The sequence below is a fragment of the Falco rusticolus genome, chromosome 7 (assembly GCF_015220075.1).
Source record: "Falco rusticolus isolate bFalRus1 chromosome 7, bFalRus1.pri, whole genome shotgun sequence".
Classification (NCBI taxonomy): Eukaryota; Metazoa; Chordata; class Aves; order Falconiformes; family Falconidae; genus Falco; species Falco rusticolus.
Genome location: NC_051193.1, coordinates 12,098,123 through 12,164,981, shown reverse-complemented (window position 1 = coordinate 12,164,981; position 66,859 = coordinate 12,098,123). Strand labels below are relative to the sequence as shown.

General features: G+C 51.1%; 6 protein-coding genes across 15 annotated transcripts in view; 3 read left to right on the top strand and 3 right to left on the bottom strand.

The window, feature by feature from the left end:
- Positions 1-20,317: 20,317 nt before the first annotated feature.
- Positions 20,318-32,205, bottom strand: WDR93 (WD repeat domain 93). Of its 4 annotated transcripts, XM_037394172.1 has the most exons (17): positions 31,970-32,199; positions 31,414-31,686; positions 30,456-30,651; positions 29,736-29,800; positions 29,415-29,493; positions 28,416-28,543; positions 27,821-27,859; positions 26,840-26,927; positions 26,040-26,223; positions 25,765-25,835; positions 25,220-25,306; positions 24,767-24,898; positions 23,963-24,179; positions 23,229-23,289; positions 22,343-22,499; positions 22,032-22,215; positions 20,318-20,846 (listed from the first exon to the last, which is right to left on the bottom strand). In XM_037394172.1, exons 2-17 carry the CDS (start codon positions 31,675-31,677, stop codon positions 20,729-20,731), a joined length of 2,070 nt encoding a protein of 689 aa, XP_037250069.1. In that variant the 5' UTR covers positions 31,678-31,686; positions 31,970-32,199; the 3' UTR covers positions 20,318-20,728. The 4 variants fall into 4 exon arrangements, with proteins under 4 accessions (XP_037250069.1, XP_037250070.1, XP_037250073.1 ...); XM_037394173.1 differs by lacking the exon at positions 20,318-20,846 and having other exon boundaries at positions 22,097-22,215; positions 22,339-22,499; positions 31,970-32,200; XM_037394176.1 differs by lacking the exons at positions 20,318-20,846; positions 22,032-22,215; positions 22,343-22,499; ... (4 more) ...; positions 25,765-25,835; positions 26,840-26,927 and having other exon boundaries at positions 26,081-26,223; positions 31,970-32,205.
- An 87-nt stretch (positions 32,206-32,292) lies between these two features.
- Positions 32,293-37,801, top strand: PEX11A (peroxisomal biogenesis factor 11 alpha). Its single transcript, XM_037394182.1, has 3 exons — positions 32,293-32,423; positions 32,836-32,951; positions 34,527-37,801. Exons 1-3 carry the CDS (start codon positions 32,368-32,370, stop codon positions 35,090-35,092), a joined length of 738 nt encoding a protein of 245 aa, XP_037250079.1. The 5' UTR covers positions 32,293-32,367; the 3' UTR covers positions 35,093-37,801.
- A 92-nt stretch (positions 37,802-37,893) lies between these two features.
- PLIN1 (perilipin 1) lies at positions 37,894-48,090 on the top strand. Of its 3 annotated transcripts, XM_037394177.1 has the most exons (10): positions 37,894-38,689; positions 40,053-41,338; positions 42,088-42,146; positions 43,508-43,706; positions 43,849-43,931; positions 44,283-44,565; positions 44,706-44,896; positions 45,443-45,592; positions 46,272-46,505; positions 47,005-48,090. In XM_037394177.1, exons 3-10 carry the CDS (start codon positions 42,102-42,104, stop codon positions 47,374-47,376), a joined length of 1,557 nt encoding a protein of 518 aa, XP_037250074.1. In that variant the 5' UTR covers positions 37,894-38,689; positions 40,053-41,338; positions 42,088-42,101; the 3' UTR covers positions 47,377-48,090. The 3 variants fall into 3 exon arrangements, with proteins under 3 accessions (XP_037250074.1, XP_037250075.1, XP_037250076.1); XM_037394178.1 differs by having other exon boundaries at positions 37,894-40,313; XM_037394179.1 differs by having other exon boundaries at positions 37,894-41,338; positions 44,283-44,535.
- On the bottom strand, positions 47,880-51,863 carry LOC119150958 (ras-related and estrogen-regulated growth inhibitor-like protein). Of its 2 annotated transcripts, none has more exons than XM_037394180.1 (4): positions 51,244-51,863; positions 50,771-50,824; positions 50,253-50,329; positions 47,880-48,613 (listed from the first exon to the last, which is right to left on the bottom strand). In XM_037394180.1, the coding sequence occupies exons 1-4, from the start codon at positions 51,380-51,382 to the stop codon at positions 47,897-47,899; spliced, it is 987 nt and encodes a 328-aa protein (XP_037250077.1). In that variant the 5' UTR covers positions 51,383-51,863; the 3' UTR covers positions 47,880-47,896. The 2 variants fall into 2 exon arrangements, with proteins under 2 accessions (XP_037250077.1, XP_037250078.1); XM_037394181.1 differs by having other exon boundaries at positions 48,270-49,684.
- A 167-nt stretch (positions 51,864-52,030) lies between these two features.
- Positions 52,031-62,590, top strand: KIF7 (kinesin family member 7). Of its 3 annotated transcripts, none has more exons than XM_037394171.1 (18): positions 52,031-52,341; positions 53,395-53,595; positions 53,862-54,273; positions 55,021-55,552; positions 55,872-56,009; positions 56,155-56,382; positions 56,826-57,001; positions 57,295-57,401; positions 57,701-57,856; positions 58,190-58,392; positions 58,510-58,707; positions 58,964-59,089; positions 59,558-59,734; positions 60,035-60,250; positions 60,480-60,686; positions 61,075-61,273; positions 61,376-61,525; positions 61,729-62,590. In XM_037394171.1, the coding sequence occupies exons 1-18, from the start codon at positions 52,038-52,040 to the stop codon at positions 62,112-62,114; spliced, it is 4,116 nt and encodes a 1,371-aa protein (XP_037250068.1). In that variant the 5' UTR covers positions 52,031-52,037; the 3' UTR covers positions 62,115-62,590. The 3 variants fall into 3 exon arrangements, with proteins under 3 accessions (XP_037250068.1, XP_037250067.1, XP_037250066.1); XM_037394170.1 differs by having other exon boundaries at positions 56,799-57,001; positions 61,732-62,590; XM_037394169.1 differs by having other exon boundaries at positions 56,799-57,001.
- A 2,749-nt stretch (positions 62,591-65,339) lies between these two features.
- The window catches only part of TICRR (TOPBP1 interacting checkpoint and replication regulator), a 17,585-nt gene continuing 16,065 nt past the window's right edge, over positions 65,340-66,859 (bottom strand). Inside the window, exons 21-22 of one of the 2 annotated variants that reach the window (XM_037395253.1) lie at positions 66,159-66,272; positions 65,340-65,817 (exon numbers count right to left, since the gene is read on the bottom strand). In XM_037395253.1, coding sequence (XP_037251150.1) covers positions 65,699-65,817; positions 66,159-66,272 — 233 coding nt within the window. In that variant the 3' untranslated portion in view covers positions 65,340-65,698. The remainder of the gene's footprint in view (positions 65,818-66,158; positions 66,273-66,859) is intronic. The other variant, XM_037395254.1, reaches the window with a different exon arrangement.

Here is a 66,859-nt window from a genome sequence, read left to right as displayed (position 1 = left end):
TGACTAAGAGGACTATCATAAGTCTTATGCTACTTTTGCCATTGTTAGATTAATATAATGAAACATTTACTTCAGCATAAACCCACTAGCATTGCCAGGGGCTATCTGGTACCTGCTGTTCTGGAGGGATTCAGCACTGCATGCACCTCCTGTATTGTGGAATTCATTGAGAGCTGTCAATACATATTTCCTTCAGAAAATCAGAAAGCATAAGATACCCTGTGGCAGACAAGATGCACAACTGATGAGCTGCAATCAGTATAAATTAGCACCTGCAAAGGATAAATCCAATACACAAGGAAAGAGAAAATATCAATTATGACTATCAGAAAAAAAAAAATCCAGGTGCAGCACAAACTTGAGGAAGTCACAAGACTTGTTTACAGCAAAACCTGTTCAGCAGCCGAAGCTTTGCAAAAAAACAAGACTCTGCTCATATCTACTGAGACACCACGAAGACGGGTATACACCATTACAGCTAGGCAAACCCAGCTCCCTGGTGCACCACGCTAGCTTAATCTACACTTACAGGCTCTCTTCCTGGCAGAATCACTCATCCACAAAAGGTGGATGGATCAGAGTCCTGAGAAGCAGCAGCACCTACCCCAGCTGCTCAGAGCAGCAGCACCGTGCAGGCAGCAGAGGCTGTAAGGGTGGCACAGGGGCAGGCAGCCCCAGCACAACACTCCGTGCCCTCCATAAAGTAACGGGGTCCCCCTGCCTGAGCTGCAGCACCCACCGCAGCAGTCTCCTTGGGTCCAGCAGCTCTTCCAGAGCCAGGCAAGGTGGCTTCCCTGCTGGGACAAGCTTTTTGAAAGCTTGGGAGGGTAGCAAACCTTCTGCTGCATCTTTCTTGCACAGCCTGTCTCTCCAGCCACCTGCCGGTCAGGGCACCATCTTTCTCTGCTATTAGTTAACATGTAGGAGCTCCTGGAAAGCCCCCAGATAGCACGAGCTGCTGGAGAGCAGCCTGGGAGACTGCAAGGAGACCCTGAAGGCAAACCCTTTCCTCCAGTATGGGACACTTGTGATCTGCTTTTCCTGAGGTCCCTGGTTTGGGATTCTCATCAATCTTCCCCACAACCAGCACTCCGTGTTGTCTGTGCACTGGCCCCTGCATCCCAGGTGTTTTCCATCTGTAGTCTGATATGCAACCTTGCTCCAGCCACCAGGCAGGACTGTCCATGCTCCAGTGTCTCCCACCTGCTCTGACAACCATGAGGTCAGATCCTGCAATGACCTAGGATAGCTCTAGATCTTGGTGTCTTGCCTTAATAATCCAGCTAATATGGAAAGCCTCTCCCACATGATGCTGGATGTATCTGGTCCCCAGGTCCTTTCCACTTTGCTTGGACCAAAGCCAGATGCTCAGCCTCCAGCTGAGCACCATCTCAGAGGCTGTTTCAGGGCTGGCTGGAAAGGAAGAAGTGTTAGATCTTCCAGAGGACTAGCTCTGCAGGAGGCTTCTGCATGTTGTACAGGTCCAACAAGGTCTATTTTTTCTCCTGTGGGTTGCTGTATGGCCAGGACAGAGACCCAAACTGGGCTGGAAGTGCTCTAATAGACCATGCAGATGAAAAAAAGGAGATTGGCATCAGGAGAAGGACAAGCACAGCCATGTCACCAGGCATCCCAGCAGGTGACATAAACCATCTTAATTACAAAATTCATTTAGAGCTCTCTGTTCTTACTACATCCGCATGATCTGGGTAGCAATCTCATCCAACAGCTCTTGTTAACTAGGACATAAGTACTACTAATTACCAGCAGGCCTGAGGATGTCTCCTTTCCCTACTACCCCACTTTCCCAGGCACTTTGATAAATACTGAATTTCCTCTTGCACTGGGAGGGATCATGTTTGCAAACCGTTTGTAGTCTAAGGCCACTTTCAAAATAGCTTGTACCACCTGATAAGTTTATCCTACACCTTGACACTTCAAAAACAGCAGCTTCAAACATGTTTTTTTCCTGACCAGTTTATCAAGATTTATATCAGATTTGGGTTCTCTATTCCAGCTAGACTTCTGCAATTTTTCAGTATTCTGTTAATCAAACCCCAAGAGGCCCATGAGCCCCAGGCATGGCATCTGAGATGCTCCTGTGTTATGAAGCAAAGAGGTAACTGTGTCAGGTAACAAGCGGGAAGAGAGTAGTTTGTGAATACAAAAGAAATAATTAGAACTCAGCAATTTATTGGGAACATGTATGTGCTTTTGTTGGCAGGAGAATGTCCCTGGCTTTTTTAATCTTGGGATGCGTTGATGTATTGTGACACTTTGTGCTTTTCGGTGCAGTGCATTTCCATCCATTTCATTCCCTCAAGTGGGGCAGGCTTTCCAATGGATTGTCACCATTTAGTAATTACAAATATAAATGTCACCGCTGTCAAATAATATAACGCACCTCACGCATCAGGACACAAGCTGTTTAAAATCAAGCTATTATAGTAAAGCTGCCGCTGTGTGAATATGCCCTGATTAAATTCACAGACATTAATCATCTTTAATAAAAACTGAATTTTGTCAAGGCAGCAATGAACTTTCCAGAAGATGTAGGAGCGAAATGATGTTTCCAGAAGGCACTGTTCCTCCAGGCATTGCTTTAGCACTGGAGAACAGCTTGAGTACATAATGTATAGCATTTTATGAAAAGTGACTTCCACACAGCAGTTCAATACTGCAAAAGCCCTGAAAGCTGCAACCCTCAACATATGGCAACTGCTCACCTGAGCACAAGTGGAGCCATCGCAATCCGTAGCGTTGTCTGCACAAGCACAGCCCTGGCAAGCTGAGGCCGGGGTCCGCAGTAATTGGTTTTACCACGCTGTCAATCCCACCCCCCAGGAAGAGGTTTCCCTGCCAACCTGCTCAGCACCAAGACAGTTTCTATTTTCCACGCTGTCAGTCTCCAATCCTATCAGATTTCAGGCTGTAGAAGATAGATTATCTCGGCAGCATTACAACGGATGCACTGCTGAGGTTGTCCAGTTACGCAAAGAGAAAAGGGTAAATTTTCCCCTATGCCTTTCTATCCGTGTCAGACCCATCTGCCATCGACTGCTGTGTTCATCTTTGTCACGCCTGGGAACTGCAACTCTACCGAAGGGTCTGCAGCATGCATTAATTAAGCGGAAACATGGTTTGACAGAAGGATTTAGTTTATCTTTCCAGAGAAGGGATATCCTGGGAAAACAAGCTATGATTATTTCCCCTATATATTAAAGAAGTTATTCTACATCAGGATCAAATTGTAGTCACAGAGTGGAGCAGCCACTGGGCACAATGATAGATTGCTGTATCAGTTGTACCTGTGAACCTTATTTACAGAAGCACCACAAAAATATTTGAGCTGGCAGCCATTCCATTTTGAGAGGAAATAACAGCTAAAAATGTTTTCTATTCTGCAGAATATACAACTTCTTAAAAAAAAAAAAAGCTTGTGCAAAACATGTGTTTCTCCTCACAGTCCTTCAGCTCCTGCCTGCCTTCATCAGTAAAGAGAAGAATCTTAAAAGCATGAAGTATTCGCTAAAATACAGACGACAAGTAGATTGAACAGTCACATCAACGTTATCAGAGTCTAATTCTGAGACCAAGAGCAGATGAAAGAGGATGGAAATCTCTTTCGGAGCCAGATGCTGCTCAGCCTCAGCTTGCTGCATATCCAGCCAAGTCAGAGGCTGCGTTCTGGATGTACACCATTGGAGCTGGGTTACACCACCACTGAGCCAGCCTACTTGCACTTAAAACACTGGTTTCCCAGGTGGGACAGCCTTCCCAGTCTCGGGTGAACAGAAACACTGGTGCCAGCCATGGGGACAGCAGAAAATCCCTAGTGACGTGGCAGAGCTGCAGCAGCTACCCAGGGTCAGACCAGCCCCAGAGGCTAAATTTATCACCCTTCCGCCCCACTTCAAACCCAAGATGAGCTCAGACCCCACACACAAACTGGGCACAGCCACAGGGACCTCCCTGCTGCTCCCTACCCTGCCCTGTGCTGCTCCCTCTGCCACCCCAGTACAGCTGCACATGCAGCTGCCCAGCAAAACCAGACTGAGGAACTGAGCTGAGCTAAAAATAGGGGCGACTCTTTGCAAAGAGTCTCTTAAATTTAGCTTCAGAAGATGCAGCAAAATTCTGCTTGAACGAGGCTGGTCCACTGGGAATGAGATGCCTCCTGACAGGAAGCGCCCACTGTGGCATGCTCGGCTGCTCCCAGGAGATGTGGGATTTCTCCGTGCTGCCCTCGTGCACATCAGCATCACACGCTGCAGAGCCTGTGGTCCCCAGCAACACCACGGTCCTCTCCTGGGCCACCCGCTCCCAGGCACAGCCAGCCTCAGCACAGACACAAGGCGCTGCAAGGCAGCTCACCCGACCTGCCCCAAGGGCACCTGTTGGCTTCATCACATAGTCTTAGCCAACAGCAAAACCTCCTAGATTTTGGTGTTTGCTATTTTTTTTATAATCTTTCCTGATCAGCTGAAATATGCATCCATACATTCCACAAAAGTCATCTCTCTGCAGCCAAAGAGAAACAGACGGGTAAAACACAAAGGTGGCAGCGTTTGTTATAAATGTAACACCCAGAATCCACAGCCCTTCTGCTTCCAGCCCCCCTGCCCCAAGCAAAGCATCTTAACAGCTCCACAGCTCAGCCATCTCTTCCTGCTATAAATGCAAATCAGAAGAGAAACTGTGCCAGGACACAGACTACATTGCCACCTACCAACAGAGTCAGGGCTGCACATGATACGTTAAAATCTCTCTTGGGTGCTCATTACAAACTCAGGTCAACATTCGACTTCCCTGGCACCAATGGAGCAGCTCTACCAAAAGATGCTTGAACCACAAAAGTTCACACTGGCACAGCCCCATCCCCCCAGGCACACACCCTGAAAGACCAGAGAACTTCTTCATATTTAAATAGGTTTGTTTTCTTGCTTGGTTTGCCCAAAGACAAGCCCTTTCCTGCTCCTCAGCTCCCCACAACAAGAGATTGAGTCCCAAAGCAAAGCAGCTGTTTCCAGTACAAACAAAACCAGAGCAGTCACCACTATAACCTACGATCCAGGCTCCCAGGCAGCTCGGTCTTCCCACAGCCATCCCCCTTCTCTGCAAAGGCTCTTCATCCTGAAAACCTCCAACCTGAGCTCCTCACCCACCATCACCCCTCTGATGTGGGGAAGAGCCTTTTATGAACTCGTGGCCCTTTACAATTTTCAGGTGGCCTGGATTCAATGCACCAAACCAAGCCCATCTTCTCCACCTGAAAGCACTTACCCCAGTCTCCTGGATTGCCCAGGGAGGGAATGTGTGACTTTTATGACATATCATTTGTGTTCCTTCATGGGAGAAAGAGGAGAGGTCAACCCAGAGGCAAGGGCTGATAGAGTGTCCAAATGGAAATACTTCTGGTGTTTTGTTGGTTTTTTTTTTCTTTCTGGACAAAGAAACAAATTTTTCTATATGGTAGAAATACAAAAACATTAGGGGTAGATTCAACAGCAAAGCACACATCTTCTGCCCAAAAAACCCCATGATATGTGGGTATAGATGTAATGAAAGCATCTGTATCTCACTCTGCACTTCAGCAGCAGGGTGTCACTGAAGCATATCTGCCTATGCCACCGATGACAAACCAGCACTGCTGCTCCATCTGTACAGCCAGGTCAGCAACGCAAGAACAACCTGAGTCTACTCTGCCTCATAAATCACCTGCAAAACTGTCCCGTGCAGAAAGCCCCTGCTGCAGCCAGGGTGGGGGAGGCAGAAGGAGCAGAGCTCGGCATCGCCACCCGGCCACGGGGGCCCGCAGGGCTGGTTAGCAGCCACAACCCATCAGAATGTGATCTTGAAGCACGGTGTGCTGTCTTGCCCTTCACTTTCCAGCCCCTGTTTTTAATGTGCAGAGTTAAATTAGTTTGCATTACTTTCAGAAGAGAGAACAGGTCCTCTGCAGCCTCCAACGCTACATACCTGTCGGCACTCACTGCTGTGGTGTGACGAGGCATCCCCTACTCTTATCCATACATTATAAATGAAAGCCACAGTAATAGCCGTGCTTTACAATCAAAGGGAACCTTCTCGTGGACCACTGCAGTACAGATGCTCTTCAAACCATGTCTTTGCTGTGCACATGCAGAATGTGAGCTCACTGAGCTCACACGGGCATTACTTGCAGGACTGGAGCCTCGAAACCCCTGCGTGTGGCCAGCTCGGGGCAGCTGCAGGGGCTGAGAGCAGCGTGTCCGCTACAGCATCCCCCAGGTGGTTCTAACTTACACCGGGGTGTATGTGCACCTGGATTCTCCCTCCCATGGCAATCCAGAGAGCACAGCATCCTCCTAATCTCCATAACCCCTGCACGAGAGCAGGAGTGGGCACTGCCACCTGTTTCTGTGGGGCTGGGAGAGGCACTCACCCTGCTGAGAGGGCTCCAGGAGGTAAAAGAGTAGTTTTGCCAAAGCAATGGCTGTACACACAGTCCTTTAGTGATAACACAGCCATAGAACTGAGCTCTGATCTCCACAAATATCCTTCTGATCTGAATCTGAAAATCTTTTCAAAACCCTTTCACACACCTCAATTATTTTAACCACTTGGCCATCAGGTTATCGTATCGATTTGAACACATACCGATTATTTAAGTCAACTGCCTCTTAAAATTCATTTTCGGTGAAAGGTCAAACCTGCAAATTGAAACCAGAAGCAGCACATTATGCCTATCGGTATTGTGATCCGCACACAGGTTCATTGTTATGTTTCTGCAGAAGTAATTTCTCTTGTCAAATTTTGCTCTGTATGCCAGTGTCACTGTTACAAGCTCTATTAATTAAGCGGGCTTTTCATTATTATTAATAGAAAGCTTTAAATACCGCAGTCTCAAATAAAATTACATTAAAAGACATTGGGGCTTACCTACCTATAGGACACTGCTCCTGATGTTCAGAGAGAAAGGAAAAGAATTAAGTTTGCAGCTGGATGTGCATTTTATTCAGCTACAGAAGATCTGAGGAGCTTTCAGGCTCCCTATAGAGAATAACAGTGATAAGTGGTACCCTCCTCCAAAGCTGACAGCAACATCCCAGTCACACAGGCAGGACTGCATCGCTTGTAAAGCGTGGTGGCGTCTGTGCAGCTGTGAATCCACTTGAAGCCCATCAAGAGAAAGAGGCCACAGGAATGGCCTCTCCATGTCACCTTGAAACTTCTGTCAACTCCTGATGAAAGGAAGCAGAAGTATGACAAACCTCAAAGTAGCCTCAAAGCATTTACGCTGCTCTCTCCCTCAGCAGGCAGAGCTGGGAAATCCCACCTTGACTTGCTTGGGGTTGCCCTGGGGGTAGCATCTGATTTTAAGTTCCAAGACAATTAAAAGCCAGTTACTCATGGTTTGTTCTGCCACTGCTTGCACATGTCTTGCACACCCCAACACACCCACTGCCCTTTGCATCTTTCTTTTATGTAAAAGGATAAAAGTGGCTTATGCAGTAAGGGTGGTGTTGGCACACAGGGGGGAAACATGGCATTTCTCCCAGCGTCTCCGAAGTGTTTTTTTTTCCTGTGACACTGACCCTGTAACTGTCCCAAAAGGAAAATTATTTTATTCCTGACTAAAAATTATTTGAAAGGAAGTCAGCAGTTCAAGTGGGAAAATGCTGGCATTCCCCTCGGGAAAACTGGAAACCAGCCAAAATGGAAATTTTCATTTTAAAACACTAACTTGAAATAGGACATTTGCATTTCTGCCCTCCAATAGCAGTAATAGTTTTCCTGTTAAGATGTTTTTAAAAAGGTTGTGTTTTGGTGGAAGGAGGGGGTGTTTGATACTTCTGATAAGAAAATCTGATCTCTGACCATCTCTGAACATCTGAAAGTGTTTTGAGCTCTTTGCAACACAGCCTATATTCTCATTTCAGGGTGCTACACGTTGCACAGATCAAGCCAACACATTTTAAGCATCTTATGAGTAATTCAGTTCATTGTGCCTCTCCCAGCCCATTGCACATTGCACCAACACAAACCAAGGCTGCACATTAATTGCAGCTACTTCCATAGTTACACCAAGATTTCCTAATAGCTCTTTAAGACAATTGCCAGCAAAAAGTGGAACAGAAAAGCCAAGAGAAGGCGAGGCACTGTCAGTGCCAAGCATAGTCGGTGGTTCAGCAGGCACCCACGGACAAATGATCTTTTCTTGCTAAAAAGTTTAACCTTTTCTTCTTAAAGTTCTCATTACTTTCTTGTAAAAGAAAAAAAGATCAGTGGCCATCTATAAAATCTTTTCAATTTTCTTACATTGTATTTGCTGAAGAAAGGAGCCTGCCAGTCCCCAGCGGGTCACGCCACAAGCAAGTGGGAGTGTGAGGGTGTTGCAGGGAGGGTTGGTGGGTGTCCTGGGAGGGTGTAGGTGTCACAGGGAGGGTGCGTGGGTGGGTGTGACCCTTACAGCTCCATCCCCAAATGTTCTTTGTCCTCTTATCTGTCTGTTGAGCACAGTTTGGTTTTCTTACTGCATTTGCAACAACAGTGGAATGGCCAAATTTACTCCACAGTCACCTCTCAGAAACATCTGCTGAGGGATTTAACACTTGCATCCTGAAGTCCATGTTCCCAGTCCCACAGAGGGGCTGGACACTGCTGCCTGGCTGACAGCGGGTGAGAGGCACTACGTGACTGCTCTGAGCAGCATCGCTTCAGGTCCCCAGTGTTGGCACAGGCTGGAGAAGGATCCCAAAGGTGCAGGAAGGGAGAAAGGGAATGGCAGGATGAGGACAACAATTTTAACAGCTTGCTGAAGCCATGCAGAAGTGGTCTGGGGATGCGGAGTGACATCCCTGGAGCTCCAGTCCGCAGCTTGCTGTTAGGTAGCAGAAATACACCTCGCTGGGGAAGACAGATGAGAAACTCCATCCAGCTCTATGACTGGCTCTAGGTGTATAACCAGGAAAGAAAACTCACAGGGAAATGTTTGTTCCCTTGCACTCACCTTTCTGGTTAAAACTGAGACAAATGTCACTGAAATGAGAGGAAAAGTTTTCATCCCCAGCTAATGTTTGGAACAAGCAGAGCAGCCAACTTCCAGTTGGTTTCGCTTCCCAGCTACTCGTTTCCAGGAAGGTCTAAGATAGTGCGACTTGCATAACACAAAGGGCATGTTTTTTCTTATTCCTGCAAAACCTCCCTTGAAATTAAGCCCAGGGAAGACTATACTTCTTGTTACAGAAGAGTTGGTATCCTAAGTGGGAAGTGTTGGAAAGCTGCAGGTGAAGGGGCTGCACCTGTAGCAGATGTCTCTCTGCGGCGCATCTCGTGGGAAATGAGAAGGTCTCTCCTGACACCAGGAGCACAGTGCAAACAGCCACAGGAAAGGGGGTTCAGGATGGTGAAAGGCATCAAAAACCAAGAGTCCTGTTTGAAGGGATGCAGTGTTGGTCCTGCTTCTGGTTGGGTTGGGCTTAACTTGTCTCTCTTTAGAGTTATTTGAAACACCTCTGTACTCACTGCCTCCAGAAAGGGCCAGTGGAGGGGACGAAGTTGCTTTCTCAGTGCCCATCAGATTGCCGGTTCAGCTGCAGGGGTGGCTGCTCCAAAGGCAGGTTGGGGCCTCTCTTGCAGCAAGTTTTGTGATGCAGGCACATATCTACCAGGAAGAGAGCAGTGTGACCAGGCCAGCAACACTAGCAGATGGTGAGGATCTTCCATCTCAGCACAAGCCACAGGGCCATCACAGGAGGAGGGGAGGCTCAGCACCTGCTCTTTGAGTCTCACATGGCTCCGTGCATGTAAAGGGATGATCCAGGAGCAGGAGACACACCACCCAGGGCATCGCCTCCCCCTACCATGGTCTCTGGAGGCCATCACAAGCTTTTGGAGGTCTTCACTGGGGATTGAAACTGCACCATTTGGGCAAAAAAATCCACAGGAAGGACTAGTGCCTTGGAGCTATCTAACCCAGTGGTCAAATTCCAAATTCCAATATCCCTTCTCCACCTCCTTTCCTTCCTTAAAACAAGAATAAGCAAGAACCCAGGCCTGGGCAGAACTTCACAGCCCGTGGCAGGCAACTGCTGCCTCTCTGTATGGGATTCGCAAAGGGGAGGCATCTCAGGGCCACTTCCAAATGACCAGCATCGATGTTACAACTATTTGGCTGAGCTCATCCCAGTGCCAGTGAGATGGTCCCTGGGCAGGGTACGCAGCTGATGCAAAACTGATGCTACACTTGATCTTAGCTGAAAGGCCATTAAAAAGAAATCAGAAGAGACTGGCTGAAAGCAATTTATGGGGTTACAAAATGATGTATTACATGCACCATGGCTCCAGGTTTGCAGTAATTTAGGCTGGTATTGATTGAGGAGAGACTGGGGCATATTCCACCACCTTTTTAATTTCAGTCTGATTTGGCCGCTGCTTGCAGGTCAGCAGGCAATTTGATGAGACAAAAACAAACCAAGCATTAGAGCAGCCTAAATCACCCGCTTTTAGAAGTACCTTGTAAATAACTTTTAAGGCTGAACAAGGAGAACAAAATGAAAGAACTGGCTATTAAGGAAATCGAGACTGAAGTTTCAGGCTGAGAAAAAATAGTTTCATGGCACAGTTAAGAAGGAATATCATTCACACATACCATCGTTGCCTGCCTTTATTTTCCCAAACAAATATGCTGTCTTTTTCCTCATATTACAGTGCTAATTCTGATTCAATGTGAACTGATTGGATACCAAAATAAAGCCAAAGTACACACAGTTTCTAACAAAGGCCTCTAATCATATCATTGCGGCAATGGGATGGATGTCTTGGTGGGATTCCAGATTATTCAAACCATGTAATGGCATAGGATTGTCTCTACACGCTGAGGAAAGGGATGGGCTGTAAATCTGAGTGTAAATCTCCTCTAAGGGTAAATCTGGGACCGTTTTTCCCCTGGAGGTAGTGATTATAGTCCTAGGTGTACTGGCACATGGGAGGTGTTAGTGAGTAGTGGAAACCCATCAGTACTTGAGGTGGGGAAATTGCCCATCAACTGACATCAGGGAAGAAAACTTGCCACGTACCAGGTGATATTCAGGAGATGAAGCACAGGCAGAGGAAGTGGGAGGAAAAGGTCTTTTAATTCTCCATTAAGTCCCTTTGATTCTGGGTTGAAGTGGTCCCCTCCTCACAAAGCTGCATTTACGTGCATGAAATCCCAGTCCCTTTCCCCTCTCCATGCTAGAAATCTGCCCCATGCGTTACCCCTACCTTCCCAAACACATCCCCAAGCACTTCCACAGTTTCACAGGGTGAGAGCGTGGAGGAGGGATGTGGCAAAAGGGAAAACTGCTTCAAACCGACGAGTGTGCCTGACTGCAGACTGCCTCCAGTGTCAGCTATGGCCCCTGCTCACCTCTTCTGTGTTTGCATATTGACCCTGTGTGGGTCATAGGCAAAGGTCCAAGTAAAGATGGTCGATTATGTAGCTTATACCTGCCATAAGGTGTTGGATATAAATGGATTTCCCAAGTTTACCGTGACTATCAAAAGCTTGTGCACAGGTGAAGAGACACAGAAAGCTCTGATCGGACTAATTAGCACTTTCCTGCAAGAAGGCTTCTCTGATCTCTAATCACATGCTCATTTCAGTCTTTTAAAATTGTGCTTGTGAGGCTCTTTTCTACTTTCTGCAGGTAAAGGGAGATGTGACCTCATATTCTGTCACACATGTTGAGAGAGTAGCAGATGTGATGTCCAGCTTTGCTGAAGCTCGGGAGGGAGCAGGAAAACCTGCTTTATTCAGGTTTTATTTCAGACCAAGCAATTGCTGAGGACCCAGTTCTTTATTTCTGCCTAGTGGGGCGTTCAATCAAATAGCATCCCAGGCAAGATGAAGTCCCACAATTTTGACTCAAAATAAAATCGAGTGGAGTGAGGGAGGATAACATCTCCTTCCATAGACCTCTGGAAATGATAACCTGCTCCGAAATATACACATGTGTTGGGAAGGCCAGCCTAGCCAGGCTCTGATGGACCCTCACAGCTAGCATGGAAACTGTAGGCTCAGCTGCCAGTGAATCTGCTTCCACCCTTCTAGTAATTAGTTGTACAATCAAATGAAACCACCTGAGCATCTTGTTCCTTTGCTTCAACTCCAGAAGTCAAAGACCTCAAAAGTTATTGGCAGTTTTAATTAAAACTAGCTTTGAGATATAGAGCAACCTGTAATGGTTATGGCTCATTCTAGATAATGCTGTAATAACCCTCGCACATATTAAATATAGCAGCAATATTGTCCACAAGAGATGAGGACATTAGCACAAATAATCAGCCTCTCTGTTGCGGGGAGGGCTCCGAACCCAAGAGTGGGTCTAAAACAAATGCATAAAAGGCATTTGCTCCTGAAAAATAGATATCCTGCAGCTCCCTGCCCCCTTCAGCATCCTTCCCAGAAAGCCCCCGAGTCTCCAGCAGATTTAGTTCAACCCCTTCTTACTCCCCAAACAACAGGCTGCCAGTGGGAGGCAATTTCCAGGTTCCTGCCCCTGCCCGGGCACTGCTGGACAATCTCATTCCCAGGAGCCACGTGCCACCGGCACAGCGCTTTAGCAGGGAGGGCTGCAGGCACCATGGCAGGTGTGCCCACAAGTTCAGCCCTGCTCAGCTTTTCTGACTCGAGGCCCCTGGCTCTGCCCAAGGGGTTGCAGCGAATGCAGGGCTCAGCTCAGTTTACCCAGAACTTAATGTTCAAGCAGGCTGATAAATAAAAAAAGTGCTGGTTCGCCGCATTTCCGATCTGGGATGGCCATGCTGCTCCAGCAGAAGGGCTTTAGTTGGAAGCCCATGAGGCTCTGCCTTGGCCTGGAGATGCAGAGAGCTGCTGCAAATTAGCAGACCCTTGCTCTGAAGCAGCAAAGCCCAATGGCTCTGCAAACATACCCAATGCAATGCCAGAGGGACATAGAGAGGGTACTTCAGGAACACCCACCTTCTGCTCACCTATAAATCTGCAGCGTGGCTGCAAGTAACTAAAGTTCCCTCCTGTTGGTTTAAAAATTGGAAATGTTTTTCTCCCTGGTGTAAATCCACTGAAGCCAACACATTCAAGGCAGCCACACAGGGAGTGAATTTGACCCAGGAAAGTTCATTGCACAGTCTCAGGTGGGCATTGCAATTGTCCAAGTCAAATGGCCCTTGCAGCATTAGTCTGGTGCAATTTTATAGGGCAATGGAAAATTTAGTTGTTCCCTCACATGAACAACAGCCAAATCTTCAGTGCATTTTCTAGGGAAATAACTTGTGTTCATCTGAAAAACCTTAGAAGACTGATTTGATTTGAAGCGCGCCTTTTGTGGACAATGAAAACAGTCCATTGGAAGGAACTCTAGTTGAGTATCACTAGTAAAGGCATCCAAGATCACTTATTTCTTTTGAAAACTATACCTCTTATTTCCCAGAATACTGAGCACATGCACAGAGCTCGCTGAAACAAGTTTTTGCTTAAAAGACCATTTCAGTGAAAAGAATTGTGTTGGTTTTGTTTGGGGTTTTTTAACTAATGAAACAAAATATGGCAACATTTCTCCTTTGAGAAAAATACAAAAATAAAAGCTACTTCCTTAAGAGTTCTTATTCCTTCTTTGTCCTGTGCCTCTAATCACGTAATAAAGACAAGTGAAAAAATACTTCTTTTTTTTACTCAAACTTTGAAAACATCTTCACAGGATTTTTTTCAAACTTTCTAGGGAAATGCTCAGCTTTCCAACAGATGATAGATACATACCTTACTTATAGAACTATAAGCTCCTACTAACTTGAAATCTCTCACATATGAAATGCACTTCACTGACCATTCTGTTAGGAACAGTTCATCCTTGGGAAAATATTATTGCTGGAATGCTACACGAGTCCACAGCTTAGAGCTGGAAGATGCATTTAAATTCTCTGAAGAGGCTTTAGGAATTCATTACTTGATATACCTTTGGGGGAGGGAACAATCTTTTTTGTGCTACAACAGCTGAAAGGATTAATTGATTCTTTTCACCAACAATTCATTATATTTCATCATGTGCCTTTTATGTGTCTGTTCTGTTGCCCCACTGCCTTGGTAAATATTTCCTAGCTGCAGGATGGCATCTTTGAAAGAAAGAGAGGGGCTCTAGCCATTGCTCTGTTCCCAAAGAATGAAAGTAAAGTCAAAATTAAATGGGAAAACAACTGTCACCGCAACGACAATCAAACTGCAGACTGTATTAGCACTTTTCCTCTGAAGCTCTGGAATAAGGCAACAAGATGCATGCATTTCAAAAAAATAATTATAATAAGACTGTCCTAATGTGAGCAGTAAGAGAAACTGTCATTACAACTGACTTACATGGAAGCGCACAAGCAGAACAGGTAGCCTAAATGACAGACTTTTTATTTCCTTCCCCAATCTGAAAGATTAGGATCAGTGTGGTCATAGCAAAATGCAAGTGTAAAATCCAGAGCTGGATTTCAGTTTTTCCCTCCAGAGGTGGAGAATATACAGAGGCAGGCTTTTGATTCAGATTCATTTTGTAAAGGAAATGTGTAAGTCTCTAGCTTTATCTGTTCACTCTGGTTCCAACAAGTAAATAACCTCAGCCTCTCTGATCCCTGAGGAATGATGATTTACAGCACTGGTAATGTGCACTGAAGAAAAATACAACTTGTTCCTGAAAACCACTGATTAAAGTGATCATAGCAAAGCCAAATATCCTTTTATCACTCCTACCTGCTTTACCCCTTGTTACTTTATCCAGCAGCACTGGCTCCGATTTAATCTGCAGGAAGGGTGCCTGTCTGCAATGCTGATCAACACCATTCAGCCTTTGCAAACATTTACCAGTGCCAAGGGACCTTCTGGTAATGCTTTTAGCAGAAATATTGTTTAAAAAATGAATTGCTAAAATATGAACTTCCATAGAGAAAGCACCAGGAGAAGAAAAAAAAGGGACGACAAAACCATAGTATCCACTGCCTACTCACTGTCAAGCGGCACTGCGAAGGGTAAGAGCTGTTGAAGCAGGAGGGAAGCACAGCCTGGCAGATCTGTTTAGTCCTGTCTCATCCACCATCACTGCTGCAGTCCCTGCCAGGAGCCTGTCATGGCAGAGATCCATAAAGGGCAGAAGCCACTAGTAATGGAACTGAGCATTCAATTCCCATTTGGGCAATTGCAAATCTTTTTCCTGGTCTGTCTCCCCTCTCCTGTTGCCGCTCTGCACTGCCCCATTTCACCTCTGGGTGAAATGTTTTTCTCATTTTCTCCCGTCACACTAGGAGTATATATGTTATAGCCTTCATGGAGAGTAAGGACCATACAGAATGTATGGGGAAGACTTCAGGAACCCAGACCATTTCATTTCTAATAATTGAGAATGACAGGAAATTTGGGCTAGAACAAACTCAAGAGTTCCCCCTGTATTAGTGAATGTCCCTGGCCAGGATGAAGTCTATCTGATTCACTCCTGGCAGGTGTTTGAGAAGGTTTCCATCAATGGACCCTACATGACTCCCCAGAAAAACTGCACTAATTCTGCCTCCACAGCCAGCACAAGTGTCCCCTCATATCTAACCCAAACTCACTGCTTTGCTCCACCATGGACACTTGAGAACTCTGTAGTGTCCCTATGTCTGCTTTGAATGCAAGCATGGCTTGTAAGTCCCTCCACGCAATCCACACCTTTGGCTAGCGGGGTCTTCTATCTCCCAGAGATCCAGCAGGGTCCAGTGGCTGGAAGCTGGAACTCGGATTAGAAACAGGGTGCAAATGCAAACAATACAGGTAGTTTAACAGCTGGGACTGTTTACACACAAATTTACCACAGGCTGTGCTGGCTTCTATGATGGGCAGTTTAAAATTAGGATACCGGATGTTTTTAAATGATCACTGTGCTTCACTAAGGAATTAATTCAAAAACAACCTCTTGTCGTTTCTTAGCGTTTAGCCTACATTACTGTGCTATATTATCATATAATTGGTTGTTAGGTCAGGATTGCAACCTGGCAGGTTCCTCTTCCTTGCCTAATTAGTGTTTCTTCCTCATTGCTCAGCGTGGGACTTGGGGTTTTTTTTCCCCTATAGATCTCCATCTCCTGTGCACACCCCCTCACAACGCAAACTTATTCCCTTTCCCTCTGACAACGATCCAGCCCTCCACATGCAGAAGAGCTGCCGTTTGCTCACGCAGCCTTACATGAAGTTTCTAACAACATGAGCTGTTCAGTCTGATGAGCTTGAGGCAGTCAGAGTGTTTCAAACTTGGCAGCCCAGGCCAGCTCACCATTCAAACACTGCACATTTCCCTCCTACCTCATCGGCAGCCCTCCAGTGACATTCTTATGGGTCCCTTCCAACTTGAGATATTCTGTGACATGAGTCATTTGCCTTCCCTTCCTCTTAAAGCACAGACTTTCCTGGGGCCAAGCCAACACATGGCACTGCACAGAGGCGTGCCACATGAAGACCTAGCTCTTGCAATGACAAATCCTCCCCTATGGCATGACTAGTCTGCTGCACTACACCCCAGCCCTTGGCTTACTTAGGGTGTGAGCTCTTCATAGCGCAAGCCCTGCCTGTCTTCAGCTGTGTACAGTGCTTGTAAATCCATGGGGCGATAGCCAAAACAGCATCACCCTAGTCATAATGCAAATCTCTTATTTCTCTAGCACCCTCAGCTAGGCTCAGCCAACTTCCTCCTGTATTTTGGCCTCAAAAACACAGCTTATTTCTCATCTCAGGCACTGGTCCTGCTTTTGCAAACTCAGGTATGAAGGCCAGCAGAAACTGGCTCCCTGTGCAAGACCACATGTGAATATTGTGCCAGGTCCTAAACAGAGCAGCACCAGAAACACTGGACAACAACAAGCTGGAACAGAAACAGGGACAAACTCGAAGGGGTTTGCAGAAACCCCAAATTAAAGCAGACTGAGATGTCTGGCACGATGCATCTGGGAAGATGAAAAGAGTTAATCTGCATAGCCTGGCTGGACAGCACAGCTTGACAGCTATAGCCTGGACTCGAAGATGAAAAACTGTACCCTGGTACAGGGAACTGGTATTAGAGGTAATGAGGCGGCACTACTTTAAACAATGAGAGCTATTTGAGCAATTAGGAATGGCGTGCAGTACCTGGTTTACTTATACCTAGACATAAATTTGTAGAGAAGGGAACCTGACCTTGTGCTGCCCCTACGTCCAGAGCAAACAGAGCAAGCACTTGCTGGGACTGTGCTATCCTAGGCATCACTGCATGTCCCACAGCGTCTTGCAGGGACATTATTTGCCCCAAATAGGACACAGATGTCTTCACAGATTCCTCCTTAGGATGGCTTCAGGTTGTATGTGGTAAGGCATTACAGGATACATGGGGGTGTTGCATTAAAGCTGGCAACACAGGTGCAAGGAGTACAGCTCCTGGAGCACACAATTCAGCTCTTCTCGAGAACCACGCTCCTTCCAACAGCACAGATGTGGTGTACCCAAACAGCCCAAACTTTGCTGGCCCCGAGGAGTGGGGGAACCTTATCAGATCAGCCTCTGATTTCCTTTACTTCCACAGCACAAGAAAATATGCAAAATAAGATGACATTTGGCTTCTTGCAGAGAACAGCAGATAATTTAGTCAGATTAAAGTACAGCCTGGTCTCCCACAGAGACGGTCTCTGCATGGCTGGGCAGCAGCCTGGCTCCACTGGAACGACGCTGCTCGAGCGCCTCTCTGTGGATCTGGGCTCCTCTTCCTCCCTCTCACATGCCTTCTCAATCCACTGATTTTTTTCATTTTCTTTTATTTTTTTAGAATAGAGAGCCATATTGCTCCCGTTATCCCCTGGTTGCACCTCTGAGTTCACTGAACTTGGCACTGAGCTAGGAGTTGGCCCAGCCAGAACTCCTACAGTTCCATCTTTTGATGGTGATATACATGATACCTCCCAAGGTCTTTCCATAGTTTCCAGCAGTAGAATAGCTCAAATTGTTTCAGGCCTGCAGCTGCCTAGTGCTCACGGAGTGACCGGGAATGGAAGAACAGCTGGCAAGGGCATCATCTCTGGAATAAGCAATGAGGTGCCTCCGGTGCTCTCCAGAACGTGCTGTGGAGCTCAGCACACAGCTCCATCACCAACGCGTGTGTCAACACACTGATCATACCAATTTTTCTGCATCCTTTCAAAGAAGCAGGAAACAAATGGTCCCCTGCTGAATTCATGAGTAAAAACAAAGGCTCTTCATCAGCCTCCTGCAGCTGCTTGTTGTTTTCCTTTCTCTGTGGAGCCTGCCAGCTCCTGGTTATCTTGGCCAAGCACATGATTAGAGTTTTAGAGCAAATTCAAACTGCAAACAAATAAGCACATCTTGAGACAAATACACACAAACTGGTGGATGCACAGTACATCTAACTGCTTAGCAGATTCTGTCATGCCTCTTCTTCTGATGCGAGGCAAGCCCTACTCCTCTTCTGGATGGAAAACAGATGGGGTAGGATTAAGGACACAGATTCCCAAGCCCTTTACTTTTGCACAAAAAAGTAAGAGCTAGACCCAGTGCTGCTCAAGGGGCCACTATTAGTTGTGCTGGGTCTCTGCAGCATGGGAACCAATGTAGGAATAGGAATTCCTGCCCTGAGTAATCCCCTGTGCCCAATTATGACAGAAGATCCATTGTTTCTTAAAATACCACAGAAACAAAATAATTAAGTTGTTACTGCCACCACAGAAAGAATAGAAGAAAGGATCAAGGATTGTTCCTTGTTCACTTCAGGGCTGAACCAGATGGCTCCGTTTAAACAGGCATTGAAGGTGGTTTGAGCTAGCCTGCTTGACTTTGCACTGAAGCAGATGGCAAGTGCTCACACAACCCAGTATCAATATCTGTAACAATCAGCTGAGCTGTGAAGCTGTAATCTGTGGCAGATGGAAAATGACAGCACAAAAGGCTTTACTAGGGCCCTCAAAGCCTTTCAAAAAGGTAGCAAATAGGAAGGTTTAATTCAAATAGCTTGTCCTTCTCCAGAGCAAACCAGGCATCTGAGACTGCAGAACAAGTGGAACGCTTCTCCCCTTTTCTACCTCCACAATGGACTGGCTGACTTTATTTCCAGCGGAAGAGTTAAGACCTGTCATCAAAACTCAATCCAAAACAAGACAACTTGCTATGAAAAAGTGAAATAGGACCTTGACATGACACAGTGTCTACACGGCACAGTCTGTGCTGAGTCCCTGCCACCCTGCATTGATGCTTTGCTGAGCCTTTGTGAGAGTCACTTGGGGGAGACCTGGAAAAAATACAGCTCACCCATGCACACAGATTGCAGTGGTTGCTGGCAGATTTGTCAGATTCTTTGTGGATTAGGCAGTCATCCTGGAAGCATGATCAGCTGTAAGACGACTGAAGTTTTCTCATGGTTTTGATGCTCAAGAAAGCCTGTTTGCTGTGCTTGAGAATGAATATTTGGGGTCACCTCCCCTAAAGTTCCTCAGGTTCCAGGGGATCCCCGAATGCCTGAAGAGCGACAAAGATACCCAGTGCAAAATGCAGGTAGGCTGTCACCCTCCAAGTGGGTAATCAGACCCTGCAATTAACATCTAGATGCTGCCAGTCTCCCACAGGACCTGAAAACACCAACAAGTGAAAGACTGACCAGGGAGCCTGCATACTTTTTTGCCCCATCTGTCAAATATACAGAGCAAGTTACTAACTTAACACACTTCTGGAGTAAGAAACAAATACATGGATGCTTGGCCTTGTATCGTCCCTGCTAGTTCTTTGTCCTGTGTTGCCCATAGTAGGGATGCTTCAGCTTTTTACAGCCTTTGGCCAACATGCTGGCCATGCTCCTCACCCATCTTTGGCTCAGCACAGCCCTGACTTCTTCAGACCGCCCCCCCCCCCCAGCTTCTGTCCTGCTTCTCTGCAACACCAGTTCTTGCCTCTAGCACCAGTTCTAGCCTGACCTTAACCCAGAGAGCTTGTCTGAACATTTCTAGGCTGCAATTCCTAAGCAGACTTATGCCACAACTGCCTGCTTTGAAGGCAAAAGAAACAACTAGGCTGCAGAACAGCCTAGGTCAGGCCTGACACACTCCGCAGTGTCACTGCTGGTTGGCACCGCTATGCTCTGGGGGATGCCACCTTCCTGGGTGATTTGCTGCCTGGTCTGAAAAGACCAGGTCTCTTGCTAAACACAAGGATGATGCTGCCTGCCCATCTGGGTCAGAGCAGTAAATGAGACAAAATGGTGAGCCCCCACAACAGAAAGACAGTACATTAGAGTCTCATACAACGCCAGTCCTATGAAGAGCAAGAGACTTTTACTAGAGAAAAGGCTTTATTAAGGAGGGACATTGTAACATACCATATATACTGCTCTGATGCTCCAAGTCTCTGGGAGGACTCAGACCCAGCGCAAATACTTAGGTGTTGGGCCTGCCACCTTGCTGAGCCACCTTTCCTACCTCAAGACTCTTCCATCAGTAGTGTTTGTCTCTGATGAGGAGGTGCTTAACCCTGCTGAAACAGGCTGAGGGTTAAGCAAGGAGAGAGGCAGGGTGCAGATACTTGTGGCTGAGCAGTGGCAGGCAAGCAGCTACTTCGGATGACAAATTGCCCCTGGCTGGAAAGCAGCAGGATAGATTGGAATAGAGTTGCTGTCAAAATATCAGTGCTGGATTTGGGGTCTGCAGGACTGTGGTAGCGCAGAGCCTGACCCTCAGGATGCAAGGCTGACTACAGCTTCTTCTGTCCCTTTACTTTCTCTCTCTCCTTGTCCATGAGAGCTGCTTGTGCCTGCAGTCGACTCCAGTACTCAGGCAACTGCTCCCCAAGTCCCAGCAGGCTCTGCTGCCTAATGAGGGAGAAAAGGGTGGTTAAAAGAGTCGCAGCCATTCTCCCGGTGCTCAGACAACCTTAGCCTGGTTCCCCCAAGGGTCCCTGGGGCTCACTACAAATTAAGCAGTTCAGACTTCTTGTGTCCAAAGAAACTGAGATTCCCTCATGCCACTTAGCACTCAGGTTTACCGCTTTTGACAGCAATGACCTCCATATTTCTCTTTGCCTGTTAGCCTCTGTAAACACAGGTCTCGCTGCAGCTGTATTTGGTCTGCTCTGCCTTCAGCTCTCAGTACCCAGGGAGCAAGGTATCCCTGGAAGTGATGTCTCCCCAGTTTTTCTCATCTGAGGCAGACAAGAATCTCCTCTCCAGCTTTATAAGAAGGCAGGACAGAACTGGTGGCTGGTAGCATAGGATGAAACCTTTCCACACCCAACTAACCAAACGCCACCACAGGATTCACCCTGGAGGCAAGTCTTCCCTTAGGGGGAAGGCTACCAGGTGACATGTGCTGTAAGGTCATACCTGCACCCACTGTTCCAGTTCGAATTAGATAGTGAAGATGTAGTGAAAAGAACAAACAATACCGTTGACACAGATCTGGCTCCAGGTCCCCAAAAGAAAATAAAGGGAAAGGGTCACCCAATAAGAGATGTCACATTGCCATCTAGTGACGGCGTGGTCACAATGCATCAGCCTCACCAACCTCGGCCGGAGGGTACTGGGGACCTTCTCAAACCGAGAAACCTCCAGCACAAACCCACTTAAACATCACATCAACCCCGGAATGGAGGGGAGGAGCAAGGTACAAGGAGATCCCAGCTCTGCCTGGCTATGAGATCAAAAGGAAGACACAGACATGTAAGTGAGGATCACATTCCCTGACAAGCTTGCAAAATGTGTTGCACAAAAACACATTAGAACTAGCAAGCCCTCTACCTGGAATGACAAGCCTGCCCCAGGCATTCCAACTTACAGTTGTTAAGGTGTTCTAGGAAGGACAGAAGGGAGAGGAGGAAGGGTTCTGGGTGGCTGTCAGGAATCCAGCTACCTGAACATCAACATTACCCAGACATAAATCTATCACAGCACACAGAAGAACCCAGGAGCTCCAGGGTGAGACCTCACATGAACCTCAGCAACACCACAACTTACAATAATGCAGGTGCACTTACCTACCAGGCAGAAGGAAATCCTTACCTATCACGTAAGTAAATGTTACATCTCTCAGTCCATGGCAGGTTCTGCAAAGATTTGAGAGGCAAATCTGATTCCTTCGGGAAAGCCTCCTTCAGTGGGTAGGAGTTGAAGTCAAAAAGGAAGATAGTGCTGTGACTGTCTCTGCTCTGTGCCAATGCACCTGCCAGCTGCTGCTGCTTATCTCCTAGACAGAAACAAGAACCATGAGCATCAGGAATCATCCAAGAAGAAGAACGATCAAGGATCAGTGCACAGCTGAATGCACACAGTGACTATATATCTAAGACCACTCCAGGGTGCTACCTACCCACCTCGAAGCAGCAAGCAGCAATTCACACTATCCACTACAAACACTGGCTGCCAGGGAGATGCTACAACATGAGAAGGTGGAGTACTGAAGCAGTAAACAATCTGCGATGTGGCAGTGTTCATCAGGGAAACTGTGCCATCCCAGGAGAAAACAAGGGCCTGAAACAGCAAGCTGACACTTAGAAATAGACATAAAAGAAGTGAAAAGCGTTTCCTGGAAAGAACATGGAACGACACTCAGGATTGCACATTTTCTTTGCCTTCCCAGTAGTCATAGAGCCACAGCAGGTCAAGAACAGGCCATGCAGGGGACTTGGGATGGACTTGCTGCAGGTTGGGATTGGAAAAGGGCAGCAAGGCAGGTTAGAAATGAACTAGATCCAGCCTTCTGCATGGCTGGCTCTGGCAAATGGCTTTCAGTCCTTTTCTCCCCATGCCTGAAATCTTTGAGGCCACTCGAAAGGTCTGCCTCAACTCGTGCTTGTAACTTCTCCTTACCATGATGCCCTCTCATGTCTGAGCCTGATGCCTGAAGCTTCGTGGCTGAACCCTCTCATTGCAGTTGGACCTGTCCATGTGCAGAGGGCCTCCAGTGCATGTCCCCCCGCAGCGGCCAATTAGAGGACATGGGTGCAAGGGGATACTAAGACCATGGAAGATAAATCCTTTGGGAGTGACCAGCTACATACAGACCTGCAACTGGTGCAGGAAGTTCCCATGCTAAAAATAGCTGGAGGCTGGGAAAGGATGTGAGGGCAGTACCATATGTGATTGCCCTGTTCTTTATCTTCTAGGCACCCAGTTACAGCCATCACTGCAAACAGGATGCTAGGCCAGAGGGACCCGTGTTCTCACCCCGTTCTTAAGAGAGCTGGCACTGATACTCACCGCACTGGGGTATGTCAGGACAGGCACCACTGCGCTGACAGCAAGATCCGGATCTTCAGGCCTGTAAAAACAGAGCCAGGCTTATGCCTCTGTTTCGTGGACGTGGCACGTACTGAGAGGCTGTGATAATGACAATAACAGTTTGTGGCACACGGGCTAGCATAAGGTTCCAGACAACCCCCTTCCCTGTGGGGACAGAGCTTGCCTCCTCCTGGGCAGGAACTATGTTGGAGATGCAAATCCCCTGCATGTCCCAGAGGCATGAAACCATAGCCTTCAGACCAGCAGCTTCCCCAAAGTTGACCCTTATCCTCAAACCAAGGGGATAAACGAACATCAAGTTGATAGAAAGATGGTAAGAAATACTTATTCTGACTTCTAGGGGGAAGTTATTCTGGCAAGGGCACAAGAGAGAAGAAAAAAATTCCCCCGGGTACCTGGCAGAGACCCAGCTAGTTGGACGTCAGTTCTGGAGTAGTGCTACAAGCGCTTGTGTTCTGGTGCATAGAAGAACCCAGAAACACCCCTAATTCTGGCATAACCATTGGACTGTAGCACTGGAACTGACTCATAGCAAAACCACGTTTGCTGGTGACAGCAGCATGGCAGAGCTATCTGGGTAAAAGCCGTAGAAAGTTCTCTACTCCACAGAAATCTGGGGCTCTGTGCTGGACCTGACCACTACACCACATGGTTTCTTTGGCTGGGCTGAGGTCTGTCAGAGCCTGCCTCACCTGTCTGCCAGGAGCGTGATGCTGGACTTCCCAGCCCTGGGTGCTTTCACCAAATAGAAAGAGCTGTCTGTACATAGCACTAGAAGCTGCACAATGGGACAGGCAGGATCTGTACCAGGACAAGGCATCTCATCACTGGCTGTTACGGAGCTCCGCAGGAAGTGGATACTATGGGTGACACGTTCCTCTAGAATGGCAGTCACAGACAGTGGGTATCCTGGGGAAAGAGGAGGAGGGAGGGAAGGAAAAAAAGGGGGAAAAAAAAAAAAAAAGAAAAAACCAAGGACACCAGTTTAGGGAAAAAAGGGAACCAGCAATTTATCCAAGAAAAGCTTAGCTTGGACTGCTCAGGGACAGCAGCCACCAGAACAATTCTGACAGCTGAAGATTCCTCTGCCAGAAGAATCCCTACATCATGGCAGGATAACACTAGCAACTGATGGCAGCCTGGACCACAATACCACAACAGCCTCAAAGATGACCTGAGGGCACAGTGGCAAAGCAGTGGTGACTGTCACTGTCTCAAAGCCTCAGAGCAAGACTGTCATCAGCCCTCACTGCAGCAGGTCACAGCCCCTGCATTGCTGTGGATGGAAATGGTTCTGCAAGCGCTAGGGCAGTCCCGCTGTGTTGGCAACTTCTGGCCAAGCATCTGATAAACAAGCAAGTCCAAACTATTTTCAGACTTGCTTGTAAACTCACTGCTAGTCCCTTGTTCACACCAAACCAGAGCCTCAAACTCCTAAGGAAGGGAGCAATTTACCCACAGTGATCCCAATATACAATCCCAAAGGGCAAGCTCACCTAGGCGATTATCCCAAATAGTTATTGTTGCATCTTCACATGCCAGTGCCAGGTACCTGGAGCAGGAACTGACAGCTGAGCACGCAATTGGAGCTGCACAAGGCCACACAACATCAGGTTTCAGATCAGAGTCTAAAGAGAAGGACATGAAGAGACACAACTGTAAGAAGGCGCAGAGCATTCTCTTTCTTGATACTAACATTCAGTTTCCCAATAAAACACGCACCATTCTGCGGTCCCCTGCCAGAGTGGCTTCACTAAAAATACTGCCAGCCTGTGCAACATGAATCCCCACAATCCAAATGCCAGCCTAACCCACAAGATATGAGGTAGCTCTCCTCCCCTTTCCTCATTTCCCTGAATAATGAAGCTCTGTGTGAATGACAGCCGCTGGCCACTGAATACTCCCACTCCCCACAGAGTGCTCTGCTAAAGAAAGCAAGGCTTTCTTACCCACTTTCTCCTTGAGTGGACGGTTAAGTAAGTACAAGCAGAGATTGTGGCTTCCATCCCAGTGCACACTGATGCCAGCTGGAACATCTGGAACAGAGAAGGGGACAACAAAAGAGAAGAGACTGAGAACAAAGAAAGGAACAATCCAGGACACAAAAAACACCATTAGAAAGCTCTCATTAGAGCTCTCACTGTTCCTTGATGGGGCTTACAGAAACTCTGTTCACACAGAAACTACACCAGAACAAACTCTCTCCTCATTCGTTACTTTTATCTTTCCTATGTGCCCCCTCATCTCTTTCTGTGGTTTTGGGAGGTGGGCGTTGTTGTTGGGTTTTTTTTTTAACTGCGGAGCTAAGTTTGTTTGACTCCATGCTGGTAACTGACTTATAAGTCTTAGGGCTGGCATTTTTATCCAGGCTTATGTACTTGGAGGTGGAATTTATATAGTGAACCCAAGCCTCAGCCATTGAGCTCTAACTGGAGCTCAACGTCATGCTACAACATGCTTCATAGGTTAAAAGTTTTTTGCCCATTTGGATTACCTGGCTGTACTTTCATTTCAGGTCCCACCTGTAGGATCCGGCTAGGCAGGAGAAAATGAAAAGTAGCATGTCTGAAAAAAAGGAAGAAAAATATGTAAAAGGCAGGCTTTGGTAAGTAAGCAGCACTGTGGCAAGACATGCAATGGCTCTAGCCTCCTGCCCTAAAGCCCTGGGAGGAAGGAGGCAAAGCTAAGACAGAAACTTCCATTTACACTCTAAAAGTGTATTGTTCTGATGCCTCATGGACTGAAATCCTGGTTGGTGCTCCCACTCACCTGGGGATCTCCTCCTTGCTCGCTGTCTCACCCTCAGCCTCCAGATAATCCCGATAAGTATTGCGGAAGACAGCTTCCTGCTGCTCCCACTGGGAATCCTTGATTAGGTGGTTGTACCCCAAGCCAAGCATGCTGCCATCATCCACTTTCTTCAAGGCATCCAAAGGGCTTTTGAAACTACTGCCTGCATTAGGAACACAAAGGGAGAAGGCAGAGCCCTGGAGGAGCAGACACCATGGAGTGCTCAGAGGCATTTTGACCATCCCTCCTTCAGGGTGGCATTGTCTTGAAAAGGGACACACTGCATCTTGTGGTACTTTCCATATCACTAGCTCATTTTCCAATATTTGAAGGCAGGGACTAGAACAAATCATCTGAGGACTCGGCTGACCATGCCTTACTGTGCCATTCTCCCTGACAAGTGTCCCAGCATAAGGTCTGCTCCCTCCTCATCCTCAGCATTTTCCTATAAATCACTCAGAGTGACAAATTAGGGGTGCTGTCAGGTTGCTAGGGTTTAGGAAACAACCTTCTCCCTCTCCAGTGACAGCGAAGCCACGTGTGTACGACACCCACTTCAAGACACACTGAAGTATTTTGTGCTAACAAAGGTGACATGCAAGACTGTCAGGTAAGAAGCAACTTCCACTACAGGATTACATTTAACTATAAAGACAGGTCAGGAAGGGACCAGGGAGCACATTACTGGAATTTTCTGACCTGTTCTGTACGCGTAAGGGCCACGATTCCTTTGCCACCTGAAGGAGGCTGCAGGTTGCAAGTACAGAACCAGTTCTGACCTGTAATGGATTTGGGTGGCTTCACTTTCAGCAGCAGCACTGGGAGACTCAACTTTGCATTAGCTTTGTTTGCAGACACGGGAGACTCCTGCAACAGTAAAATGTCAGCCTGAGAACTGTGTCGTACCCTCCACTTTTAAGTTTTTACCTGTTCATGGGAATCAAATGCTTCCTAAAGAATGCATATGCAAAGATTGGCGGACACTGCCTAGGAGATAATGGTTTTAGGCTCATTCTTCAGGCCAAAACACAGAAGTTTGAGGGAGGTCAGTACTTTTGCAGTATTACAAAGGAGGTCCTGCCTCCACACCTCCCGTCTTTGTGCCCTAAGTAACCTCCACTTCTGATTTTATTAACCTCTCTGAATTACTCTTGTTGCAGCACAGGGCTGGGTGCGGCACAGCAAGGCTCAGAATAATAAAAAAAGGGGGGCGGGGGAGGAGGGGGAAAAAAAAAGCAGGACTAGAGGCTGTAGAGTGCTGCTGCATACAAGAACCAGATCTTATTTCAGCAAGCCCAGCGAGGCAGGAAGTCACATATGTGCTTGGCTGGGAATAGAAAATCCTAACAGGAACCGGCACTGGTGTGTTCCCACCACCACCCCACTCCACACACATTGACACTTGCTAAACAGAAAAGGCCTGACTAAATAATCAACCCTGTCTAAGAAGGAAGAGTCTTGTAAACTTGGGTAGTTTACATGGAATCAGCAAAAAGGGAATGCCTGGGTGTTTGCTTTTGGCTTAGCTAAATTAAGCGGGAAGTAGCTCCCTCTTAAATGGCCAGGAATGTATTTGCTGGAGGAAGAGGGAAGAGTTATGAGGCAGGTATCACAGAAGGTTAGCTGGAGGTACTGGGCAGAAGGTGTCTGTCTATCAAGAGGTGAAATATAGCAGGGTAAAAGCAATGGAGGAGAGGATTAAGCACTGACTTAGCATCTAAAACTCCTAAACACAGCTCAGGTTCATTGAGGCAAGTTACCATCTCTGCAGAACCATCTCCATGCAGCTCCAGACTTTTCTGCCAAAGAACCAGAGGTGACAGTGGTTAGTGCAAACAGGCAGAGACCCTGCCCTGCCCAGGCAGGTTCAGCCATGACTCCACCAGGCTCCTCTTGTAGGTTATCTAAAACACAAACCCTCGTTCAGGACCAGACTCCTAAGTGGAGGTATCAGGCCTGATTCCCACTCATCTTCACCTTCCCCCAGTAACATAAGGGAGAAACCCTGTGGGAATAACCTTACACAGGGCCTCCACAGATGGGGCAATACTGCTTGGAAAGGAGCTGCCAGTTTCAGGGAGGGGCAGCAGGAACACTAGCCCTGGGATCAAGGGAACCTCACTGGAAGGCCTGTCTCGGGAGACTGAACATGTCCCAATAACACAAAGGCCTTATGAAATGTGGGATGGGCTGCTGTAGAGACACATACTCCATCCCCCTGAGCCGACAGACTTGTTCAGCCTGTATTTTGCTGCCACTGTCTGCAGGAGCAAGGCTTGGGGAAAGACCTGTAGGCAAAAGGACATTTAAAAAAAAAAAAAAAAAAGCACAGCAGGAGATGGAACTGTTTTGTACCGCAGATGTCCAGCTTGACCTCCTCTCCCTGCAAGCCAGCCCTGCTGCAGCTCCTGGGCTCTTTTCCATCTCCTTCAGCCAGGAATCCTTAGGCAATCGGTAGATCTCCAGCCAAGCTTTTGTGCTGTCTGCATTGGGAAACCATGTTCAGCAATTGGAAATGAGGAGAAAAGGTCTGTCAAGCAAGCAGCTTCTGTTATCTTATATTCTTAAAAGAAGATCTGGATAATTTTTGAGATATAAAATCCCTGTGAACTCCATGCAGCCCACCTCTCCTCCCACTTAAGGCTTGACATGCTTGACTGAGACCAACATCTGAGCCTCCAGCTCAAGTCCTCAGGGTCCCACATCCACCAAAGGAATTCCATGAAGCGACTCAGTCAAAGATTTGACTTGTAGCCTCTGAGATAAAGTAGAAAGTGAGACATGGTCTCACACTGGTTCTCTGTGGATGCTACATATCTCATTCTCAGCATATGTCCAGGCAGATAACACCAAACACAAGTCCAGAAAAACTGCTACCAGAAAATGGATTAATATAGACAGCTGCTATGAAACAGAAGAATGTTGTAGCAAGGAGTTTGCTGCAGTGTTTTTAGAGACTGTCTCTGTGCTCTCTGGCTTATGTCTGCAGAGAAAACTCTTCAGGTCTACACATTTCCAATGTAAAAGTGAGCCTTAGCAAAGCAGAGGAAGAACTGAGTTTGGTACTTCTGGAGAGAAGTGGGAAACCTGCTTTTGCCAAGCCTTCTGGGAGCTGGGAACTACACTGACCAGCTCCCGAGAGCTCACTTTTAGAACCAGTCCTGATCCACACAAACCTTTCGGAGAGGACAGGAACTGGCAAGAGCAGACCTCTAAGCTGGAAAAAGGACTGGGAGGGTTAGGAATGAGATCTCAGGCAACACAGAACACTTGGAATATTTTAGAAGAATGGCTGCTGGCCCTTCTGCTAGAACACAACAGCCATCACCCAACACACCATGTTCCTGCACTTGCCTTGCAGCAGGACTCCCGTGTAATCACCTCCCGGGGACACCACCACCTCCACACAAGTACTTTGCTTGCTGATATCCTCCTACCAAAGAAAAACAGGCTGGCATCAAAGCAAGATCACCAATTCAGACAGCTCCATGGCCTTATGCAGCTGTCAACATGGCAAAGGCCAGACAGATTTTTGGAAGAACAGGAATAAATATCGGTCAGCACCCTCGGAGCGCTGCTGCCCATGACAGAAATTCTTGAGGGCAGTTAGTACTCCTCGTGATTGATTACTTACCAGCCTGTGCCCAGTGTCTATGGAATTAACTCAGTACATACCACTTCATTTAGGATTTTAATGAGTAGGAAGCTTTCCTTGTGAAAGCAGAAGAGCCAGACAAGCCCTGCAATAGAAACACAAAGTAGCAGGAGGAGGAGGAGAAAAGTGAGCAGATTGTAGCCATGCTCTAAGGAGATGGCTGTTAGAACACCTGCATGAGAATTAATGGGACTACATTTTTTCCTGGGCTCAAGGAAGAATATCCCATCGTTTCCAGCACTAAACTTTTGCTGGCTTCCTTATGCCAGCACCAGCAAACATTCAATTGTACATAGAGAAGGATAAGCCAGTTTGAAAGGTATCTCCACCAGAACTGATAGGGTTCTTATGAATCAACAAGCTAACCTATTTAACCACAGGGCTGTGCAACTACAGGTGCAGAAACAAAGCATGGGTAGGGGGGGGTCTTACCAAGCAATGGTTCTTTCTATCCAGTCCAAGGTATTCCTAAAATTTACTGCACTTCACCCTCAGCTCTGCATCTGCTGTGCCAGAGAGGACATCAAACCCACACCCTCTACTAATCACAAAGCCCTAGGGCTACCCTCTCACCCTACAACCTGTTATCTGACATCCTCTTTGCAGGGCTTTCTAGGAAAGCTCTCAGCCATTCTAATGTTCCTCCTGATTTAGCACTCTTCCATAACGCAGCTGCCATCTCCTCAGTTCCAGAGCACAGCTATCCCCAGCTAGGTCAAGGAAAGCCACATCACACTAACCCATTTCATCCACAGCAAGCAGGATGTGGCACTCATTCCCCAAATCCGAGGCATGGATGGCACAAATCTCTGTCTTGACCGCATCCCAAGCACAGACTTCCTTACAGTCAGACATCTCGAAGGCAGCCAGACCCACGGACAGACCAACAAAGATGTATTTTCCAGACACTGCAAGGCAACTGGCTTTTCCTGTTACCTACCAAGAAAAGAAAAAGAGGAGTGTACCCCCAACTGCTCCTCCAGTAGGGATTACATCAGCCATACAAGCAACATACCCCTAGCCTTTTACTAGCAGGAAATTATTCTACAGGGAAAAAAATATTTGTATGAGCTTTCATCAGAAGAACAGGGGAGAGACTCATCTGTCACAGAGATTGCTCTGTGCTGGGAGTGAAAAAGGCTTCTCCCACCTTTTCCCTCCTGATAAACAGAAGGGGTTTTAAAGACCAAGAAGAACTCAGGGGCACTCAGCCCTCTCGCTGCTAACACAGAGCTGCAATGGGACACTGGGGTCCTCCAAGCAATGACAGAACACCAGCGGAAGCCAGCACATCCTCCTGCATATCTCCATGTAACAATGGGGAAGGCAGTGCTGCCCTTCTGCTCCCAGTGCTCCCATCGTGGTATTCACCATTAACACAGAGCTGAGTTTGCCCATTTATATGCTACTGACTAATTAGCTTCTCCTTAGCAAACAAGGGTGGAGCTAGCGTGAGAAGCAGGTGAATTTAGTGCTGTTTAATATCTGCTTCTCTCTTTTCAGAGGTGTGATAGATGGGTGGGAATCAGAACCTGTCAGACAAGCTTAGAAGCTGCAGCCTTTTGAAGTGAAGCAGTGAGATGGTGGTGGATTCTGAGAAAGGTGATGAACAGAAGAGTGTAAAATCAACTGAATGGATATCCTCTAGAAAAACTGCTACAGTAATTAGCGCTGTCTCTGCTGTGAGGGTCTTTGTACCTGGAACTCCGCTGTAGGAAAGCATTTTGTGGGCTGGACCTTTAGGTTTTGCGCTTCTTGGAGCATCTCCCTTTTTTCAATGATTGCCATAGCATTCTCAAACACCAGCATCACCAGTTTGTTCATCATCCTGAAGGGCTGAGGCAACACATCACGCTTTCGATCGGGATCCTGCAGGAAGAAATCTTCCTCATCATCCTTTGGCCAGTCCTTCTCAGATGGTGGAGGAATCTCCAGGGGATGCTTCGGGATGTACACAGCCATGGTTCTGCCCTGCCGGATACAAACCACACCACAGGTGCAGGAATCACTGTAGGTGCAGAATAATGAAGAACCGTGCAATATCTGCTGTAATGAGGTAATGGGGGGAAAGATGATTAATGACCTCTAAGAGGGAAGGGGGGTTCCTTTCAGCGTAGACAGGCATAGAGCTCGTTTGTGCTGGCTGCATTGCCCCCGTTACAGGCTGCCCCAGAAACGGAGTGTCAAAGCCTGAGCACCAGACTGTGTAACAATTATGACTGACCATTAGCCAGCTCTTCATTAAAAGACTTACTCGGCCTGGATAAAACCCCAACAATTAATTCGGAAAGCGGTTGGCGTCTCTGGAAGTTCTGAGCTTTATTCCCAAGCCACCGGGTGCTTTCGGGGTTCTCCCCTCTGCGCCGGGCCCGCACCGCTCCCACCCCGCACCGCAGCCGCGGGGCCAGGCCGCGCCGCTCCAGCCCCCCGAGCGGAACCGCCGGCGGCCGTTACCGGTCAGCTGCGCCCGGGGGGCGCCTTTGGCGGGAACACCCGCCCCGCTGTTGACGGTCGCCGTGGCAACGGCGCGGCGCGGCCCGGGCGGAAGCGCGCACCGGAGCGGAGGGTTCCCCCGTGGGGCGGGACGGGGGCGGGGCGGCTCCTGCACACCTCCCGCACACCTCCCGCGGCTGCTGCCCTTCCGCCGCCGCCATGGAGGGCTTCGTGGACTTCACCAACCGCAGCCAGGGCCGCGACCAGCTCTTCCGGTGAGTGCGGAGCCGGCCGCCGGCCCGGGGGCTCAGCCCGCCCGGCAGCGGCCCGGTGGGGCACCCCCGCGGGCCCAGCGGCGCCGTGGGCCGGAGCATCCCCGCGGCCCCTGCGGGTGCTGGGGCCCTCGGTCAGCCCCCGCCGCCGTCGGGCTGCCTGTCTCCGGCAGGAGAGCTGCCGGTAGTCCCCCCGCGGCGGACCCAGGCTCCGGGCGGGCCTCGGCCCCTCCTGGCCGGCCCCCCGCCGCCCCCTGCCCCCGCCGCCCCTGTCGTGGGGATCCTCGCCCCGGCACGGCCGGGGGACCAGAGGGGTGGCCTTCAGCTCGGGAACAAGCACTGCCCTCCTGCTGCCATTCCTGCCGATTGTCCGTGTTTCACCTGTGTGCCGTTTTCCTCGTTTTTTCCATTCCAGAGCCACTCAGTACACATGCATGTTGCTTAGCTATTTAATAGAGCATAAGGCTGGTAAAGAGAAGCTGGTAATGAAACTCAAGCAGTTGGAATCTAGCATGAGCTCTGGCCGGAAAAGTAAGTACCTGGTGTGTAGAGGGATAAGTCCTTCTTTACTTGCTCCTTCCAGCAAAACAGCTCCTGGCCTTGCGTTTTCTGTAATTAACTTGCCTTGAGCCACAAACCCTCTTTTAAGTATATTCACCAAATTGTCAATAGACCTTATCCCTGCCTTGACTTGCCAGGCTAAATAGGGCCAAACACGCTTTTATTACTTCCTCGGCCTCCTCTCCGGTCAGGCGACTTGAGTAATCAATGGGAGAACTAGAGAAATAAGTTAAGAGTCAGCTGTTGCTGCAGAGATCAAGTTGTCATCGCTGTTCAAGGACAGAGTTATATGACGCAAGGCTGGCTCACTGCACTCTCATTAGTCCTTCCAGCTAATGGGTTGAGATGGCCTAATGCTAAATATCATCATCCCAATAAAGTGACCTCTGAAGGACCATCCTTCAGTATGGCTTTTTATATCCTACTCTGCATATTAATTTTCTTTAGCATTTATACCATACTAAATCATAGACGCTTCTGTACTTTTCTCCTAATCTAACCGTTTGCATCACTTCATCTGTGTCACAGTTGCATCCATTATTGTTACACGATTGCAGTGGTTGTGTTGCTTGCTTTCAGGTTGATCTTACACCTACTTATCAATTGCTTGATCCTGGAACAACTTCAATATATGAGGCAAATACTCTGGTTTAATGTATTACCATGGTTTTGTTCTATTACTCCAGTTAGCTCCAGAGTATGGTAATTTCTGGCAGAGAGGCCAGCTGGTTTATCAGCACAGTTGTAATTCTCTTGCTTCTGCTAAACAAATCACTAATAGACGTCAGGCCTAAATTCAGGACTCTTGCAGTTCCACTAAGCTCAGATGCTGCCAACATCTGTCACTGTGACAGTGCGGCAGGTTATGAAAAGTATTTTGCATAATATTGTATTAACATTCATGGAGCAAAACCTAAACTGTGCAGCAGGTGAAATCAGGCTTGCCATATATTATAGCTTGAAACAGAATACACTGTTCCTGTTTGCAAGGAGCTGCATGTACCTCTGACAAATTCATGGCTGAGGAAGGACTTGGGTCTCAGTGTGCTTGGTGCATGAATCACCAGCTTTCACAGAAGCTTAGGAAAGTTGTAGCTCGTGGTTGCAACAGGGCTAGTGCAGCAACATCTCCTGTCCACAGGGTTAGGGGAAATCCAGTGAAGTATACAGCTGAAATTAGAGGCTCTGTTTGTGTCACCCTTTGACACTGGAATACCACACTCGTTCAGAGCTATGGGTGGTGTTGGTCCAGAGGGCACCCAGGCGCTGAGAACAGAACAGCAGGAGAAGGCTGCAAGTCCTGGCTATTGACAAGATTTGTGTGTGTGTCATGGGCTGGTGCAGGACAGAACTGAGATGTTTATATGCCTTTCCTCACTAATACTAGCTTCTCACGAGAAGAAAATACTTAAGCATACAAATGCCCAAAGCTCGCCAAGATTTTTAAAAGTACATGTGGACAGTGACATGCCAAGTTGCCCTGCGTAGGGCTGTGTCTCTTCTGTAAAGGCCACACTGTGCTAACCTTTGTGGGGTTTCTTGCAGTGTTCAGACTGGGCAACATGGTACATGCCTTGGTAGCAGCCAGGAGAACTACACAGCTGCCAGATGCGGTTCCTCGCTTCTGCCTTACAGCCTCCAACCTGACCCGTGCCATCTACTTCGTCTGCGATGCAGTCCTGTGGTTCAAGAGCGTTGGACTTCAACCTGACATCGATAAGGCAAAGTGGCGGAATTGGGCTACCAAGTGTTACTACTTTTCACTCCTGATGAATCTAGCCAGGGACTGGTATGAGATCTCCTGGAGGCTGGAACAAGCTGTACAGGAAGAAAAGATAAAGGAGAATTCCTTCTGGGACGAACACAGTCAGGAACGAAACTGTGCAAAATGTGATAGTTTGCACGGTTTTCTCCTCCTGCTATTTCAGATACTGAAAAGACATCCTCCTTTGCTGCTAGACTTGGTGAAGAATCTCTGTGATCTCTCAGGTCCTTTGGATACGCTAGGGATCTACAAGACCAACCCAGGAGTGATTGGTTTCTGTGGCGTCATCTCCTCCCTTGTGGGGATCCTCATGTTAGCAAGCCCACATCTGAAGCTGAAACAATGACATAACAGGAGCTGCACAGTATGCAGCGAGCCAACAGCTTTGATCCTCTGATAGGTTTTTATCCTCCATATGGCACTTTCAAAATGAACATGTCTTACAGTAACCTCAAGATTAATTTTGTCCTCTGGATAAGTGAATTCTACCCTTTTCCCTTCCCTGTGTCTTCACAGATGAGTTTGGTGCTATGACACGCTCCCTGATGGAGCGCAGGTGGGAGAAGACAGAGTAGTATTTCACAAACAGGAACAGGACTTGGAACATGGCTGCTAGATAAGGAAATACTGACGTTCCTATATTTTAATACAGGGTTGTGAAATAGCTGCATAGAAAACTATAACAGGTATATGACTCATAAATAATCATGTTTACACTGGGAAGCTGGAATTCACCAATCCAAGGTTCCTACAGCCAGATTTTCTATAGTGGGCTCAGGCAACTTAGGAACTGCAGGTAAAATGGCCTGAAGCCAAGTACGAGTATTCTGATGGGTTTGAGTTGATGACTCCTGTTATCTGTAGGCAGTGGTTTGAATGCAGTGTGATGGTAACCGAAGAGTGGTGTGAGCTGACCTCCCGATGACCTCTGTAGTGCACTGGTGATGCTGGATCTGTAATCTAGGGAGCGCCAACTTGTGTCCCAGGAAATCAGCACTTTCTTCTTTTCCTTTAATAATGTGAGCCAAGGGCTGTTGACCACCGGCTCTGACTTTTCCAGCGGGCTATGGCTGAGGAGTTCGGTGAAGGACAGTGTGTGGGAGAAGCTTGTCTGAGTGCTGATGATGCTGTGATTTGTAGGGAACTAGGTTTCCAAAGCTGTGAATCTGGAACCACTCACAAGCATTAAATTTCCCATTATACATGCACCTTAACTCCCAAACCCCTGTGATTCCAAGTGCAACAGTTTTCCATTAATCATATGGTGATAAGGAGCTTGTTTTGCTGTTTTAATTTTACATTAAAAAATCCAGTATAATAAGGAGCTTTAGAACCTGCAGTTAAGGAGAGAAGCCTGGCTTAGAGCTCGTTGAGTCAGAAAAACTGCAAGGGTGTGTTTCTGGTTGTGTAAGCTCTGGGAAGGAAGGGAATGGAGTTGATCGTGATAATATCGGAATCCCCTGTGAGAAGAAAAGCTGGATTTGGGCATTCGTGATTTATATTTTCCTCTCTGGTTCTCCCTATCCTCCCATCTCATGACCACGAGATTTTTTGCATGTTCCCTCACGGGTTGAATGAGTTCTACTATTTGAAAATGCCTTATATTTGCCCTGCAACTGCATTATTGTTCATCGCTTATCTTGCTAGGAATGATTGCCTGGCAGCGTAATCTAAGTTAAAGGAGAAATGCTGCATCGAGCTGTCTAACATGTCATGCAGTTGCTCCTGACTTTGCGGAGTACCAGTTCTGACAACATCTGAGAAAAATTTGCACATTATACAGGAGATAAAATTACCAATTTTTCTCCATCAGAGCTGGGCCTGTGTGTTCTGCTACTTTCTGGTGCAAGGGCTCCTTGTTTAATCTGTGAGTAGATGTGTACAGATACTACTCTAACCTTGACCGGGGTACTCGTTATTTATGGTGCTGTCTGGAAACAGAAATTAAAAGGTGCTGATCTCCTTCATTAAAAGGCAAAGGCTATGGAATTGAGTAGGCATGGTAAGGCACTGCCGCAGTTTATCTTAAGTCATTGTGGTCAGGCTTGAAATTACTTCCAGTTTGAATCTGAAGTGTTAGCCTGCCAATGAAGTGTTTAAACAAAAAAGAGGTTGCTGAGCAGGGTAATTAAGTGCGCTTGAAGACCAAGTGTGGCCTACAGCAGCTCTTCTTTTTAATATGGAAATAAATGCCACTAAAAGTGTAGAGTGTACTGGCAATTCAGACCATAATGGAGCATTATATGGGATTGTTGTCTTCAAGAGCTTCCTCGACTTTTTAACAATGGAATTTTTTTGTTTCTTTACTCCATTTGTCTTTGAGCTCCTGGCAATGCGCAGCCCATCCCTCCCTTGGTCAGATTTGATCATTATCCCAGTGTGTGGCAACCCCTGTAAGGAAAGAAGAGGAGCGCTGATGATCTGGCAGGGGAGGTTTAGCCATCTTTTCTCTACAGAATTTCATCTTGCAAAAACTATGTTTTGAATTCCTTTCAGGGATGCTCTCAGATACAAAATACTTCTTTCACTGGTTTGCAAAATGATTTCTCATTTTCTCTTGTATGTTGTGGGTAAAGGGAAATGGATTAATATAGTGATGTGGCCCCTAGTCAGCTACACCTCCCTGTGCCCTGAGGGGGGAGGAGGGTGGGTTTTCCCTTGTGCCAGGCAAACACTATGCAAGGCCATGAGCCAGGCTTTGATGTTTCTCCTGTAGGGACTAGTGTGGATTAGCAAGTACAGGCTTAATGCGGGAGGTGGGGCAGTGAATTTTCAGCCTGTCTCAGCCTTACCTGTCCCATTCTACATGATGTGTGTTGGAACATACGGGAGTAACTCTTCTTACTGGATGTTAAGCACTAATACTTGCCTTCTGCTCGCCAGCCGGAGGCTAGCAATTTAATGTATCTTAATGTAATGTGACTGAAGCCATAGAATCATAATCATATGGAGAAAATCCTTTTAGTGCCTTTTTTTTTTTAATATGTGTTTCTAATACAGCAGTTAGAATAAGGACAGCTGTTTGAACACAAGCAATAAACTGAGATAAGTGTGACACCGTGTCTGTGTGTGTAACTTGGAAGATGGTGTAAAGAAATGCTGAAGGAGGAATCCTCCCTCCCATCTCTGAATTTTATGAAGGATGATACTGTTAAAGAGACATTGCCTATAGTTGCATTTGGGTTATAGAACTTTCCTTTTGCAATAGCAAGGTGGCAGCCAGATTTGCCTATAGCTGCACTGGGGTTATGGAGCTTTCCTTTTGCAGTAGTAAGGTGGCAGCCAGATTCATCAGACTAATTAACAATCCCCATCTCAGCTGCAAAAACATGAAGTAACTATATGAGTACCAGATAAAATACATGAAATGCCCTGAAACGTAGTGACATTTTGAGAATTGCCATCGGTTGCCTTTGAGTACCTGTAGTGAGAGCTGGAGCCTTCTGCCCAGCATAGGCAAAGCTACAGTGCAAGGAACGGGTACACCAGCATTTTAGTATCTTATAAACAGCTTTTCATTTGGCTGGATCGTGGTGTCATAGGGCGAATCACTGCAGCTGTTTAAAAACAAGTGCCTGTTCAGGGCAGGGAGTGAAGGGTAACATCTCCAGCTGAGATGGCGAGGGATGGAGCCAGGGTAACCATTAAAAACAAGCTTACTGTTGGCTCCTATCCCCTAGAGTAGGAGCCTTGCAAACTTGGAAGCTCTAAAATGTCAGTTCCTGAACAATGTATAAAGCATTGCATTCAGCAATGTTTTAGCAAGAGTTTCTGAATTACTGGTCTGATACACATTTCATAATGGAAACAGTTAACAGGAGAGTGGTCTGTGTGAGATGTGCGAAGTAGTTTTCTATTATATTTACAGGCAAGGCCTTCCTAGTGTTAAAACCATGCTTGGCGTGATATTTCAAGAAATACGTGAGCCATTCAGGATTCGCAGGTGAGCAGCAAGAACAGTCAGAGATCTAAACACCAGCGTCTCCAGGGAGGGACCAAATGAACCAGTTCTGTAGAGGAAAGGTGACTGGGGGAGGGTATGAGAAGTCTTCAAGTGTTCAGAAGGTTGTCTGCCAAGAGGAAGGCGATAAATCAGTCTCTAAAACCATCCAGGAGGTAATACATTTATATTGCAGCAAAGGAGAATTAAATCACACTTTTTTTGAACTGTAAGTAAAATGAAAGACTAAATGGATTGCCCAGGAAGGGCAGTCCTGAAAAAGAAACCGGACAGAGATCTGCCGGCAGTGGTTTAGAGGGTGCTGATCCTCCCACAGAGCATGGAAATGAATTGGTTACCTTGCCAGCCCCCTTCCAGACCTAAGTGCAAAGATTCCTTTCAGGTCTTTGGGGATCTGGCTCATCCCCTCACTGTGGTTTTTTGAGGGATATGGAACAGACTGTGGAGACAAAGGTGTAAAACGGCTTCCAGCTCATCCAGTGAGCTCTAAATATTGCCTGGAGAAACACAGAAGGTATTTCTGGTGTGAGGTGAAGCAGAGGCGGGGTAGAAGCAATGGTACCTTTGCACTGCAGAGCCCAGGGCTGGCACAGCTTTTGCCTCAGAGGAAGGGGAGGGGATGAGCAAAGGCGTTAGTAGGGCAAAGGCTGTGTTGTCTGTTGATCCCAACTCTAGCCAAGGCAGAGAGAAGCTTGGCACGCACCCTGCACTTTTAGCAAGGCCAGTGGGGCTGGAAAAAGTGTCAGTGCCAAGAGAGCAAACTTTTGGGCAAGCTGCTGCCCTTTGTCCTGTTGTCTGGATTGCAGTGACTCACCCCACCACCGAGCTGGAGACAGCCCAGGACACTCATATGCCTCTGTACCCAGCTAGCAAGGCAGGCCTGCAGGCTTTGCAGAGCTCTGGGGTGGAAGCAATCTCCAGGCTCTTTGGGGCGAAAGTGGGTATTTTCCTCCCACGCATGGCTTTCTCACATCCCTGGGCAGTCTCCCACCCCCATGTACGAGCAGCACAGCTGGGAGCCACAGAGTCGTGTTGGGTGCACACCTCTGTGTCCTGCACATGAGTGCCAGGCAGCTGCAGGTGTTCAAGGACTTGGCTCTGGTGCTTGGGCTTCCCGTGATGCCGAGATGCATGCCAAGGGTCTCCCTGCCTCGTGCCAGGTGGTCCAGGACACACAGCAGCCTTGTGTCAGCAGGCTGCTTGGGCGGGTCATCTGCGCTGAGCCCCTTGGTTATTGCTGTGTCCTCTGGCATTTTTCTTTCCATCATGTTGTCCTTGTCTTATCAGCGTGGCTCGTCTGTGATCTCTGTAGTCAATAACCAGAACCTATCATGTCTCCATACAGGTGGTGTCTTCTTTCTTCTCAATCAATACTGCAAATGGATTTGTTAATTATGACGTGAGTTGGCAGAGTGCCTCCTGTGCACCAAGACAGGCTGGCCACGAAACAGCTGCAGTAGTGAGAGCATTGCTGGCAGGTCAAGGGGAGTAGTTGTTCCTCTCTGTGAAGCACTTGTGAGGTCACATTTGGGGAGCCATGTCCTGTTTTGGCCCCACCAGCACGGGAGAGATCTTGACTAGAGTCCAGCAGAGGATCGTGGAGAGGGTAAGACATTTAGGCGCATGGAGCACGTGCCATACCAGCGCAGACGGGAGCACAGGCCTTGCTCAGAGGTGCACAGAGCAAGGATAAGAGGTGGCAGGCACAAATTGCAACAGAGAAACTTCCAACTGGACATAAGGAAAAAAATAGTTTACCGTGAGTATGGTTAGCACAGGAATTTGGCTCCAGAGAAATGGGAATCTCACCCTTGGAGATTTTCAGGACTGGACATAACCTTGAACAGCCTGATCTAGCTTCAAGGGTAGTCCTGTTCTGAGCAAGAGTTGGATGAGGTGACTTACAGAGATCACTTCCAACCTGATTTTTTCCTCCATTCCTGTCTACTCCAAATGCCTAGAGCTTTCATAATGAAGTGTCTGCCCTGACCCTCAGCTAAAAGCCTCCTTACCAAAACCCTCCATGAATTCTCCTAGAAATTGTAGAGAAATCTGGCCAAACCAGATTGGTTTATGCAGGATGTGACACCCACATCTGCCTTCTGCTCCTTGTGCTTAGTAAACTCTCCTGGGGAGAAACTATGTTCTTGGTCTGTGTTGTGTTTCCCAACATGATAAGGTCCTGTTCCACCACGGGGCATAACAGGCTACAGAAATACAGGAAGGTTTTAATTTCTTAGGAAATACTGCCTGACTCTTCACCTTCTCCCTGGCTGCTCATGATCTGTTGCTTTTGAAGTGGTGAGGTCCAAGGGCACTTTTTTCATCTTCTCTTGATGGAGGGGCGTTAAACCCTGGTGCATCCCAGCTGTGCTGCAGCTTCTGGGCTTTGCAGGGAAGACAACAAAAGGGATTTTCTGCCATCATCTGTTCCGAATTACGGTGGCTTCAGGGAGCTCTTTGGCCAGTTTCCACCACAACCCGCCAGCTCCCAAACCCGTGCAACTGGGAGGTGGGGCCTCGTGGTGGTAGGGGCCAGGGCACGGTGCATCACTCTCAGAGGACCCGGGTGAAGGGACCGTGCAGCCACCATCCTCTGCTCCTGCTCTGCTGGGGACGGGCTGCCCCTCGGTGAGTAGCCTGTCTCCACCGGGTGCTCGGGGGACAGCTTCAGCGGGACAGGCAGGGTGAGAGCAGGGATCACCCGCTCTCCCTAAATCTCTTGAATTTCATCTGCTGCTAAGAAAAGGGAGTCTGTGCTGGGAGCTAGGGTTGTGCTTTCAGCTGTTACCCAGCTGGGAGCAGTGGAGACGGGTGTTTTGCGGTGCTTTTGTCACCCTCATCAAGCTGGGGCTGTGCAGGGATGGGTGCTGGCATTGTGAGCAGCAGAGCTGCAGGACAGATGTGCAGGAGGGGGATGCTGACCGCAGCTGGGCAGCTCACCATGTCCCTGCCCGCAGCTCCTCTCTCTGCTCCTGTCCTATCGTCTTACCCCTCCCCTGCCTGCATCTCAGCCTGGCCCTCGCGCACGTCTATTAACATCCTGGTTGCTCTGAGTTTGCTTTACAGCTCTGTCGGTGCCCTTTATCCTGCCTTGTACGGTAGCTCCTCCAGACTAGATGCCTCAACTAATTTTGTGGATCTTTGGGTGTTAAGACACACTAGCAGAGGAGGGCTGTGTGGAGTCATTGGTTTTACAGCTTAACTGGTAAAAAAGTCAAGCGTTAGGCACTGACACATCCGTTACACCCATGGGAGGTGCATGTCTCAGCCCAGCTCCCAGCCCCACTGTGCTTAGGGGGTGCAGGCGTGAGCTGGGGGAGGCCAAGCCCAGCTCTGCCTTTACAGCGGGGTCTGCAGCTCCCAACTTTGCTTTACAGGTGGATGCATCACAATGACAGCGAAGAAGAATCAAACTGTGCAGAATGGAAGTGCCAAGGTGGGTGTGGGAAGGGGGAGAGAGGGGAGGGCAGAGGTTTGCCAAGGGCGCCAGGTGGTGCATACTGACACTGCCAGATGAATACAAGCCACATCTCACACTGTCCCTCGTGCTATATACAGCATATATAACCCCTGTTATCTTTATATGGATCTTTACCTGCAATAATATAGAGCATCATCAAAGGGAAAGGATAAAACCTTTCACTTGCTTGAAATTAAATAGTTCAGAACCAAGTTAACTCTGAGCTGATGCGAGACCTTGGTGAAACCAGCTGGCAGTGCCTGTCCTCCTGTCCTTTGTCTGTGTCCCTACGGTGGACCCCAGACCTCAAGCAGTCATGCTGCTTGGATGCAATGCTGCTCTGAACAGCTAGAGCCCCTGGGATTGCTGAACTGCGGGATTTGTGAGAGGGCTGGCTCCACGTCAAGCCAAAATTAGCACAGTGTAGCACAAAACGATACAGTTTTTCTCAAACATGCAAATTCACAGTCTGGTCATGGTTACAAGCGGGACATGAAGCCAAACTTGCCTCTCACCCACTGGTGATCAGAGGAAAGCTCAGCTTTGCCTTTTTTTCTGTCCTGTGCAGCCCTCATGGCTGCTGTGGTGAGACAATGCTCCCTTCGGTCCTCCCCTGGAGCTGCAACATCTCCCTCAGTTGTCCCACCTCACCAGCTGGGTACCAGGCAAGAGCAGCAGCTGGAGCACAGGCTCATCCTGCTTGCCCAGCTTTGAGGGACCTACCTCCAGCCATGCTCTGGCACTGGCAGTGCACACAGGTGTCGGCTGTGCTGGTTTATACTGGTATCCCACATTGCCTGTGCTAGCAGGGTGTGGGGGTGCGGTGCCTTGCCGCCTCGAAGAGCTCTGGTGCCCTTTTCTTACAGCAGTGGCTCCTACCAAAGCCCTGTGTGCCCTCAGGGACAGACTTATTCCTCTCCCCTTCTTTTTGAGGTCCATATGCCTTATTTGCCACGGTGGTGACAAGACAGACAGGATAGAGGTGCCACATAGGCACTGGCCAGTGCTGGTCCAAGGATAGGAGCAAGGGCTGGGTCAGATAGAAGGAGCAGGGTAGAAAGCCAGAGGGACCACCTGGACAGTTGGGCTTGGGAGATGGGGGGAGTGGGGACCATCACCGACACTGCCTGTGGTGTCCATGCTCCTTCTGCGGCAGCAGCCAGCGTGCTTGTCCATGGCTGTGCCATACACAACGTAACTGGGAGACCCTCAGTGAGGGTTGAGAAATGCCCTCCTCCTCCAACGTGAGCTGCGGTCCTCTGCCACCAAGATGTGGTCAAGAGGGCATTCTTCAGGGAAGAGCTGTTGGCTGACTGATGCCCATCTGCCATGCATAGGAGAATGTACTGCAGAGGGTCCTGCAGCTGCCGGTGGTGAGCTCGACCTGCGAAAGCCTCCAGCGGACCTACGCCAGCACCAAGGAGGCCCACCCGCTCGTGGCCTCAGTGTGTGAGGTCTACGAGCGGGGTGTGCAGGGTGCCAGCGCCTTGGCCATGTGGAGCGTGGAGCCCGTGGTGCGCAGGCTGGAGCCTCAGTGTGAGTCCATCCACGGGGGGGAACACGGCAGGGGGGAGCCCACCAGAGCCTCCTTTGGTGGGACAGCACTGGCACTAGCATGAGCCTAGCACAGCCCAGGTGCTTTTCTTACCAACCCACCCCATGCTTTTGCCCAAGGCAGTCGCTGTGGCCAACAATCTGGCTTGCCGGGGCTTGGACCACCTGGAGGAGAAGATCCCTGCCCTCCAGTACCCAGTTGATAAGGTCAGTCACAGTCAGGACATTCTAAGACACCCCCGACCCCTCTGCAGAGCCCACATCTCTGGTCTTGTTTCTGGATGGTGATGGGCTACTGGGGGAGAAACAAGGCAGCACCTCCAAGCAAGGGCTCCTCCAGGGTTCCTGCAGCCCAGGGGATGGTTGGGGTGCTCCCAAACATAGGTCAACAGTGTCCTGTGTCCCATCCCTGCCAGCTACCTTCAGCCCAGGCTCAAGAGAGCTGTTATGCTCCTCCTGGGGCTGTCTACTTGCATAGCTGCCATGGGTTCCTGTGGTCCCTCTGGCTGTCCCATGCCACCCCAAGCACACCAGCAGGGCTGTGTTCTCTGCCCACAGCTCGCATCTGAACTAAAGGGCACCATCTCCTCCCCCCTCCAAAGTGCCAAAAGCACCATTGGCAACTCCATGGATAAGATCATGGAGCTGGCAGCCGAGGGCTACGAGGTCACCAAGAACACAGTGGAAACGACAGCAAGGTACACGAGGAGGAACTCAGTGAGCCAGATGGCAGCCGCAGGGGTCGACACGGCCCTGGGAGGGCTGGAGAAGCTGATGGAGTACCTGCTGCCAGAGGAGGATGAAGAAGCAGGTAGTCCTGATACCCAAATCCCCTCATCTGGTAAGGGCTGGATGTACCTGGGGTGACACCTCACTCATGGGGTGCAAGTGGCAGGAGAAAAACACTGGATTTTGGTGTAGGGATGCCTAGAAGGGTCGTCCTGCCAGGACATAAACCTTCCACTGCTCTCCTGCCTTTAGATCAGAAGCCCAAAGAGACACGTGAGTCAGCAGCAAAGGTCTCCCAGCAGCAGACCAGTGCTCCCAGCACCCTGGGCCGGATCAGCGCCTTGGTTAGCACCGTCTCCCACCGTGCTTACCAGCAAACCACCCAAAGCCTCCAGCATGCCAAAGCCAAAGGGCAGGAGCTGGCCACCTGGATCCCTGTCTTGGTGAGTGCCAAACCCATCTGCCAGGTTCCTCCTCCCCCATACCCTTTTTGGGGCTGATTCTGCTTTTGGCTGAGACATTTCAAGCTCCTCGGAGCACGTCCGAGGGCAGGCTGGTGGGCACTGCTGTTTCCCCCACTCAGCAAGATGAGCCGAGGGCTGGTGGTTCCCACAGCACGTTCACACACAACTTTGTACCATATTAGTGGGACAAGTTATTTTTAGCTGGCTCCCAATGTATACTGTTGATTTATGGCCTTGCCATAACATCCTTCCTAAAGCAAAAAGCGCCTGCAGAGGCTCAGAGAGGATGAGGAGAAGGAGGCACCTCTCCTCTTCCACCCAGCGCTGCGGCAGGAACCCCTTCCCTGGCCTATGCCAAAATCCTGGACCTCCCGGCTGCCCTCCGGATTTCTTCCGGCATGCATCAATGAACCCCTCTGCTCCCTGTGCACCCCAGGGACCCTGTGAAATCCTCAGGCTAAGCAGGATGGGGCGGATGGGACCTGCCAGCTCCCCCCAAACAGTGGCTTTTTGTTCCTCTTCCAGGGCAGCCTGGCCAAGCCGAGTGTACCTGCAGCGCCACGGGTCCACGGTGATGGGCAGAGCACTGCGGGTGGCTGGCTGAGCCAGCGGCAGAGCAAGGTGCCAGAGCAGAAGCAGGAGAAGGTGGGGAAGAAAGATGACCACACCAAGGAGGTACAGAGAAAAGGGGAGCAGTGGGCCAGGGGTGCCCCAAAGCATCCTCCTGCCCATGGGCCATGTGGGGGATGTTCCCCCCGTAGCTGTGGGGGTCAGGCCCTCATCCCCACTCAACCCTGAATTTCAACCTGGAGGAGGCAAGGGGAAGTTGGCAGGGGGCATCCCCAGCAGCCCCCTTCCCTAATGCCCCAAAGCTGCAGGCTGTGGGCAGCCCCTGAGCTGGACAGGGTCACCCTGGCTTGTATATTCAAGACTCCTTTGCTGCTGTGGGGTGTCAGCACCGAGCTTCCTACCGAGCCCCTGAACACCCCCGAAAAATCTCCCTTCGTGGTCCCAGCAGCGAGGGGCAGTGTGAGCCGGGGGTCTGGGAACAGTCCCCAGCAGCAGCTCCGCTGGGACGTGGGGACGGGAAGCAGCAGGTTGGGGTCACTGCCCTTCGCCTCTGCCTGCAGCGGAAGCACAGCCCAGGGCAGAGGGTCTCCAGGGGCCTGGGCAGGGGGGGCAGTGGAAGCGACAAGGAGTGACCCTGCTGCAAAGGGCTGTGGTGGCTTTTGCAAAGCAGCGAGCTGAAAGCACTCTGGCTGTGAGCTGCAGGGGGGATGGGGAGCCCAGGTCCACCCATGTCCTACCTGGAGCAGCTGCTGGGGCCAGCGGCTGAGCTGGTTTCTCTTGACAGGCAGGGGACAACCCTGGGCTGGTGGGCAGCGTGGCTCACAACCTGCAAACCGCCTGTGCCTCCGGCATCTCCAGCGTGAAGAAGGTTCCAGCCGTGGCCTGGGATGCAGCAGAGGGGTTGATCCTTTTCACCCCCCGCAGGCTGTCCAAGGCCATGGAGACAGTGGATGCTCTCGGGGGGACCCTCGTCAGTGCCCCCAAGCATCTGCTGGGCACCCTGTACAGCTACGTGCCGGTGAGTTTATCCCCAGCCAGGTCCCGTCCATCTCCAGCGAGCCTCATTTTCTCCAATCATGAGCACCCCATAGCTCCAGGCAGGAGGTACCAGAGCGGGGAAATGGGGTGCTTTCAGGACACCTCAGTCTCACCCTCCTCCTGAGCATCCCCCAAGCCATGACAGTGTGTTTCCCCCGACAGAACCAGCAGGTTGGCTGGTGATGGCACCTTCACACAGTTCATGCCCAAGCCAGGCTGTGACCACAAATTCCTGGGAAGGTGAAAGTTCAGGCTGAGACCATGTCCCCTCTCCTTTCCCCCACCCTGCTGCTCCCCTGGGACCACCTCTCCACTGCAGGTGCCTGGGCTGCACCCACCCACTCTCCTCCACTGTGGACCCTTCTGGGTGCAAATTTGCTTGTCCTGAGGTCCCCCTAGTTCTGAGGGGGCTGTGTGGCACAGGGAGAGCAGGGCTGGCCGGCAGGTTCAGCCTGGCTGGGTGCTCACCCGTCTCTCAGCTCCGCAGGCAGTCAGTGAAGGCAGAGGAGCCAGCCGGGGGCAGCAAGCCCAGCCCGGAGACGGAGCAGAAGGAGGAGGACACCAAGCCTGCCCCCCCCTCCGCTGAGGAGAAATCCCAGCTGAGGGGCGACTGGCGGCTGTACCGTGGCCATCACCCCCTCTCCTTCCTGGGGCTCGAGGACCCCCTGTTCCTGCGGCACAACCTCTACCGCAGCCCTGCCTTCGAGCCCGAGTGCCCCCTCCCACGGAAATCTGCCTTTGCCCCCTACAACAGGCGGGTGAGCGAGGGCTCCTACCGCTTCAGCCCCGAGGCCATGTACAGCCGGGCTTACTACACCAACCTCTACGCTCCTGCCTTCAAGAAGGACTGAACCGGTGGGGAGGACGATCGCAACCTGGCCCCACTGTAATCCCCCGCCCTCAGCACGCTTTGCCCAGCCCCCGCGCCCCCCCCCTGCCAGCTGCCCGCATGCACCCCTGTAGTGGGACAGGAGCTCAAAGTGGTAGACATGCCGTGGGATGTCATCTTCTGGAGTGTATTGGGGCTAGGATGGGGGAATAAAGGCAGCCAAAAGCCCTGTCGGTGGAAGGAGAAGGTAGGGGGAGGTGGGACCAGAGGGATGAAGGAGATCCGGAAAGCATTGAGACCAGAAAAGAGAAAAAGGGACCAGCCAGGCCTGGCACTGGGCTACCCTGGTCCCTGTGGAGCATACGGTGCGGACCTTAGATGGACTATATGTGGAGAACAGCACTGAGACAAAGCAGGGAGGACAGCAAAGCCATCATGTTTGCATCACCACAGCAAGCCTAGTTCCCCAGTGGCAGGGCCCATCCCTGGCCACAGAATGTTCTTCTGTGAAGGAGCCAAAGGTCCCCACGGACCAGCAGGACTCATGGGTAGGAAAGCCCCCTAGGCACCCACACCCAGCTGGTGGTGGGATGGATGGTGGGGTCAGGAAGACCAGTGAGAACAGGTGGAGCTCCTGGAGCCCCTCTCTCCCGCAGGACCGCCTCGCTTCCCACAACACCTTGTTGTATCTGCTGCAATAATAAACCTTCCCGAGCTGCTCTGCTCAGCTGCTTTATGAGAGCGAGCCACCAAAACGAGGGAGCGGAGTGGGGTGAGTCACCCAACCCAGGGCTGAGGGAGCAGGTACGGGAAACGCATCGCTGGGTCGCTGCTGCAGCAACGGTGGGTGCTCGTGCCCAGCACAGTACGTGTCTCTTCCCATGCCCCGAGTACAAATTCACAGCCCCAAGGAGCTGGGGGCCTCCTGCCAAATACAATTTATTGCATTTCCAGAAGAACACAGCAGAGAAATCAGTGTCCGTACTGCACACACAAGCCCTTTCCCAGGCATACAAGGGGGAGGGTTTGGGGAGAGGCAGGGAAAAACTTCCCAGCAGCAGCAGCAGAGTTTGGCTACGAGCCCGGCAGCCCCTTCCCCACCTCCTTTCCTCCCCAGGGACAGGCAGCCTTACAGATGGAGCGGCTTGGGAAGGCGCACGGTGCGATCCCTGTCCTGGGAATGAGCCACGTGTCTGTTTTTTCCCAGGCACAGTCTGTACGGTGCTTGCACAAGGGGAACGGCTGCGGTTGCTGGGAGGCTGTGGGAGAGAAGACCACAAGCAGGAGAGTTCAAAAGCAAAACGGGTGGGATGGGAGGCGTCAGCCCTCCCTGAGGTCCTCTGGGGTCGGCCAGTGCTGTGGGCTCTGGAACACTGACATGGTGATGCACAGTTGGGAACCGCCAGTGGCTCCCCAGTGGAGAAACTGCACCTTGCCAGTTCATGGGGGCTCCAGGGGTTATCAGAGGAAGACCCTGATGCGCATTAATAAGGATCCCAGGGTAGAGGCAGGGGGACAGGGAGCCGCGTGGCTGTGCAGCAGCGTGTCCTCACTGTTCACCAACAGCTCAGGCAGCTCCTGCTGAAGAAGCTGGGGATGATGCTGCCTGGAGCTGCGGCAAAATCACCTGGTGGTTTCCAGCATCAGAAGATGGAAGGAGAAAGCAGGAGGCACCTAAAAAGCTGGTACAGCAGAGTGGAAACTCTGCCCCATCACAGAGCCAAGAGGAAGGCACTACAGTCCTCAGCTGCACTGGCTGCACATGGCAGGACACCCAGACTCCGACATTAGGAGGACAGCAAGGAACCCATCATACTTATGGAAACACACCATCTCCATGGGCATCCGGGGGGAGGCTGGGTCCAGCTGGGTAGCACAGAGAGAAGCAACACTCACACTGTAGCTCAGAGGGAGTCCGTTCGCTTACGGGCAAACACAGATGACATGGTCTTGACAATGCCGCGGATCCCTGTACCCTTTTTCAGTGCCAGTTTGGTGTCAGGGATGCGCTTGGCCAGTCCATGGAAGACCATGAGGGCCCCATGATAAGCCTCGGCTGCAGAGACCTCATAGAAACCACAGTCTAAAGAGAGGGCCAGGAGCCGACCCTCCTCACTGGACACCACCCGTCGGTGGTGCAGGTCCCGTTTGTTGCCCACGATGATGATGGGCACCTTCTCCTGGCTCTGCCCCTCCTTGGTGGCCTTGATGAACTGGATTTTAGGGGGCAGGATGTTGAAGCTGGCACGGTCACAGATGCTGTAGACCAGGACAAAGCTGTCTGCCCACTGGATTCGCTTCTCCTCTGAGGAGCCCTCCTCTGCCTGTTCCTGGGGTATGAGAAAAGGAAGGGTCTTTTATCCCACCCCCTCCCTCCCTCCCTCCATGCCTGCCTCCTAGCACAGGGTGCAGCAATCCGGAGCCCATTGGGACAGGGACAGATAGCAAGCAGCAAAAGGAAAGAAAGAGGAGTACTGAGGAAGGCAGCCAAACCTCATCTAAGAGACACAACTCAGGCTTCAGCATCATTGTCCTCAGCTTATCACCCAGCCACTGTATCACCTGCAGCCTGTAGGTGATAACAACGTGGGGACCTCAGAGTGGCAAGTCCACTTCGTTAGCGCAGTCCTGTGCTCAGCCTGGGCTGGTAATGTTAGTGCTCCAGCTCTAATGTCCTCAGCCAGAGGACCGTGGGCTACGGTGACTATTGCTACCCTGCCAGCGACGCTGCTGCCCTGTGCTCTGCAGGCAAGAAGGATTTGGCTGCCTACACACCATCTGACACGAGAACTTTGCTCAGCTGGAGCTCCCTGCCTGTGGTTCCTTATAGTCAACTTTTAGTAGAGGGGTTTTTTGTCCCTGGGGTGAAAGCAGGTGACAGGAGTGGAGCTCTCTCACCTGGGAATTAGGGACATCCCAGATGTGGAAGAGAATCTCTCGACCATCCACGGTCAGGTTGTGGCTGTAGATGAATTCTGCCAAAAAAAAAAAAAAAAAAAAAAAAAAATCATCTTCATAGACCCAAGAGATAGCTCCCTCAACCCTGGTCTTCTCTTCATGGGGACAAGCCTGTCACATCCACCCTGGCAGACCATGCTCCTCAAGGCAAGGTCCAGCAACAACCACAGGGAGCATGGTGGCCCTCACAGCTGTGACTGCCCCAGCCTGCCTCCACCCCAGCCCCACCGGTGCCACCAGCTGCCACTCAGGACCTTCTGCACCCCAGAGAAGCAGTTGTGGAGCAAGAGATGGGTTGCTGAACAGATACACTCATCGAGCCCCTCAGGAGCTGGCAAAGGCTCTGGAGAAGAGCAGGAGTGGACGCGACGCAGTGAAACGCAGCAGGCAGGAGCAAGCGTGCCTCCTGCACCCGTCACTCACGGAACTGGCCGGGCTCTGGCCTGGCACTCACTCACCCATGTCTCCGTACTCCCCGATAAAGCGCCGGGTCAGGAAACGCACGGTCAGAGCTGCAGAAGGAAGGATGGAGATCACCAGAATAGCCCTAAACCTGACGGATTTTTCTTTTTACGTGCAGAGCAGAGTCAGGCACCGTTACCCTGCACACTCACACTAGCAGGAACGACCTCTGGTCTCCCCCCAGCCACAATGACAGCAGGTCTGCGGGCAGAGCACGAACCACCGGGCCATCAGCAAACCGCAGCGTAGCAGAGCCCACCTTCCCGCACGGCTCGCCCGCTGCCTGCACGGCTGTGCCCGGCCTCCCACCCGACGGCTCGGCCTCATCCCACCGGCTCGCTGCGGGGCAGCTCCCCGCATGCTGCTGCAGCGCCGGCTGCTCGGTTTGGTTCGGGGTTTTTTTGCCGGGGAAAAGGACACAAACAGGTCTCCCCGCCCGGGGACCCTCCCGCTCCCCCCCGGTTCTTACCCGATTTCCCCACGCTGTCCGCCCCCATCACCAGGACGTTCGCCTCCGCCCGGAGCGCGGCGGGGCCGGGCGGCTCGGCGAGGGCCGGGTGCCCGGGGGTGAAGCTGGCGCTGCGGCGCAACGGCAGCCGGAGCCCCATCGCGGCCGCGGTGCTGCCCCGCCGCCGGCGTGTGCGGCGCCTCCCGGCGCGGCCGAGGAGCCAGCGCTTCCCACGGCGCCCGGGGGACCGGCGGGGCCATGCCCCCCCCCCAGCCGCAGGGGCGGCGCAGCGGGAGCTGCGGGCGGCCGGATGAAGAACTTTTGTTACGGCTCAGACGCGGCTGCCTGCGCCAGCGCCGTCCCGGGGGGCTGCCCACGCCCGCACCCCCGGCGCGCTGGCCCTCGGGGGGGGGGCGCAGCCCCTCGCCCCGCTCTCCGCGGTGGCCGTGGGAGCGCCTGCGAGCGGCGGGGCGGCTGGAGCGCCCCACGCGTGGCGCAGCGGCTCAGGGGCGGCCGAGCATCCTCTGGCGGGCGACGGAGCGGTGTCCCCGGGCGACGGAGCGGTGTCCCGCGAGCGACGAAGCGCCCCCCAGGGACGGGGCGCCCCGCGAGCAGCCTACCCCTTGCCCCCGCACCGCCCACGCGTGTCCCCCCCCACGCCACCGCAGCCCCCCCGCCCGCTCCCCCGGGGCGGTGCGCACCGGCCCGCCCCGAGCCCGAGCCCGACCCCCGGGGGCGGTGGCGCCGGGCGGAGCCCCTGACGCCATCGCGGCGCGCCGGGCCGGGCCCATCCCGCTCCCCGCGGCGGCCCCGCCATGGCGGCGGAGGGGGCGGCCGTGCGGGTGGCGGTGCGGGTGCGGCCGCTGCTGCCCCGGGAGGCGCTGCGGGGGCACCGGCCCTGCCTGCGGGGCGACGCCGCCACCGGCGAGGTGGCGCTGGGCCGCCGCCGCCGCTTCCGCTTCGCCGCCGTGCTGCCCGAGGCGGCGGGGCAGGCGGCCGTCTACCGGGCCTGCGTCCAGCCGCTGCTGCGGGCCTTCTTCCGCGGCTTCAACGCCACCGTCTTCGCCTACGGGCAGACCGGCTCCGGCAAGACGTACACCATCGGGGAGGCCAGCGTCGGTGAGTGGCGGCGGGACCGGCAGCACCGTGCCCGCCCGACGGCGCTGTCCCCGACGGCACCGCCTCCCCCCGCCCCACGGCGCCCCACGGCCACCGGCCCCGCCGCCCCTCCCGGCCCCCCGCCCTCCCCGGTGCCGCCGGCCCCGCTTTGCTCTCTGCGCCCACACCCGCCGGCATCACCGCCCGCCAGCCCCGCCGCCTCCCGCCACCCGCTCGGAGCTCGCAGCGGGTGGCTTTGCCCCTCCGGCACCGCACGACGAGCCTGGCCAGGAGGTGGTGGCGACCTGCCTAGGGCACCGCTGCCTTCTGCTGCCTTGGATCTACCAGATCTGTCCTGAAATAAGCCCGAAGGGGGGCCGTGTGGGGTTGCGGGGGCACATCCTCTTAGTTTGTTTATTTGAAGGGGACTGGGAAGGAGGAGGCTTTTCCCTCCTTTAACTGCTGGTTTGATGGCGTTATGGTGTCTTACAGAGGGCATAGCTTGTAAGCACTGAATTGTTTCCATGCTTTCCATCTACCTCTGTATGCAGTTTCCCAGTTAGCCTGGCATTGTGCCCAGTTTGGGCATTGCCCCTTTGCACGACTGTTGGAGGCAAAAACAAAACAATTTAAAATTTAGACAGCAGAGTGCTGTGGCCAGGTACAAGCAGGCTGCAAAGACAAAAAGAAAAAAGTACTTTTCGGAGCTTGGAAAGGTTGTGAAGCCACACTGCCTTTGACGGGCAGCACGCTGTAGCATCAGGCAATGTGTTTGCTACCTGCTGAAACACTAATGTGCCTTTTCCTTCTTGAGGAAGGGCTGGAACCAAGCAGTGTCACTGGAGTCCAGCACAGCAACGGGACAGGATTTGCCCCAAGGTCCTGTGGCTTAGAAATACTCCCAGGGATATTTAATCTGGGCTGCAAGGGCTGAGCTGTGGGAGGGTTTGTGAGGCTGCTCCTTTCCAGCTGACGTGTGCTGCAGGCAGGCTCCTGCCCGTGGCTCTGACCCCAGCCAGCACGGGCTGCCCACGTGTTCCCTGCTCCCCGTGACCACATGCATCTCTCTGCCAGCTTCCATCAATGAAGACGAGCAGGGCATCATCCCACGAGCCATGGCTGAGACTTTCAAGCTTATTGATGAGAATGACCTGATTGACTACACGGTCCGAGTGTCCTACCTGGAAGTGTACAAGGAGGAGTTTCGGGACTTACTGCAGGCGGATACAGCCAGCAAAGACATCCAGATCCGGGAGGATGACAAGGGGAATGTCGGTATGTATGGCTCTGTGTGGGCTCCCTTTTCTCCCATGCCTCAGGCCAGAGTTGGGTTATCTATCCCTGAAGGCAGGGCCAGTCCTCCATCCCTCCATCCCTCTCCTGCAGCAGATTGCTGTTCTTAGTAGTCCAGTTTGGTTTTGGTGTGGAAACCAGTCTGTGTGTGGCACGGGATGGGCAGGGCAGTGGCACCGGGCTGTGCAGAGGAGCTGCGTCCTCAGGCAGCCTGTCCCTCCCAGTCACAGCTCCATTTGCTGTTGCAGTGCTCTGCGGTGTGAAGGAGTCAGAAGTGGAAGGGCTGGACGAGGTGCTGAGCCTGCTGGAGATGGGGAACACAGCCAAGCACACGGGAGCTACCCATGTCAACAGGCAGTCGAGCCGCTCACACACCATCTTCACGGTGACCATGGAACAGCGGCGTGGGGCTGGCCGCCTCCCCCTGCACCACCACCCCTCCTCTGTCCCTGCCTCGGGCCAGGTCCTGGTTTCCAAGTTTCACTTTGTGGACCTGGCAGGCTCAGAGCGAATTGTGAAGACGGGAAACACAGGGGAGAGGCTGAAGGAGAGTATCCAGATCAACAGTGGCCTCCTGGCCTTAGGCAATGTCATCAGCGCCTTGGGAGACCCTCGGAGGAAGAGCAGCCACATCCCCTACAGGGACTCCAAAATCACCAGGTACAGATTGGGATTGGGACCCCCAGGTCTCACGGGCTCGTGGCCCGGCAGGAGGGATGTGATGCTGCTCCCTGCCTTTCCCACGCCCAGCCTGCCAGGTTTGGCGGCAGAGTCCCCCAGCTAGCTGAGAGGAGCCTGCAGGGCCGGGTGTCCCTTCTGCTCTCACACCAGGGCTCTCGGACCGACTGCTTGGTGGTACGGGGCCAGCTGACCCGCAGTGCCTCACAGCAGCTTACAGGTCCGCCCGCTGTGCAGGTTTTCACGTAGGGAAGCTTGAGGAGCAATGAGGCCAGGACAGAAATGACGGTGCGGTGCTGCAGAAGGCGAGGCTTGCATAAGTCATGCTGCCGGAGCTGAGATGGGGTATTACCATGGGTTATCCTGCCCTTCCTGCCTGGCAGTGAATCAAAAAGGCTTCCGGTAGGCTGGTTTGACGGTCTGCAGTTAGTTTTTAGCTCGAGCAGGCAGTCTTGGCAATCTCCAGCAGGTTTCAGCACAGCACATGCCTAGCAGTGATGGCAGAGTTGGGGGGCTCCCAGCCTCGGGAATTACTTGGATGGAAACTTGTCACAGTGCAGACTGGTATTCCTCTGCTTAATGATTCTGCTCACTAGTGAGTGACTCACCAGTGCCAAACTGGCCACAGAGCAAGAATATTGTTTCCCTTGGGCTTAGCCTCTGGAAAGGGTCGGAAGTTCCTGCATTATTTTGTATTTGAGCTATTTTAATCACCGTGCTCTTCCCTAGGATCCTGAAAGACTCTCTGGGAGGGAATGCCCAGACTGTGATGATAGCCTGTGTCAGCCCATCCTCCTCCGACTTCGATGAGAGCCTCAACACGCTGAATTATGCCAACCGGGCTCAAAACATCCAGAACAAGGCCGTGGTGAACTGCCGCAAGGAGACGGAGCACGTTGAAGAGCTTCACCTGCAAATAAAGAAGCTGCAGAAGGCGCTGGAACAGCGGCACCGCTCCGAGACCCGTATCATCAACCGCTCGGCCACCACCAAACGATGCGTGCCGGAGCCCACGGCTCGGCTGCTGGCTGAGTGCGCGCATTACCGCACCTGCACCGATGCTGCGTACCGGCTGCTGATGGAGCTGCAGGAGGACAGCAACCTGACGGTGGAGCAGATCTTGCGGGTTAAGGAGTGGCTGTGCGCGGTGGAGAGCGAGAGGAGTGAGCTGACCTCGGCCGGGCTGGATAGCGGTATCGAGAGCACCTCCGCAGAGGAGCAGAGCCTCGAGGCACAAGGCTCAAAGCTGGCAAGAGCCCAGGTAATGGCTTGGGGTGTTGCAGCTCTGAGGTTGGGTTCATCTGATGGCCACTGAAGGCAGCAACCTCAGCACGGCGTGGTGGAAGGGGTCAGGAAAGGGAGAGGAGAAGCAACCTGGCCAAGAGGCCAAAGGGAGGCAGAAAGACATGGTCCTCCCAAGCAGGCAGGGGGAAGGTGGATTCAGCTGTGGCTGAGAGATTTATTTCACAGGAAAAATCTGGATCTGCAGAGCTGCTGTGCCCTTGCAGAGTCCAGCATGGGAAGGGAAGGACAAAGGTGGTGGATGCTGATGCTGCCTGTCTTCTATTTTGGGGGGACAGGTGAGCACTGAGAAGAGGTGTGAACCCATCAAAGATGAGCAGGTGGCTAAACTGCAGAGGCAAGTGGAGCGCCTGGAGGAGGAGAACCGTGATTTCCTGGCTGCCCTGGAGGATGCCATGGAGCAGTATAAGCTGCAGGTATTTTTGGGCTCTGCTCTCTTTGTAGGGACCTGCCCTACCCCTCCCCTTCCTCCCCCACAGAGCGCAGCCCAGCTTTTGGGTTCCTCTGCAGCACATCTGGGATCCACGTGTACATAACCACATTTTTCTCATTGCTTCCTAGAGCGACAAACTGCGGGAGCAGCAGGATAAGATCTCTGAGCTGCACGTGCGCCTTGAGATGGCAATGCCAAACCTGTGTGTGCCAGGGCTGCTGGAAAACCTTCACTTGGTGACTGCTGGCCAGAGACCTCACACAGCCCCGCTGGACGCTGCCCCGTCCCATGGCCTCAGTGGGGTTCCCTCGGGGCTCCTTCCCGCTGAGCAGAGTGGAAGAGCCCGTTGCAGGAAGGTGAGGGCACCAGGCTGTGCCATTGAGGAACTGCTGCCTTTTCACTTGGGTGCCCTCCGGCAGAGGAACTGCTTTTTCCCCGCTGTTGAACATGACCCTTGTCAGAGGTGTAGTCCACAGGAGTGTTCACTGTTCACAACCAAAGTGTTTCACAGCTCTGGCAAAAGCAGCCCAGCTTCAAAACTGAGGCTTTTACTTTGATGTTATGGGCAGGTCCCAGATTTGCTCAGCAGCAGCAGCAGAAGGCAGGAGGGCAGGCAGCTGGGTCTAGCAATGCACCCGTTCTCCTGAAAATACACTCAACTCCATTTTGTTGCTTTTCTTTGTGTCTAGTAGCGATGCCCAGCTGAGAGCTGCTTTTTCTAACACCAGCTCTCATGCAGTATGTCTCCTCTCTTTCCAATTCTCTGCCCCAGCATCTTGACAGCGACCCCTCCTTCCAGGAGGAGGACCTGGCCAGCTGGCACCTGAACCATGCGCAGTGCCTGACTGGCAATCCAGAGGTCAGAGACGCGGTGCTGAGGAGGGAGCTTAGCCAGGACTTGGAGAAGCCATCAGAGCTGTCCTCAGGAGAGGAGGAGGAGGAGTGGGAACAGAAACGGTCCCTGTTGCAGCGCCGGTGAGTTGAGGCTGTCCCAGCACTGCGCAGTGTCCCAGCAGTCGCATGGCCTGGCTGTCCCACCTCCGCAGCTCAGCTCTTGCATAGGATGTAGAAGCAGATGCTGCCTTTGGGGTCAGCGATTCTGCCGAGACAGCTGCCTGCCCGCTGGGGAGCTAATTACCATCCTTCCTGACCACAGCTAACTGTTTCTGTCTCCTGAAGCCTGTGGATCGTGAGGGTCCTTATGGGAACAGCTCTAGCAGTGCCCAGACCCAACCAGACCTAATTGATTAATGTACTGCTCCTTCTAGAAATGGGATCCAAAGCTGGAGCAAGAAGGACATCTGCAAGTTGAAGGAGGAGCCGAGTGGAGACAATGCTCACTCGATTCAGGAGGAGCAACTGGAGCTGTCAAAAGGCAAGTGGCACCCATAGGTTGTCGGACAGTCTTCCTCGGGTTGGCAGTGCTTTGTTGGATGCTGTTGGTGTCCCATGTGGATGAGCCTGGAGGACAGAAGTGGAGCAGATGGCAGCCTAGCTGCTTTTGTTAAGGAGAGACTTGAACTGCTGGGGTCTGGCAAGAGCTGCCTGTTGTGATAGAAGCTGCAGGTGACTGGGCGATGCTGTGCCAGGTCTTGGCTACAGCTCTGATGTCAGGTTATCCTGTCACCCAGCTGCTAAGACAGGACCTTCCTTCCCTGGGAATCTGTGTTGCAGAGGTCTGTAGGAAGCGGGAGCCAGTGCTTGGTCCCTGGGAGCGCCTGCCAGGGAAGGACTCGGAGTGGAGGCTGGTGCAAGCACAGCAGAAGATCCGGGAGCTGGCGATCAACATCCGCATGAAGGAGGAGCTGATCACGGAGCTCATTAAGACAGGTGCAGAGCTGCTGGCAGGAATGTGGACCCACTCCCCATGAAATCTCTTAGTCATGATGCTTGGTCTTTACTCCAGTCCTCACCTTCCCTCCCTGCATTGCTGGTGCTCGCCCCTTCTCCTGTAGGCAGCAGGGCCCTGTTTCTCCATCCCTCTGGCTGACTGAGACCCTTCCCATTGGTTTCTCCCTTCCCTGGAGTAGCCGAGGGAAAGGGAGCATACACTGTCTGTAGGCAAAAATACTTGGGGAGAGCGAGGAAAGTTCCGTCCCTCGGCAGGATCCTGGCTGCAAGGGAAGGGGGGCTGGAGGTCATGGTGCAGGGGGTGTGTTGCAGGCAAGGACGCCCAGGCTCTGAACAGGCAGTACTGCCAGAAGATCGGCGAGCTGGAGCAGGAGGCAGAGCAGGTGCGGGCAGAGCTGAGTGACAGCCAGAAGCAGCTCCAGGAGCTGGAGGGCAAAGAGACGTGGGACCCCGGGGAGAAGCACAAGCTGCAGGAGTACCGCACACGTGTGGCGGCTGCGCAGAGCAAGGCACGGGTGAGTGGGAAGGGCTCTGTCCACCCGGCGAGGTGGGAATGGGGCAGAGCTGGGGGCATCTCTGCAAGGGGCACAGGGGAAATGCCGAGACCAAGGGCAGCTTTCGCCCTCCGGCAGGTTCTGTGCAAAAAGAAGCAGGCGACGGAGAGGCTGGTGTCCCTCTCAGCCCAGAGCGAGAAACGGGTGCAGGAGCTGGAGAGGAACATTCAGCTGATGCGGCGGCAGCAGGGCCAGCTGCAGCGCCGGCTGCGGGAGGAGAGTGAGCAGAAACGGCGGCTGGAGATGGAGGTGAATAAGCGGCAGCACCGAGTCAAGGTAGGAATGGGCAGGAGCAGCTGTGCTACTGCGGTGTTTGCAAGGGTGGCGATGGGTGGGCTCTGCAAGCTGCTAGGCAGGCCAGGTAGCTCTGCTGGGGTCTGTGGTTGTCTCGGAGAGCATGGGGTGATGGAAAGAGGATTTTTTTAAGAGTATCCAAAGAGCTAGCAGAGAACATAACCTGTCCCTCAGCCTCTGGCTGCAGGGCAAACAGCTTCCACCCCGTCGATGCTCATGGCTGCTCTTTCCTATGCAGGAACTGGAACTGAAGCATGAGCAGCACCAGAAAATCCTGCGCATCAAAACAGAGGAAATTGCAGCTTTCCAGAGGAAGCGGCGGAGTGGCAGCAACGGCTCCGTGATCAGCCTGGAGCAGCAGCAGGTACAGACAAAGCGAGCCTGCCTCTTTTCTGCTCAAAGGGGACTGCTTGGCAGCCTGCAGGCTGGCAGGGGAGATCAGGAAGCAGGGACCTCAGCTGGGGATGGGACAGAGCCCATCCTGCCCTTGAGGAGGACAGTCCATAAAGTCACTTGCATCTAGTAGCTAGCCCAGGATCTTTTCTAAATCCTGGCATCAGTAAAGAAGCTATGAAACCTTGTCTGTTAGCAGAAGGGTGCTGGGAGTTGTGGCCCCTCAAGGACTCCTTGGCAGCTGGGAGTTTAGCTTAGCTCTGCCTGTTGGAGGAGCTGGAAGCATAAAACCGGTGAAGTCTGGGCTATAGGGCTTGGCAGAGATGGAATCGAGACTCTAGCTCTGGTCTGAACCCTACTGCTCTTTAGTCTAGCAGTGCTGGGCATTGCTGCTATGATCTGCATGCGTGCACATGCCCTTTGCCTCTCCCTCCATCAGAAAATTGAGGAACAGAAGAAGTGGCTGGACATGGAGATGGATAAAGTTCTCGAGCAACGCCGGGCCCTGGATGAGCTAGAAGATGAGCTGAGGAAGCGGGAAGCTATTGTGGCCAAAAAGGAAGCCCTGCTGCAGGAGAAGAACGGCCTGGAGAGCAAGCGACTGCGCTCCAGCCAGGTGGGACAGGAGTGTGACGCCTCACTCAACCCCTTGCTTGATTTCCAGCAGAGGCCGGAGGCTGGAAGGCCTGGGTGCCATCCTGGGTCTGGCAGAGGGTTGCAGGCCAGGATGAGGTGGTGTTGGATAGGAAATCTGCCGGTACAGAAGAGCCTGCTTGTGCTGTGCCTCTGAGCTAGCTGGTTTGATAGCCCTCAGCTTATGGGGGGGGGTTTCACTTGACCTATGGAGGGGAGTAGAAGGGAGCTGAGGGCCTGGCTTGGCTTTAGAGCAGATCCCCTTGAGCATCTTCTGCTGCAGGCTCTGACAGATGACATAGTGCGTGTGTCCAGCCGCCTGGAGCACCTAGAAAAGGAGCTGACTGAGAAGAACGGGCAGTTGCGTCACGGCAGTGCCCATGACCAGCAGCAGATCCGCCACGAGATCAACAACCTGCGCCAGGAGAAGGACCAGCTGCTCAAACAGAGGTTGGAGCTCGACAACAAGCTGCGTCACGGCACCCTGCTGTCCCCAGAGGTACCTCTTCTTGGGCTGGGCTGCGCTGCTTGCAAGTGCATGAGGTAGTACGAAGTAAAGACCTGAGCATGGGGTCATTAGTGGATGCTCCCCCACGTCCTCAGGCTGTGCGTAGCCCAACTTCTTGCCGGCATCATTGAGATGATGCTGAGATGACAAGGGGAGGTTAGGGCAGAGTGAGGCAGGGCGAACCGTTTGCTCCCTGGTAACTGCAGCTCTGCCCTGGCAGGAAGAACGGATCTTGTTCCAGCTGGACGAGGCAATCGAGGCCCTGGATGCAGCCATCGAGTACAAGAATGAGTCTATCACGTGCAGGCAACGAGTCCTGCGGGCCTCAGCCAGCCTGCTGTCCCAGTGTGAGATGAACCTCATGGCCAAGCTCAGCTACCTCTCCTCCTCCGAGACCCGCGCTCTGCTCTGCAAATACTTTGACAAGGTGAGAGACAGCTGCCCTCTGTGCTGGTGGGAGCTGTAGTACCTGACCAACCTCTCGTCTTCCTCAGTTTCAAGCTTCCTCCCTGTCGCCTGCTGTACTTTTGCCCTGTAAAGTCAGGGCACAAAGCCACAGCACCCTGATCCCCACCTGTCCCAACACCTGGGAGAGGGGCTTAACTAGTCACAGGATGCGTGGATCCCCACAGTGGCTCTGCCACATCATTGCAGCCACACGTTGCTCTTCCCTCCACGAGACAGCTGCGACATCCCAGAACTACTAACCTCTGTACGCTGTACCAAAAAACTAACTTGATCAGGCTCGGTGGGGCGGGAAATCTTCCTGGGCTCTGAAGTTGCTGAGGTGTTCCTTGCTTTTGGGCCCTGGCCAGGTGGTGACACTGCGAGAGGATCAGCACAGGCAACACATTGCCTTCTCGGAGCTGGAGATGCAGCTGGAGGAGCAGCAGCAGCTGGTGTACTGGCTGGAGGCGGCCGTGGAACGTCAGCGCCTGGAGATGGACCGCCAGCTCACCCTGCAGCAGAAGGAGCATGAGCAGAACATGCAGTTACTGCTCCAGCAGAGCCGTGGTAACCCCCCCAGCTCCTGAAACGGGCACCAGTGGCACTGTGTTCGTCTTCCGCAGGCTTGCAGCTTGAAATGACCTGGTTTGTTGTTTTTTTTTTTGGCAGAGCACATGGATGAGGGGCTGGCCAGCAGCAAGCTGCAGTATGAGGCCAGGATTCAGGTGCTGGAAAAGGAGCTGAGCCATTATATGTGGGCAAACCAGGAGCTGAACCAGAGGCTGAGTAACATGAACCTCCATCCTGGACAGACCAAAGGTGAGAGGAAACTGCTGTTCCTACCAAGTTAAAAGGAAGGGAATTTAAATTCCTTTCCCTGGCAATGAGAGCTTGGAGCGGAGGCAGGAGCAGTGCGGGTGGAGGTCATTGCTAGCCTTGAGCAAGTGCTCTACGGGCACTGATTTTGATGAGAAAAGTAGAGATCCTGGTACTCATCTCCCTGTACCCCCAATCTTTCCTAGCAGGGATGGAGAGAGGCATTCACGGGGCTGGGGACAGAGCTGCCCCTGCCCTCGGGACCTGTGAGGAATCCAGCCTTGGGGAGCAGCCCGTGCCTCTGGCCGTCCCTGAAGAAAGCCATCGGGTCAGGGATGAGAACAGGGACCTGGTGCATGCCCCTTTGCCATCGACATGGAGGCGTTCCTCCCTGCCCAACGACAGCCCTGGGGACCTTCGGCAGAGGGATCCGGAGCACTTGCTGAGAGCGGGGCAGCCTCACGAGGTGCACCCACCACGGAGCCTGGCTCCTGCCTCCAAGCCCCGCCGGGAGCTGCGCAGAGCCAGCCTGAACGTGACCGCCGTGCCTTACCACCCAGCGATGATAGATGTGAGGAAAAACCCACTCTAGACACAGGCTTAACGCTTAACCTGGCCCAGGGTGGGCAGGAGCAGATGTTACTGATGTGAGTTAAGAGCCTTCCTGCCCTTCAAGCCAGCCTGGCTACAAACCTGTTACATTTCAGAGGCCTGAGGAAGGAAAAGACCCTTTTCGTAAGGGCAGTAAACATGTAAGGTGTGGAACCACCAGCCCGTGTTCTCCGCGTTGCTGCCAGTGCAGACAGCACTGACTAGACACCTTTCCTCCTGCACCATCAACAGATTAAACACTGGGAAGTGGGAGATACCTTCCGCCCTGGCCTCTAACACTAAAAACTTGTTTACAGTTTGGAAACCTCTGCTTCAGGGCTTGCTCAGCCCTAACACCTGCAAGGGAGATGCTCTGCAGTCCTGCAGAACTTGTACATAGATTTTTGAAATAACATTGGTTTTTTACATTTCTTATTGTAACTTTTCTAATAAAGAAGAGTGAGTTTTATGAAGCAATCACTTGTCAGAGGTCTAGTGGGCACTTACTCTGGGTATGTAGTTTTACTTAAACCTCACTGCATGGGAAATCAGCTGCTGTCACTGTGTTGTCTTGATGTTTAAATATCTGCTTTTGAAGTGCTCACGGCTGGAGCTGGTAGGCTTCCTACATTATGCTGCTGCAGGAAAAGCATCTCCAGCCAGCAGCGGAATTGTCTGGAGCATCCAGGATAAAAGTAACTGGTTATATTTTTCTGTTGCAGCCTTAAGCTGCTTTAAGCAGCGTTTTTGTATTCTTGGGGAAAACTTCCAGTCTGGATGTAAGGGAGATTAAATACAGTGCTGGAACTTAACACTGACACCATCCACCTCAGGAAGGGGGACACAATGTTAATGCTGACAGCAAGAAGCAAAAGCCGAGGTGCCTGCTTTAAAAAGGGCTGTGGGGGAAAACAGCAGCTTGGCTACCTGACCCCCAAAAGCACAGCACTGCTTCAGCCTGAAGTCACAAGCACAGCTACAACAACCACCATTGGAGGAACAACACACACCAAGTTAAAAGCCAGCATCTGAAGCAGGAGCCACCTTCTGATCTTCCTCTTACATACTTGACCTTGCCTGTAGGGGTGGGGCTTTGAGGGGGTGACTTTACCGAGGGCTCTGGGGTGGCTGAGCTGCACAAAATTTTTTATGTTTTCAATGACAGAAAATAAAGAAAAAAGATCTTCACTAGGGAAAAGAAGAATCCATCCTACTTGGAAGTCAGTAGTAGTCTTGGAGCTCCATGCCTGTGTTTCAGTCGACATCCCTGATGCAGGTACACCTCTCCAACAAAACCATCACTGGTAAGCATGCCATTCCTCCCCTCTTAGCAGAGGGAAACAGCTTTCCTGCAACAAGTAGTGTTTCCAGGAAACAAATTGCATTCAATACCATCCAGCCCCTCAAAGCCTTCAAGCCATGTAACAAGCTTCTGCATTGCCATGCCTGGTTTTAGGGCGACGCTCTGCTTTCTGTGCATTCACTGGACACAGTGGGGTGGCTTCCCTAACATCCTGCCACGTGCAAACGGATTGCTATCCTAAGGGAAAAAACTGTCCTTCCAAAACAATGCACAATTTTAGCTCCTTGTAGGCTACATCTCAGACACTGAATCACAGCTCCTGCTGCCTTCTTGTGGTCAGAATGCAAGCATGTGTGTCACAGGCAACTAAGTCACTGATCAGTGACTCAGTTTGGTAAAAAGTAGTCTTCAAACTGTCATCTCCAGTTATTCCATCAGAGTTCTGCCTCCAAGGAAGCTTCTACCACCAGTCCTCCCTGGCTCACTGCAAGCTTGCAGAAAAGGACAACGAAGCTACTCCATCAGCACCTGCTTACCCAGCAGTGGCCAGGAGCAGATACACCAAACCATTTGTGGTCTACAAAGAGAGAGAATCAAACTCCTTCCCTGGTCCCAGCTAAGTTACCTTTCCCCCCCTCTGTACTCTTCTTGGCATTTGTCAAGTGGCTCTGTATATTACAGAGGTTTTGACAGCCTAAAGCTTAATGATGGTAACTACAAGGTCAAATGTTTGTGGGATCAAGGGAAGGCCAACGAGGTGGATATCCTGGTGGAAGTCTGTTACAGATCACCCAGCCAGGACGAAGAGACAGATGAAACATTCTACAAGCAGCTGGGAGAAGTCTCACGATCGCTAGCCCTTGTTCTCATGGGAGATTTCAACCTACCAGATGTCCGCTGGAAACAGAACACAGCAGACAGGAAAAAGTCTAGGAGGTTCCTGGAGTGCGTGGAAGATAACTTCCTGACACAGCTTGTCAGTGAGCCAACCAGTGGAGATGCCCTGGGAAGAACTGGTGGGTGTTGTGGTGGTCAGAGGACACTTTGAGCATAATGATCATGAGATAAGAGTTTTTCAGTTCTCAGAGTAAGGAAGGGGAGTAGCAGAACCTTGGACTCCCTGAGGGCTGACTTGGGCCTGTTCAGGAGCCTGGTGGACAGAGTCTGTTGGGAGGCAACCCTGAAGGGGGCAAGGGGTCCAGGAAGGCTGGGGAATTCTTCAAAAAGGAAATCCTAAAGGTAGAGGAGCAGGCCATCCTGACATGCTGAAAGATGAGCCAGAAGGGAAGAACAACAACCTGGCTGAGCAGAGAGCTGACTGGAACTCAGGGGAAAAAAAAAGAGAGTTTATGACCTTTGGAAGAAGGGGCAGGCAACAAGGGAGGACTACAGGGATGTTGTTTGCAGGGCAAAGATCGGAGGTGAAACTCAGCTAGAACTCAGGCTGGCCACCGCTGTAAAATATAACCAAAAAATGTTTTTACAAATACATTATCCTTGGTCCTCCTTTTTTTCTAATCTGCATCCTTTATTGGATGCAGCAGAGAACATTGCCTTGAAGGACAATGAAAAGGTACTTAAATGGCTTCTTTACCTCAGTCTTTATATGACCAGTTGTTCTCTGGGATGCAGTCCTGGGTTACAGTTAGACTTGATGATCTTAAAGGTCTTTTCCAGCCTAAATGATTCTGTAAGTATTTCTGAGTAATTTACCCTTTAGTCCAGAGTTAATCTGCTTATTGTTTTTGGCACAGTTTAGCGGGGAACTGGATGCAACTAACCGAGGGATCTGGCTCGTATCAAAACAAGATCAACAGCAGAAGCACGCAGCTTGTTTCATACCCATTCACCCCCAGCTTCCTACAGCCCCAACCCCTTGCCCCTCACGTGGGCAAAATACAGATTTCTGATTAAGCGACACAGTGAAAATTCACATCAGTTTATTTTACAAGAAAGCTGTAGAAAAGTGACAATTCTCCCTCTTTACCTAGCAGAACTGAACCTTTGCTGCAGAACTCAGCTACCACATGCAGAAGTGCTAGGAAGACCAAGCTGGGCTTTGAACAGTTGGAGAGATGCTGCAACTGAGGGTATCAAAAAACCCAAAGAAAACCCTACAAATTAGAGTGGTCCTCAATTCCACTGTCATGTGCTTGCATCCAGTCTCCTACCAACCAGCACAAGACAGGTCCAGTCCAACAACAAATATAAGGTCCTTATTAAAAAGGGTGTTGTACAGCTGGGATAATGCAAAGTTTTCCATACTGTTCTGGCTCCAAACTTCAGCTGAGCAGCTTTTTCCGTAGGTAAGTCCTGCTAATGGGATGCTTCCTGGAAGCCATGATGTGGAATGGAGACAGCTCCTGGTTGGCAGTAACTTGGAAGGCATCAGACTCCTCTTCTACAAGACAGAAAGAATAAGTTAAAGCCACAGTTTGCCAAAGTTTACTGGTGACTCCAAGAAGCCAAATACCAACTGGAAACAAGCACTTCCTGCAGAGCTACTCTCTTTCTTCATTGCTACCTCCCCTCCCTTCCAAACTTCCCAATTCGTGCCAAGCTTCTTGGAAACACATGGGATGGAGACACTGAATACAGAAGTGGCAGATACAGCCACAGGCTTTCTGCACAAAGGCCAGTCCCTAGGACAGTACAATTTTATTTTCATTTCATTGCAGACAAGCAGAGAGCACATCTAGTCCGGTCGAACCCAGCCTTTCCTTACAGCACAGGTGGCTTTACCTTGAGCACACTTTCTCCGAGATGGCGGTGTCTGTCCCTGGCACAGCAGTGGAGACTGGGTCAGTGCTAGAATGCTGCTAGCAGAGAGCACGTTCTTCACTGGTGGAGTTGAGCCTGGATAAGCACAGTGAGATGCTACAGCAAACTGGTAACTCAAGGGTGCTTTCAGGTAAGTCTCATACACAGCCTTTATTCTACCTCAAAACTTCCATCAGCACAAGTGATACTTTGAGTTTATATGAAACAAGATTTTGGCTGGCACAGTGGCTTTCTGACATTAAGAAAAATAAACAGCAGTCTGAGATTAGCTCTTAGCGCATTTCATTTTCTTAGATTTAGTAGAACAGTGCTTCGCTTGTATTAAACATAGTTACTCTACAGTTAACTCGTGTCTTGGAAGAAAACTTATAATCATGAAGATCTGTAAATACAGAAACAAGGTCTGTAAGTACAGAAAGTCTCTTACAGGACCAGCCTAAGGCTAAATGCTGTTGTTACATGTCGCAGATATGGACTATGTTGCTTTAAAGTTTGTCCGTTTTTCTCAGTGATACCTGTTGACCGAGTAAGACATTGCCTCTGTATACAAACCCTTCTTACAAGAGGAAACAAGACACTGAAGCTTAATGCTTCGGGGCATGCAATGACTGTAGAACATCTGCTATAGTCTGCCGCAACATGTAATTTCTAGAACAATACTG

What these genes read in the sequence shown, in the direction of transcription:
- WDR93 (XM_037394172.1), bottom strand. Translation starts at nt 31,677, where the DNA reads ATGGCTGTGTACATCCCGAAGCATCCCCTGGAGATTCCTCCACCATCT. An exon ending in GGTCAAGCTGGACATCTGCG is followed by an intron (nt 27,860 to 28,415) that starts GTACAAAACAGT and finishes GTTCTTTGGCAG; the next exon opens with AAAAGTCTGGAGCTGCATGG. An exon ending in GCCACCCAAATCCATTACAG is followed by an intron (nt 26,224 to 26,839) that starts GTCAGAACTGGT and finishes TTCCTAATGCAG; the next exon opens with GCAGTAGTTTCAAAAGCCCT.
- LOC119150958 (XM_037394180.1), bottom strand. Translation starts at nt 51,382, where the DNA reads ATGGGGCTCCGGCTGCCGTTGCGCCGCAGCGCCAGCTTCACCCCCGGG. An exon ending in CGGGGAGTACGGAGACATGG is followed by an intron (nt 50,330 to 50,770) that starts GTGAGTGAGTGC and finishes TTTTTTTGGCAG; the next exon opens with AATTCATCTACAGCCACAAC. An exon ending in GGGATGTCCCTAATTCCCAG is followed by an intron (nt 48,614 to 50,252) that starts GTGAGAGAGCTC and finishes TCTCTCCCACAG; the next exon opens with CCTCCCAGCAACCGCAGCCG.
- PEX11A (XM_037394182.1), top strand. Translation starts at nt 32,368, where the DNA reads ATGGAGGGCTTCGTGGACTTCACCAACCGCAGCCAGGGCCGCGACCAG. An exon ending in GGCCGCGACCAGCTCTTCCG is followed by an intron (nt 32,424 to 32,835) that starts GTGAGTGCGGAG and finishes TTTCCATTCCAG; the next exon opens with AGCCACTCAGTACACATGCA. An exon ending in CATGAGCTCTGGCCGGAAAA is followed by an intron (nt 32,952 to 34,526) that starts GTAAGTACCTGG and finishes GGTTTCTTGCAG; the next exon opens with TGTTCAGACTGGGCAACATG.
- PLIN1 (XM_037394177.1), top strand. Translation starts at nt 42,102, where the DNA reads ATGACAGCGAAGAAGAATCAAACTGTGCAGAATGGAAGTGCCAAG. An exon ending in TACCCAAATCCCCTCATCTG is followed by an intron (nt 44,566 to 44,705) that starts GTAAGGGCTGGA and finishes TCCTGCCTTTAG; the next exon opens with ATCAGAAGCCCAAAGAGACA. An exon ending in AAGATGACCACACCAAGGAG is followed by an intron (nt 45,593 to 46,271) that starts GTACAGAGAAAA and finishes TTCTCTTGACAG; the next exon opens with GCAGGGGACAACCCTGGGCT.
- KIF7 (XM_037394169.1), top strand. Translation starts at nt 52,038, where the DNA reads ATGGCGGCGGAGGGGGCGGCCGTGCGGGTGGCGGTGCGGGTGCGGCCG. An exon ending in GGATGACAAGGGGAATGTCG is followed by an intron (nt 53,596 to 53,861) that starts GTATGTATGGCT and finishes TTGCTGTTGCAG; the next exon opens with TGCTCTGCGGTGTGAAGGAG. An exon ending in ACTGCTCCAGCAGAGCCGTG is followed by an intron (nt 61,274 to 61,375) that starts GTAACCCCCCCA and finishes TTTTTTTGGCAG; the next exon opens with AGCACATGGATGAGGGGCTG.